General features: G+C 44.1%; 1 protein-coding gene across 2 annotated transcripts; it reads right to left on the bottom strand.

Moving 5' to 3' along the window:
- Positions 1–28676: 28676 nt before the first annotated feature.
- FAM241A (family with sequence similarity 241 member A) lies at positions 28677–68060 on the bottom strand. 2 transcript variants are annotated; one of them, XM_034771615.1, is made up of 2 exons: positions 67815–68060; positions 28677–32701 (listed from the first exon to the last, which is right to left on the bottom strand). In XM_034771615.1, the coding sequence occupies exons 1-2, from the start codon at positions 67914–67916 to the stop codon at positions 32456–32458; spliced, it is 348 nt and encodes a 115-aa protein (XP_034627506.1). In that variant the 5' UTR covers positions 67917–68060; the 3' UTR covers positions 28677–32455. The 2 variants fall into 2 exon arrangements, with proteins under 2 accessions (XP_034627506.1, XP_034627507.1); XM_034771616.1 differs by lacking the exon at positions 67815–68060 and adding an exon at positions 54337–54463.
- Positions 68061–72089: the final 4029 nt, after the last annotated feature.

The raw sequence follows: 72089 nt of genomic DNA, 5'->3' as shown, positions 1-72089 counted from the left end.
GAGGCCACATACAGACCCAGTGCCCCAAGCTCAAGGACAGACTGAGCGGACCAAACCCACACAGGGGTAACCGAGTAGACACACAGCCGGAGGAGGGGCAAGCTTCCCAGGCAGGGGGGCTAGCAGCTTACCACCTGCTCAGGAGGGAGGAGTTTCCCAGACCAGCTCCACTGGGAGGCTGGATGCTCCAGACTCAAGGTTCTCAGTTTACAGGGTGGGCTCAGGGCTGTCCCTGCAGATCGAGTGCCTGGTTCCCCTAGAGGTGGTTGGGAGGAAGGTCAACCTATAATGTAGGGTTACCATTCGTCCGGATTTACCCGGACATGTCCTCCTTTTTGTGCTAAAAATAGCGTCCGGGGGAATTTGTAAAGCACTCACAATGTCCGGGATTTCCCCCCTCCCCCGGAGCGGCTGGGAGGGCTGCAGGGAAGTCCTGGGCTGGACTCCGGAGCAGCTGGAGAGGAGCTCCGCCCTGCATTCTGAGCAAGTGTCTCAGCACAAAGTGCAGCCCTCCCCTTTTGCAACTGGGAGCGGTTACTGCCATGCAGCGTAGCAAAACGGGAGCGAGAGCACTTTGTGCTGATACAAGGGCAGCTCTCCCCTGCAACCCGGTCCGGACCAGGGACCGGGTTTTGTTGTGCAGGGCCAGGGACAGGGTTTTGTTGTGCTGGGGAGCTTAGCCACGTGTCCGGCTCGCACAGAGCCCAACACCCTGTTCTGAGCAGCAGGGTAAGGGGGGCAGGAGAAGGGGCAGGGAGGTTCTGGAGGGGGCAGTCAAGAAACGGGGGGGGCTTTTTGGGGGGAGTGGAGAAAGTTTTGGGCAGTCAGGGTACAGGTAGGGTCCTGGTGGGCAGTTGGGGGGGGTCTTAGGAGGGGGCAGTTAGGGGACAAGGAGCAGGGGGGTAGGAGGCTGGGAGTTCTGGGGGGGAGCTGTCAGGGGGCAGGAGTGGGGAGAGGGATCGGAGCAGTCGGGACAGGGAGCAGAGGGGTTTAGATGGGTTGGGAGTTCTGGGGGGGGCTGTCAGGGGGTGGGGAGTGGTTGGATGGGGCGTGGGAGTCCCAGGGGTCTGTCTGGGGGTGGGGGTGTGGATAAAGGTCGGGGCAGTCAGGGGACAAGAGGCAGGGAGGCTTAGATAGTCCTGGGGGGCAGTTAGGGGCAGGGGTCCCAGGAGGGGGTAGTCAGGGGACAAGGAACGGGGGGAGGGTTGGGAGGTCAGGGGGGGCGGGAAGTGGGAGGGGCAGGGGCGGGGCTAGGGCGGGGCTTCTCCAGTCCTCTTTTTTGCTCGCTGAAATATGGTAACCCTATATAATGGGACAGAGGCGCTGAGGTGACGCTGGCCTGGGCCGAGGTGGTGGCCCCAGATTGGGTGCTACCCAACACCTACTTGACCCTGACAGGTGTGGGTGGGACCCCATTCAAGGTGCCCATGGTGAGGGTACATCTGAAATGGGAGGCCGAGGGCCCAAGGACACCACCTCCCTCCACCATGCATCACATCACTGCCCGCCTGCGCCCCCCTGCCAGCCCAGAGCCGCCTCCTCCCCAAGCCGACACATTGCTACCTAGCCTGCTCCCTCCGGCTATGGCAGTCCCGGACCCGCTGCCGCCCAAGGGCTGCCAGCTGCAGATCGGAGCGGGTGACATCAGCCTGCCTGCAACTGGCCCTATTGACAGCAATGCAGCGGCAGGAGGTGGTGTGGGAAAAGAAGAGGAGACCGTGGCCACCGCTCCACCTGCTGGGGTGGATCATGGCCCTGCCAGAGGCCCTGCCAGGGTTAAAGAGCTGCAAAAGTAACTGTTCTCAGTATGTGCCACCTTCCAAGGTGTCATCCCCATCCATCCCTGCAGCCCTGTGGAGCAGGTAAATAGAGCCCCATTTGGGGGGAAACTGAGGCAGAGAACAGAAATGTGACTTGCCCAAGGTCACCTGGGGAGTCATTGTTAGAGTCCTGCTTTGAACACAGGAGGTCGAGGCTCCCAGTTCTGCGCTGGCGCAGACCATTAGACCAGAGGTCTTCAAGCTCTGAGCTCTGCACCTACCCACACAAGGTATTAATTTGGGATTCAGGGACAGCACACTGCAAGTTTTCAGTGAAGAAACACAGCTGTCTCAAGCCCTTATGGCTACAAGGAAAATCTGCCAAAGGTGATGGGCGTCTAGCAGACACAGTTCTGTCTGCCTGAGTCTGCAGCCAGCCTGGAACAACAGCTCTAGGAAATGCGGCAGTAACTGTTAAGTCTAATTACGACACCGTCAGAGCCAGATTTTCATGTAACATGGGTGACCAGTTGCGTGGTGCACAACCACAGCAAGTGTGCAAGCAACTCAAGTTATGTGCAGCTGAACCCTGGGCAAGCTGCAGCACCCAAGAGATTTTTGTTCTCCCATTGAATGACACCAGATGTACCAGTAACTTTACTAGGTAGAAGTTTAGTGACCACATTAGGGCCATATCCTCTCCATTCCCAGCATTAGGCCAACTGCCCCTCAATCTCCTGATTGCTTGTATTGTTATTGATGGGACATCTGCTGTGGATTGAGAGGTGTATATGGACCTGCCTTTGCAGGCTCAGTCCTGGCCCAGCATTTGAAATAAATTGCCCTGAATTTCAGAAGTACTGAGAATCCTAGAGTTCCCACAGACATCGGGGGAACCGCAGGTGTTCAGCATCTCTGACAATCAGGCCCAGAATGACACTGACGCCTCTGCCCTGGGCCAGAGCTCTCTAAATAAGGGGCTTCAGCAGCGATTGCCGTGGGGCAAAGTAAAGCAACCAGGACAGTCATGATGGAAGCTGGAACTCTGTCCTCACCTCACATCTGTAGGGAAGACAGGCCTTCAAACACCCCCTCCCATCTGCATTGCACTTTCTAGCTCAGGAGCAAGGAATCATTTCACACCTTAGCACTTTGGGGGGAGCTGAAGCCCAGAACAGGGAAGTAACTTGCCTGAAGTCATCCAGTGAGTTGGTGCCAGAGTGGCGAATAGAAGCCAGATCCAGACTCCCAGCTCTGATCCCCAAAACAGCCTTTTCCAGATCCAAGGGGGCAGGGGAGGAGGAAGAGCGGGAGGGACTCTAGCCATGTGCAGGAGACCCAAGGCTAATTTATTTTCATTAAATATGTAGACTAAATAATGAAATTAATAAATTTTCAAGCCGAACGTGTATTAATTCTAATGAACAATGCCACATTATGCAGTATTCATTTTTGAAAGTTTATAGTAAGTGATGCTCTAGGGGGAGGGGGAGCACAAGGTGGAAGTTTCGTCTAGGGCGCAAAATATCCTTGCACTGGCCCTGCAAGAGGGAGCAGGTCCCCAACCTTTCCCCAACCGCTGAGTTCCAGGCCGAGTTGCAGAAAGATGCATCCATGCAGAAGCTAAGGGACCTGGCTGGCCTCAGTGCGGCACAGACCATGGAGAGGTTGCCAGAAGAGGTTCCTCTGGGAGAAGGGATTCTTGTACCGAGAATGGGCCCCCCCAGGGGAAGTGGAGTTGTGGGGGATCCAGAGGCAGCTGGTGGTCCCCCAGAAGTACCATAAGCTACTGTAACTGGCCCATGATGTCCCTCTCTCAGGGCACCAGGGAATCTGGTGCACCAGGCAGAGGCTGCTACAGAACTTTTACTGGCCCAGAGTCTTTACTACTGTCCAACAGTATTGCTGATCCTGTGACCCCTATCAGAGTGTGAGGAAGGCCTGGGACAAGGGGAAAGCAGCTTTGAGACCTTTGCCCATTATAGAGGAGCCTTTTCAGAAGGTAGCTGTAGACATAGTGGGGCCTCTCAGCAAGACAACCCGGATGGGGAAGAAATAAATTCTGGTGGTGGTAGATTTTGCTACCTGCTACCCCGAGGCAGTGGCCTGGTCTTCCATTGAAGCAGACACCGTGGCAGATGCACTGCTGACCATTTTCAGCCAAGTGGGGTTCCCCAAGGAAGTCTTGACAGACCAAGGATCCAACTTCATGTCAGCCCTGCTCTGCTGCTTGTGGGAGAAATGTAGGGCTGGCACATCTGGGCCTCAGCATATCATCCCCAGTCCAATGGGCTGGTGGAGTGGTTCAATGGAACTCTAAAGATGATGATTAAAACCTTTATGAACCAGCACTTGCAGGATTGGGACAAGTACTTCCGTCACCTGCTGTTCCTGTACAGGGAAGTGCCCCAAGACTCTACTGGGTTTTTGCCTTTCAAACTGTTATATGGAAGAAGGGTAAGGGGGCTCCTGGACCTGATGAGAGACAAATGGGAAGGAAAGGCCACTCCCGATGAAGAATCAGTGGTGGAGTATGTCTTGACCTTCCGAGAAAGACTTGCCGAGATCATGGGCTTGAGCAAGGAGAATCTGGCCAGAGTCCAGAGGAAACAGAAGGTCTGGTATGACCGTATGGGGCGGGCCCACGCCTACACCACCAGAGACCAGGTGATGGTTCTCATCCCCATGAGAAAAAACGAACTACAGGACACTGGAGAAGGCCCTTTCAAGGTTGTCAAGCAACTAAATGAGGTAAATTATGTGGTGTAACTATCTAACCAGGCACACCGCCACCAGGTGTACCATGTGAATATGATGAAGCCATATTATGCTAGGAGGAATGTGGTGTTACCTGTGTGTGTGGACATTAGGAAGAGCAGGGACATGACCCATTAGTAGAGCTATTCCCTGAGACAGGAGCTGGCTCCTCCCTGGAAACAATTCCCCTCTCTGATTGGCTAACCTCTGCCCAGCAAGCGGAGATCAGAGGGATGCCACATTTGTACCAACAGCTGTTTTCCAACCAGCCTGAACTCACTAATCTGACTGTCCACCGGGTGGAAACAGGATCACACGTGCCTATAAGATGCTCTCCCTTCCGTGTCACAGGGAAAACTGCTCAGGACCTGGAAAGAGAGGTCAGTGACATGCTGGCTTTGGGGGTGATCTGGCCACCTTGGGCCTCACTTGTGGTGCTGGTACCCAAAAAAGGATGGGTCAATCCAGTTCTGGGTGGACTATCAGAAGTTTAATGCCATTATTGTATCTGATGCCTACCCCATGCCCAGGCCTGATGAGCTCCTAGACAAGTTGAGAGGAGCTCGCTACCTTACCACCATGGATCTTACAAAGGTCTACTGGCAAGTGCCATTGGATGCAGATGCCAGGCTGAAATCTGCCTTTATCACCCCTCTGGGGCTCTATGAGTTCCTGACCCCGCCTTTCGGCCTCAAGGGAGCGCCAGCTACCTTCCAGCATCTGGTGGAGCAGCTACTGAGGGGGATGGAGAATTTTGCTGTGGTGTATATTGATGACATCTGTGTCGTTCGCCAGACCTGGGAAAACCATGTGTCCCAGATTAAATAAGTGCTGGACCAACTCCAGGAGGCTGGGCTGACCATAAAAGCTGAGAAGTGCGAGGTGGGGATGGCTGAAGTATCTTACCTGGGCTATTGGGTGGGGAGCAGCTGCCTAAAACCAGAACCAGCCAAGGTGGAGGCGATCAAAGACTGGCCCGCTCCCCAAACCAAAAAGCAGCCTTTATTGGAATGGCAGGGTATTATCAAAGATTTATGCCCCACTTTAGCTCCACAGCTGTCCCCCCCATCACTGAGTTATGCAAGAAGGGGAAGCCAGACAAGGTGGTCAGGACCAAGCAGTGCCAGAGGGCTCTGTATGTTGAAGGTGGCTCTGGTCAATGGCCCAGTTCTGGTAAACCCAGACTTTGACAAGCCCTTTCTGGTGTTCACCGACGCCCAAGACATGGGGATGGGTGCAGTGTTAATGCAGGTTGATGAAAAGGGGGAGCAAGAAGTTGTTACCCTGGGAGCAAAACTACACAGCCATAGAGAAGGAATGCCTGGCTATAGTGTGAGCCCTTAAGAAACTCAAGCCAAATCTCTTTGGATGACACTCCACTGTGTGCACCGACCACTCCCCCTGACCTGGCTACACCAGATGAAAGGAGCCACTGCCAAGCTCCTGAGGTGGAGCCTGCTCCTGCAGGATTATGATATGGAGGTGGTCCATGTGAAGGGGAGTGCCAACATGATAGCTGATGCATTGTCCCAGTGAGGGGGAACCTAACCAATGACCTGGGGAAGGTCAGAGTGACCCCCCCCTCAGTTCAGTCTCAAAGGGGGGAGAGGTGTGATGGAGTAGGGAGTGGGGAGGATTGACCTGGGGATGTTGTGGGGGAGTTTAACTGATACTGTCTGCATTGGTGATGGGATATCAGGGTGTGACTTCACTTGAGAGAGGATATCTGAGCATGTAACCAGAGCCCAGGAGAGGGCTGGGGCCAGGTGACACCTTCTGCCTGGGAAACTGGACAAAGGCTGTAGGAGGAGCCAGGGGTGTGGCTGGAGGAGGTTTCAGTTTGGAGTTGGCTGGGGAAATGGAGGGAGACCTGGAGCCAGGGTTCAAGCTCTCCATTCCCCCCCACACCCCCTGATGGACCTGACTGAGGGGGTCCTGTTGGCTGTAACTAAAAGCTCTGTTTTGGACTGTGTTCCTGTTATCTAACAAACCTCATACACCCTCCCCTACACTGTGACACATGCCAAGAAGGGACACCATTAAGGTGAGTTTCCTAACTCCCTACAACAAGTTATCATACCCATGTTAAATTGAGGGAAAATAAATCAGTAAAGAAACAGATTTGTGTTTTATACTTCCAGGTATGCACAGCAGAAGCAGGAAACCACACCCCTGCCCATCCCAGATGAAGCCCTGGCTGCAGCAATACATGCCTTTACCTTCCACTCTACTGCCTCAATCAGCCCAATTGAGATGAAGCTTCAACTAGTCCAGCATGCTGGCCAAAATCTTGACAGCATCACCTTGGCAACAGCTTACTAGGCCAGTCATGTGAGCTAGATCAGGGGCTCTGAGCAACCCTTCAAGAATACACCAATCCACACAAGAGATATGACAGAGCTTGGAGGGGAAAAAACACTCACTGCTCAAGATCCGCAGGCGAGGGCTCTCAGCTCCAGAGGGAAGTGCAAGAGCCCATATATTTTACAAAATAAAATGCTGGAACATCCTTGAAGAACTGCCCCCAATAGAAGACAATGAGGTAAACTTCAAAATGTGTCCCATTCCATAAATGCACAATACAGCCCATAGGGCTCATTTTCTATACAGCCATAAACAATTTTTTCCCCTTAATAATGGTGTTAGCCACCTATATAAAGTATTATGGTGATGGTTGTTTTACTCATGGCTAGGATAGATACTCTGCAGCAGTTGTTTCAGACATGTTGCAGTTAAAGTAGTTTAAGAAAAAGCATTGTAACAGGGTTTACTCACCACTATGCACTGCCTCATGGCCAGGCATGGCATCACAGTGTCCTTGGGGGGTAGCAGCCTTTGTCAGTCACTCTGAGGCTGTCGTGGTTTCTTTCAGATAACTCACCCCTCCAGCCAGGGCACAGTCTTTAGTCCATTCCTTCCAGGGTCAGCCATCCAAATTAAAGTTCAAAACTATCTTAACCGAAATTAAAAAAGAGCTTCCACCTTCTCCACAGCTCCTCTTCAGCGAGGTCACATTCAGACTGCAGCCCCCTTGCTGGGCTCAGCTACCCTTGTACACCACTTCCTTGGCGCTGGTAGGAGAATCCAGTCCCAACCTCAATTCTGGGTTACAGCCTAGGGCCCTATACTGCACTGCTAAGTCAAATCCTCTACCCCTATTGCAGTTTTTCCTATACCATTTCCCTCCTCACCTCTTTCCTTCCCTCCTAGGTCTCCCAATCTGTTCCCTAGGTACCCACTCCACACCCTGCAAGCATCTTTTGACTCCCTGCATTCTCTTTCCTCCAGCCCTTCCACAGCTGGGCCCACTCAGTAGTTAAACCTGAAATCACCTAATTTCTCTCAGGTGGGGCCCATTCTGTAATCAGGGCTGGCTTAGTCAGGGGCTCTCTATTATCTCAGAGCTCTGGATGATCTGAGTGTTGATTTCTCTCTAGATCTATATATAAATAATTAAATAAATGTTATTTTCAGGCTTTGGCTCTGACCCTCTTAACCCAGAGGATAGAAGTCAGTTACAGTAATTGGTGTATCTGTTTTCTTCAAATGATATTGGGCCAGCCAATGGTGCCATGCTGCATTCCATGAGCTGAGGATCTGGCCCATTGTTCCCATGGGAGCCATCAATATTCCATTAACGGCCCACACTTTACAGAACTACAATAGGCCCTCAGAGCTATATTTCATATTTCTAGTTTCAAGAATGATACATACATACAAATAAGATGATCACTCAGTAGATTATAAGCTTTGTAATGATACCTTACAAGAGACCTTTTGCATGAAGCATATTCCAATTACATTATATTCACACTCACTAGCATATTTTCATAAAATCATAGAGTGCAATGTCACAGTACCTTTCTATTTCCTCAGAAAGGCCCTCTAAGACCTGCTCCATTTGGATTAGGAGAGACAGATCTTCCAGAGATTTAACATTTGCTCCTGACATCCAGGTATCCCAATTTTTTTACAATGTGATAGGCATGTTGGGAAAATGCCACATCTACTGTGATAGACCCAGACCAGTTGGGAACAGTAGAGTAGCAGAAGGGAGATATACTGGCCACTGGATAAGTAGTTTTCTGTTCCCTGAGTGACCAGAGCAGGGGCTGCTCCAGGCTAATAGATCACCTGACTCCAATTAACCTGCTAAGAGTCAGGTGAGGCAGTTAAGCACCTGACTCTAATTAAGGCCCCTCTGATGCTATAAAAGGGCTCACTCCAGTTAAGTCAGGAGGAGCCAGAGGAGAGAAAGTGTGAGAGGAGAGGAGAGGAGAAAAATAAAATAAAATAAAATAAAATAAAATAAAAAAATAATTGGGAGCAAGAGGTGTGCAAGAAGCTGAGAGTGAGTAGGTCTACTGCTGGAGAACTGAGAAGTACAAGCGTTATCAGACATCAGGAGGAAAATCCGGTGGGGAGGACAAAGAAGGTGTTGGGAGGAGGCCATGGGGAAGTAGCCCAGGGAGTTGTAGGTAGTGTGCAACTGTACCAGCAGACACTCTAAACAGCTGTAGTCCACAGGGCCCTGGGCTGGAACCTGGAGTAGAGGGCAGGCCTGGGTTCCTGCCATACCTCCCAACTCCTGATTAAACACGGGGAATTGACCTGGACTATACCTTCTACCAGAGGGGAAGGTCTCTGGACTGTCTCCTGACCTACAGGGTGAGTCTGTGAAGTGAGGAAATCTGCCAATAAGCACAGGACCCACTAAGGTAGAGGAGGAACTTTGTCACAATGGTTTCCACCTTAGGGCTCTGAACCACCGACAGGCATGCTTGGGTATTGGCCCTATCCTAATTCTGGCCTTTTGTTTAAAAAGTTTGTTTCTTTAGGCATTTCAGCTGTCATCTCTGCTAGGGGTCTGCTGAGTTGTGGCCTCAGCTCCACCATATACTGGTCTGTAGGGATGTCGTACCCAAGGCAGGCCCTTTCAAAATGTTCTAAGAAGGCCTCTATCATTGCCTACCTTGTAGGTGGGGAATTTCTTGGAATGGGGAATGGTACTTGGAGGGTAGTTAGGGCTACCTGGTTGACCCAGTTTAGCCCTTTCCAGCTCCAAGTGCTCCATCTGTAAGAAGAAATTCCTGTCTTCTGCAGTTAGAACTCAGTATGGGTCCATCTTGGCACCTGGATCTCTGGTTGGGGAGGGCTGACCATTCCCTCTGGGGAAACCTCTGGTCCCTCATACCCTTCCTGCATTTCTGTCATGGAGCTGCATTTCTGGGTCTGTCTTCTCTGTGGCATGTCGCTTTGGGAAGACTGGTTGCTCTAGAGTTTTGGTGCCCGACCGTAACCTCTTGCACAGGGCTGCCCTACTCTAACCTAGCTATTTTGTTGCCATGAAGCAAGAAAAACAAAATAAACTGCTTGTTGGACTCCCTAGCTTTGCAGGCGAACCCTTTGCGTGCCTGTTCCCCCTCAGGAAGAGAGAGAAGAGAACCTCCCTGGCTTTGCAGACTGCCAAAAGGAAAAATGTCCTTTTAAAATCCTGAGGTCTGTGCCTCTGGTTCAAAATGATCCCATTGCTCTGCCACCACGTGAAGACTGATTCCCCACTCTTGCAGTTTGAGTGCAGAAGGTGGGGGGGCCCCCTGCAAGGACTCTAAAAATTAATACTGGCCACACCAGGCTTGTATTAAACTCCCAAAGTCATAGCTTCTCTGACCTTGGATGGGTAGGTGCTGCCACCACCCAAGTGAAGAACCTCTTTGAGAGCCCAGGAAGGCACACTTGGGAATTCCTTCCTGTGGGATACTCTCAAGCCCTTTCACTTCCCCTCCAGGGAAGAGCTGAGAAATGGAGAAAAAAAAATGCAATCAGCTGTTGTCACCAGCTAACTAAAAAACATGTGCACAAACCTCTTAAGACACAAAAATACAATCCTGTTCTTAAAAAGGTACATTTTATTAAAAAATTAAAAATTGCTCCCTGTAGGAATGTGCCACTTAAGGAGCACCAGGACTGGCATCTGTAAGTAGTACCCCGTAAGTAGCACATTCCTATGGGGAGCAATTTAATACATCCCTGCCCCTAACCATCCCCCTGGGACCCCCACCCCCTATCTAAGCTCCCCTGACTGCCCCGACCCCTATCCAATCACCCCCTGCTCCCAGTCCTGACTGCCCCCTGGGACACCCTGCCCCTTATTGAACCCCCCACACCCTTACCATGCTGCTCAGAGTACCAGGACTGGCAACCATAAGTAGCACATTCCAATGGGAAGCAATTTAATACACTACACCGGCAATTGGTAGCCTGCTGGGCAGCTGCTGCACAGGGAACTTAGGGGAGTGGGAAGCTGATGAGGGCTCCTGGTCCACCCTGGTTCCTAGCCCCCACCAGCTAGCTGCAACGGGCTGCTCTTCCTGCAAGCAGTGGACAAAGCAGGCGGCTGCCAAACAACGTTATAAGGGAGCATTGCACAACTTTAAATGAGCATGTTCCCCAATTGATCAGCAACGTAACGAAACAACGTTAATGGGGATGACTAAGTGGGGAGTTACTGTAATGCACGTTGGAAAACAATCCCAACTATACATATAAAATGATGGGGTCTAAATTAGCTGTTACCACTCAAAAAAGATCTTGAGTCATTGTGGATAGTTATCTGAAAACATCCACTCAATGTGCAGCAGCAGTCAAAAAAGCAAACAATGTTGGGAATCATTAAAGGGATAGATAAGACAGAAAATATTTTATTGCCTCTATATAAATCCATGGTATGCCCACATCTTGAATACTGCGTGCAGATGTGGTTGCCCCATATCAGAAAGAGATATTAGACTTGGACAAGGTTCAGAAAAGGGCAACAAAAATGATAGGGGTATGGAATGGCTGCCATATGAGGAGAAATTAATAAGACTGGGACTTTTCAGCTTGGAAAAGAGACGACTAAGGGGGGATCAATGGCTATTAGCAAGGATGGGCAGGGATGGTGTCCCTAGCGTCTGTTTGCCAGAAACTGGGAATGGGCAACAGGGGATGGATCACTTGAGGATTACCTGTTCTGTTCATGCTCTCTGGGGTGGCTGGCATTGGCCACTGTTGGAAGACAGGATGCTGGGCTAGATGGACCTTTCATCTGACCCAGTATGGCCGTTCTTATGCCTCATTGTAAAGTAGGCATACATTTTCAAATTATGTATGATTGTGTTTGTGTAGAGTGGGCACATTAAGTTGACTAAATTGGTGGTCTCTGCTACTTGCTTACATAAACAGCTGTGTCAGTTGGTCTGAATGTTTCATCTCTGTCTGTGACAAAGATAATGGTTATATTGCGTAATATGTATTTTGGTACACATACAGTACAGGTTGTACATAGTATATATTGTAATAAAACCACTGATTCTTAGAAAATGGCTATATTTCACAAATTAGCCATCTTGGTGATTATAAAAGGTTATCCAGGCAACAACCCACTTCATCCCTAACTTCTGCAATTGATTGCATATTTACTTACAAAAAATACTAAGTGAATAATTAGTTTGATTCATTTTTAAAAATTAAGATCTTTGAGGTGGGGACTATCTTCGTCTTGTTCAGCACTGAGCACAGCAATGCTTTTAAAGATAATGTTCATAGATGACATGGTGTTTAAATAAAGTCTCTTGCAAACAAACAGGAATCATAATTGAGCAACAAGTTGAGAAGGGCACTTAGCTCAGGTACAAGCTATTTATCATATCAACTAGGATAGAATCATAAAATGTTTAAACAAGGTTATTACCTTGTGTTGAAAGGATCCCAAATCCATAGCACTTGCTGGAGTAATCTCCTCCCTGCGGGGTTTCATCAGGTGGAGATGTGGACCAGATGTTGCTTCAATTACTTTTCTCTAAAACACTAATCCTCAAAACTGGTGTTGGAAGAGGTGGCTTTTCCTGCATCCAGTGATGCGGTTTCCAGCTTGCACAGGTTAGAAGAGTGATTTTCAGTCTTTGGGAGAAAAACAGCATTATCTTTAGACCCTCAGAATCTGTAATATTCTTCACTGGATTGACAGTGTCAGTTGCATATCTGTTGAGAGTTCTGCATTTGGCAGCATATCCCGATTTTCTGAATGTGATGCGTTGCCAACCAAATGCATTAAAAATCTTCAATAAGGGCCCCCAACCCAAAATACAGAACAATAAATCAGAAGACTGGCTTAAAAACCATGAGTGTTTTTTTTAAATAAATAAAACAAACTTGGGTGACATTCTTTTTATTTGCCTTCTGGTTTCTGAATGTTTAGGATGCACTTGCTTCATATTTTTAAGCTTTTTCTCCGCAATTACAGAGACTGGAAACTTATTTTTAAAGTGAAACCCAAGATTCTAGCAACCAGGGTTTTAAGAAAAACACTAAGTAACATGAGACTCACTGAAAGTGGCAAGGGTTGGAAACATTGGCATTTGGGTCCATTCCGCTTCCTGCTCTGCCCACCTATTGTAGGTGTAGGAATAGAACACTACTCGGAGAGAGTGGCGTGAACCTGGCTGTAGGAGAGTTCCATAATCATCCTTTCCTACTGTGCCTGAGGGGAGAGAAAGAAGTGACAAAACAAAAAAGCATGAGAGGGCATGTGAGGATACAAAGGAGGACAGGACAGAAGTGGATGATGTGATGTTTAGTAATTCAAGAATCATGCATGGCCGGAAAGGAGGCACAACTGCAGTAGCAGTCAGACCAGTATCTCTCTGCTCAGTCTGGAAACATCTAGCTCACACACTGTGAATGCTTTGAGGCTTAAAGCTATTAGCATATTTATTTAGATTTTAAAACTAACTAAAAAGCTGTCTCTCCAAGTCACTAACACCACAATTTAAATCTCAACAGCATTGAAATGATCAGCAAAAGCTCAACCAGCTAACCACTTAAAAATTCCTTTAGGCCCTTTATCATCCCTCTCCACATTCTCCAAAGGCCTTATCAAATAGGGTGTAGTATTCTTTTCCCCCCTGCCCCCTCCCCATGCCTAGGTGGTCACCAATTTCAGATCAGACTGAGTTCTAGAGTCGCAGAGCCCTCCCAGCCACCCCTTTTTATAATGAAGGGGATCCAGCTTCAATGGTACTGCTGGCCACAGCTTTGGCATTATGGCAGGGGGAGAGAAGTGGTCCCTCAGGTAGGCTGTCCCAAGCCATTTAGGGCTTTCTAGGTCATAACCAACATGTTAAATTGTGCCTGGAAGCCAATAAGCAGCCACTGCATGTCCCAGAGCACTGGTGTCTCAAACTCCACCAAAAAGCCCCACTGAATAAGCAAACTGCTGCATTCTGCACCAGCTTCAGTCTCTAAATGATTTTATGATGTAGGCCCACACAGACCACTTTGCCATAGTCTAATCTTGTGTTAACAAATTTATGAACAGTGGCAATGTCTGCATCCAAAAGGAAAGATTGCAATCTCCTAACCAGCATAGATGGAAGAGAGGTAACTGGGTTACTCCTGTATCATCATCAGATGGCAACTGTAGATCACCTCCTATCTTGTGAACACTTCTAATTAGTGGCAAACACACTCCCTAAATGAAAGGGTATTACCACCTCCACCATCTCCTCTGGTTGCTTTCACCAACCCATCTTCATCTCAGTCTTGTCAGGGTTTAGCTTCAGCCAGCTTGCTCTCTGTCCATGCCCCAATCTCAACTAGACAGCAGCTGAGATGCTGAATCACATCATCGAAGTTGGTCAAAATGGAGATATACCAGTATGGGTCCCCATCTTATTGGCAACACTGAATGACATGACTATTCACTAACTCTCCTAAGGGTCCCATACACATGCCAAACAGGAGGAGTGACAGAATGGCGTCTTGTGGCACCCGACACTTGAGAACTCTTCAGGAAGAGGAACAGTTGCCCACATCTCAGAGAGAATAGAACAAAGCTGTTGAAGCCCTATTCACTTCTGCTAGGGTCTGCAGAAGAATCCGCATAGTCACTCCCATACTAATCTTATTTGCATAGTCAATCATCCTAGTAACTTTATACTTCTAGGCAGGGCTGTATTAACTCTCCTGTGGGCCCAGGGCTATTAGATTTTGTGGACCCCCTGGGGGTTTAGAGTGGGGGAGTGGGCTCAGGGATTGGGGTGTGGGAGGGGGTGCTACTCCAGCTGCAGGGGGTGGGCTCTGGAGTGGCCAGGGATGGGAGAGAGGGTTGGGGTGCAGGAGGAGGTTTGAGGTGTGGGAGTTTGAGTGCAGGAGGGGGCTCAGGGCTGGGGTAGGCGGTTGGGGTACGGGAGAGGGTGATGGGTGCAGGTTCCGACGGGGAGGTGCTTACCTCAGGTGGCTCCTGGTCAGCGGCACAGGAGAGCTAAGGCAGGATCCCAAGGTGGCTAGCATGTCCATCTCCTAGGCAGAGGGGCCAGGCCGCATTGCATGGTGCACACTGCCCATGCCCACAGGCGCCACCCCCGCAGCTCCCATTGGCCGTGGTACCTGGCCAATGGGAGCTGCAGAGCCGGCACTGGGGGCAGCATGCAGAAATTCCCTAAACACCCCTCCCCTAGAAGCAGCAGGGCACATCAGCGAGCCGGGGCTTGCAGCTTCAGCCCTGGGGAGGGGTGCTGAGGCTCAGGGTGGGGTGCTGAGGCTCAGGGACCAGTGTACGGCCTGTGGCCCAGAGACTTGCCGCTGGCCAGATGAAAAGAAGCAGAGGGCCAAATCGAGCCTGTGGGGCCCCCTTAGCCTGAGGCCCTGGACTGCAGCCCCAAAAGCCCCTGCATTAATCTGGCCCTGCTTATAGGGATATAATGTTGATGGGATACTGAAACAGAGAAAGTGGAGAATATAATATTTGTTTCCAAAAGTAAACATCTCATCATAACCCACATTTTGGAGGTCTCAGGTCCTCACTGCTCCATTGCCCAATAATCACTCAGTAACACAGCCCCATATTAGCATTCAAAATGCACACAATGCCCAGCCTCCCTCCCAATATCATTACCCTGAGCCACTTTGCCATTCTGTATGGCAGTAAAGCAGGGCAGAGTGGTTTACGGGAAGTGATCTAATCAGGCATTACATGGCTGCTACTGAGTGGGAAGTACCCTCTTAGAGCTGAGAGCAATTGTCTGGAAGATCCACAGAGTGCCTGTGAGCCTACAGTCACAGATAAGGTTTTTTGGCAGGACAGTACTTACCCAACTCCAAAAAACAGCACCTAATATTTTCTGCCAGGAATTAACCTTTTCAGTGCTGCAGGACATGCCAAGTACATCCACAAAATGAGCTTTTCAAATCAGGCTGGGTATATGGTCTGCGGATTAACATATGCTCTAGCATTTCATTCATTTGAATTGTGCTCTTAAGAAGCAAGTGTTTCTTCAGAAGGATTAGCTGGTTGCCAAGCTAGCTCTGTCAACACTTCCTAGAGTTCTGTCTTTGCTCAGCAAAGAACTTGCTACCATAATGATGAGCAGTAGAAGGTGGGAGGAATATAATAATGACAACAACTGGTCCCTGATGCTTTTTTCCTAGATATACAAGTCAGCCTTGAAGGTATATTACAGTGATTGCATTTAAAAAAAAAAAAAGCAGGGAAGAGAGGAGATGGAGAAATAAAAATAAACCATAAATGAATTAGAAAAGATGAGACATCAGCATGACTCAAGAGAATTGTGTGGTAGATTTCAGAAGAGATTGTTGAATTTACCTTCATGATGATATTTTCTATGGAATTAGCACTTTACCATAGCATAGACTAAGCCTCTAGAGAGAATTTTAGTAGTAACTCAAAACTGACAGGCATTTGTAAATTGCAACCAGTGCTAAAACAACTGGAGAGCTAATCTCTTGCAGTATGTCAGAACAGAAGCATTCAGTTTACAACAGTGCAACTTTACTTTGTATAGCAACAGTCATATTGTGACAACTCCATGGCCTGTGATGACTCCAATGCTACCATTGTCCTAACATCTTGGCAATGCAGAACTTGACAGTAACATCAGGATTAGAAGTCAAAAAAGGGGGATTAGAACCTCCTGCCATTTAAGCCAAATAATAATGCATTAGCAGTATGGGGCCTGACACATACAACCAAACAGATCCAATTCCATCCAGTAGGGCAGTGATATAAATAGAGCCAATTCAATACAAATGAATGTTTTATGGCATAAAATATCATTACAGAGATGTATGCCAGTTGAGGGAGAGAGGAATTAAAAAGGTACAGGCAAAGATACATTTTCAGCTGAATTTAAAATGAGATGAAGAGCTGATTCTCATTATATTCATTATAAACTCTCTTGCTAAAGTATGACCATTGTAAAATATAGTGGATTTGACCTAAAAATCAGAGAGCAGGGTGGATATACATTTCAAATCGCTGCCTATTCATATAAAGACAGAGCAAGGGAATATCACCATATACACGGTGAAGCTCTTCAAATGTCATTTCAAAATATCTCTACTCTTTTTGATGTACCACTTCAGCAGAAACAGGAATATGCTAAAGTGCACTGAGATTCCACTTAAAGAACTGAACTGCCGCTTTAAATCTGAAACTGATGGAATGCAAGCCCCACTCCTTGGTACATAATTACACTGAGCTAATGATATGTAACTTACTAACATCCTCCTCCCTGCTGTGCTCCTACCACCTCATCAATATTCTGTTGAAAACAATGGAATATTTAGGATATCTCTGGCACATTCAGCAGCTGCTCCACAGGTGCTTTCTAGCTGAATATTCCCTAGAACATTTATGCCCCATCACATTCAGTGGTGACATTAATTAGTATTAGGACTGAGCCTAATAAGGGGCAAAATCAGTACTTGGTCCTGCTAGGGAAGGCAGGGGGCTGGACTCGATAACCTTTCAAGGTCCCTTTCAGTTCTAGGAGATAGGACATCTCCATTAATACTGTTCAGAATTCACTCTTTTTATATAGATTTTTCCAATTCCTAAAACTTACTCCTAAAGTGTGAACCTCCAGAAAAGCATAAGTATGGGGCACTATTATTCGACAGGAAAATGATCATTTAGTTAAAGGCCCTGGATTGGGATGCAGGCAACTGGGGTTCAATTCCCACAGACTCCCTGTGTGATACTGGGCAAGTTACTTAATCACTCGATGGCTTAGCTGCTGCTGGAACAAAAGAATAATAATACTCCTGTTGGAGAATAACAGAGTTCTCACTTTTTGTTTGGGTACAGCAAATCAGATACTTTATTTTCTCTCTATCAATTTAGCTAGAGAGAGAGAGCTAAACTGCTAAACCCCTGCCTTATATATTTCTCTTTAATGCTTGACAGCATTTGTCCCACCACATTTTAGCAGCTCAACTATTCTATTGTCTATTCCTGTAGCTTTCCCATTTTTAAGTGCTTCACTGCTCTATTTCTTTTTCTTTTTCTGCTGGTGGTTCAGTGCTGATAACCATTTTGCCTTGCACTGTTCATCTAGCATGTCTAGACTGCTTGCAACTGGCTGAATGGCAGGGTTCAACACTTGGTCAAAATGCTGCTTCCATACTTCCAGCACCTCTTAGGTATTTGTTGTCAGTTCGCTGGTAGTCTCTCTTACTGCTTGTATTGCTGGTCTGACTGTGTTTCCATATAACTTAACCTTTTGGTACATTGTTTTAATTTTTTTTCTTGACCCTTCCTCTAGCTCTTGAACAACTTCTTTCCAGACCTTTTGCTTGTGCAATCTTTGTGATTTCTTCACTGCTTTCTGCAACACTTTCATTTCTTCACTCTTTCCAGCAGTCCCGGATTGTTTACACTTTTCCTGTAATGTTCTTGTTTAATTACTTGTCTAGCTTTTCCTTGTCTGGTTATGCCTTCTAATAACTTCCTCCACCATATTTTGTACTGCTTCCTTGAACAGTACCAATCCAGTCTGTGGTGAGATTTCTTTATCATTGCAAATTAATGGACTGAAACACCCTCGAAGCATCATTCTTGTATACCTCCCTCAGAGAGCTAGCCTTTAACTATTAACTTTCCCATTAGTAGCTCATGATCACTGCCACACTCGGCACTCCTATAGACTCTAACATCCAACAGTGACCTTCTATGCCTCTTACTACTAATAATATGGTCAGTCTGGTTTTTGGTTGACCAAGGGATGTGCTGGCTGCTGCTTCCCACAGCCCCCCATTGGCCTGGAACGGCGAACCGCGGCCAGAGGGAGCTGCGATCGGCTGAACCTGCGGACGCTGCAGGTAAACAAACCGTCCCAGCCCACCAGCAGATTTCCCTGACAGGCTGCGTGCCAAAGGTTGCCAATCCCTGCTCTATGGTTTGGAAGCAGATATATTAAATGAAACATCAGAAGGCTGGCAGCAGTAGAGAGGAGAGTTCTTTGGATGATAGCAGGTGTAAAGTGGAATGATTTTTAAAAAAAAAAGTTAGAAAGAGTATGATGTGAAGTCAGGATATGGAATTGACTGCAATGGAAAATATTATGATGGTGGGGACACTGTAGAAGACAAATAGATGATAGGATGCTAAAGAAAGTAATGCAAATGCAACCAAGGTCAGTCAGATCTAGAGGCTGACTACTGACTAGTTATCAGGACATCATATGTAGGGACATGATCAGGCTGGACTTAATGGAGGAATAAGCCATCGACAGGAATGAATGGTGGTGCTGTACTTCTCCCTGTGTCTGTAAAGATGCTTTGGAATGAGAAGATGTATTAAAGAAGGTGTGTGCAGGCCCTAATTTACAACTGGGGCTAAGAATTTTGAATGAAAAACTAGGAAATGTGGTGCACAGATGCAAAAGCAGACATATTATTTTCAGTTCTGTGAAATGGAACACATATGAGGCAAGAAGTAAGTTCCTGCATGAACTTTACAAGATATTTCATACAAATGGTATTACATTTTAAGCCTTGATGGACAAATAGGAGACATTCAGAATTGAGAGCTAAGGTGTCAACATTTCCAATAACACAGTGGCCTTGATTTCTTTAAGTCAGTTTGGGAGTCCATGGAAACAAAAATCAGCAAGTGAGCCTTCTTAGGGGAGGCACTGCTAAGCTTTAACCATAGTTTGTGTCCATGATAGAAGTATTACAATTCATTTTCTAGTCACAACAGTAATAGCTATATTATAAATCTGTAAATTGTAGAGCTAGAATTTTGCACACCTCGGCTGATAAAGTTATTGAAGCAGGAATAAGTATACAAAGATAATGATCAGGATGCACGGCAGAGAGCAGACTACCCTTGAAACATTATTAACCGTTAGCCAGCAGGAGTTTTGATTTTTCCAGTGGGATGCTCTAATGCAGTTTACAGTTGTGCTAATGGCAGGAACTCTTGACCTGATGGTTTCAAGGGACTAAATACATACAGCTATGTTCAAAAACCACAATGTGACATCGTCAGGAAACTGAACTATGGCTCCGATTCCAGTCCCTAATGTGCACAATGGAGACCAGACACCAGAGTATTCGCCAGAACATTTCAATTTCCTGCTATGTCAGTTTTATTTTGCTATTTAAGCCTAGTTATTTGTACTATTTGTCAACCCTTATGCTTATGCAATGAACATAGGAAAATTGGGCTGAAATCACCTGGGGAAAGGAAGCAGAGCACACAGAGGGCAAATGTGATTATATCCCCACCGGGAAGCACCAACAGGCCTGCTATGGCAACTGTACATTATCTTGGGTAGTATGTGAACTACAAGAGGTTGTGGATGGTGAGAGCAGTGGGGGAACAGCAGCTTTGTGGGACGTTGCCTTCAAATTCCAGCGTATGTTACAGGATTAAAAATATGAGTTAATTCTTCTCGGATCAGACCTATGTGCTACGTGAACCCTACTGGAGGAGTTATGTAGGTACCTTTATCATTAGTGGAGCCAGTGGCATCATGGGACTGGAGCCAGCAATGCTGTCAATGCCATGCCTCACGAGTGTTCCATACTATCAGTGAGCCCAGTGCATTTTGCAGTCATTTTTAGCGGCTACATGAGTTATAAAGTTTTTGATTTACATTTTTCTTCCTGAAGAAACGGAACATATGGCAACTTGATTTTTGTTTTCTGAGGCTGCAATAAGCCCCGGAGCACTTAAGCATATACACAACAATATCAGAATGGAAAAGACCAAAAAACATAGATGAAGGCTTTTTACAGAAGTCAGAGAGGGCAAAAAATCAAAGACATTTCCACTGCTCATGTCCTTCCTCAAGTTGAGATTACAACCACAACAGTGAAGTGGTTTTTGCACTCTTTAAAATAGTAAGCCATGAATCCTCCACTTAGCTATCTGACCTTCTACATCTGAGTCAGTGAAGTTATTACTAAAACTTCATCCAGAGCTTTACACAGTGTCTTCAAGATGAACTGCAAAGTCAAAATGAAAAAACAGAGTTGTGCTACTTACTGGTTCTTTATGACAACAGAGAATCTTAAAGTTTAATTTTTTACTATTCAAGATTTTTTTGTTTTTTTACATTAGGAATATCAGGTCTTTTGGCTTTCCTCTTCTTGCAGGTTGACTTTGGCAGTCTTTAAAGGACAAAAAACATGACATCACAGGACAATGAAACCTGAGCTGCACCTCAAACAGTCTCCAACTGAGGTGACATGGATGTTGAGTCAAGCTAGGAGAGTAATTGCTAAATAAAGATAAGTGAAAATCAGAATTTCCATTCCATCTGATATTTCAAATGTTTTGGGGGACAATTTGGTATTCAAGTAATTAATTCACACATAGTCCAAGATCATATATTTAAAATAGAAGACACTGTATAAGTACTAAAAATTAATATGACACTCAGAAGTATCTATGAATAGATGCATTAAAACAAATCTAATGACAGAAGAGATGAAATATGACATTTCAAATTACCTTAGAACAGCTCAGCAATTAAAAAAACAATTTTTGGAGGGGATTTCAATACTGAAATCTGTCCAGAATAAATTCTATGTGACCCTCTGGCGCATTCAGGCCTCAGAAGGCTGGACATGCCTACCGTGCAGTGAGCTGAATTAATAACAGACCTCTGCAGGAATTTGCAGAGCTCCAAGTGGGGTGTAAAATTGTTGAGCAAAGGTGAGGTGGGGCTCCCAGAATAGGGAGACACCATCTTCCTTCCATACCCTGTGTGTGTATTCATGTACCTCTTCAGTCCAATGCACCCCATCTTTTCTCTCTAAGGTGAGATGCTTTTCAGAGTCCAGCAATGAAATATTAACTTTGTGCCACAAGACCCATTTAAAAATTGTCAAGGCAGGTGCAGCATCAATCCCATGAGCCTGTTTGCCATCAACTGGGTACAGAGTCTATGCGTCTACACCTGGGATGGATACAGACTTGGGAACCCCATAAATGCAATTATTTGCTCTTATCGTCTGTCCTTTTGTAAGAGGTAGAAGCCTGTAGCTGTGTAGCTTTAGAGGCTCTGCAGACAAATTTCAGATGTATGGAAACGTCAGGATTTTATTGGGGGTGTCGAATTATTTTAGGATTCTCTGTGTTTTGTTTTAAATGAATGATTTAAACTTTAAATGTAACTCCCTTATCTGAGAAACTAAAATGATTTAAAAGCCTTTAAAAGTCCTTTAAAAAGCCTTAAAGGAAAAAGTTTTTACATAACCTCCCCTTGCTTAGAGTTAAAGGTCATTCTATTTTAATCCATGAAAATATGCACTTGGCAAAGGATTTATCCTAAACCACCAGCCAGAAGTTTTATAGTCCCAGTAACATCCAATATAAAACCACAATCATTCCCGTGTAGGCACCAGCAAAGGGACAGGAGTGCAGTTTGTGTCTCCTATTCAAGGTCATGGAGGCTGCAGGCTGGTGTGGCCTTTGGCACAGTCTAGGGCAACCCTGAGAGCAGCTCTAACTCGCTCCCCAGACCCAATCACGCCCCGCCCCGCAGGTCTTTGCAGGGGTACAGAATAGCCAGGACGTAAGCCTGTCCCAGCCATACCCCTTCCTTCCTCTGGTCCACCCATGCCTGGCTTCTACTCTGCCCACCCTAGAATGCCCATGCATCCAGGGCTGCTTTGGAGCCAGGTGCACATTACTCAGAGAGCAAACGTCAGCACTTCTCAAACTTGTCTCCTGTGAACACAAAATACCAGGAATATGATAATGAAAGCACAAGCTGTGTCAAGTGAGGAGAGAGTGGAAATTTCCGACACTGAATGCCAATACTTAATGGAAAAATTTGTAAAGCATTAGTCATTAGGACCCTGGTTTCTTATCAGCTCCTGTGGCAGTCTAAAGTCATACCGCTGTGTTTGTGACTGCACAACTGGTTGCCGCAGAGAGGGTTATAAATGTAACAAACAGAGTCCTGGACCTAACTCTGCAGTCCTTAATCAGGCTAAATGCTTACTCAAGGACAAGGCCAGATTCAGTTAGGGTTTAACTATCAGCAGCTCCAATAAAGGCAATAGTGGAAACAGCATAATTCTATCTAAGGATTGAATTTGACCCTGGGAGTTTTGCTTGAGTAGCAGCTACAGGATCAGGCACTATGAGCCAAATTCATTCTCAACAGAAAACTCTACAGGCCACTGGGGAGTTCCGCCAGGGATGAATGTGGTCCTATGACTTTATACGGGAAATAAGCAGCAGGGGATGAACTCAAACACATACTGTTTTCAAAAATTAGTTTTTAAATCATAGTAATAAAGCACATAAAATACATAGAGTATATAACTATACATACACAGATCTGATTCTAAGTGGAATGCTTTCTGAGTTTCCCCATGAGACATCTGGGGCTTTTACAGAGGAGAACGTAATGAGCACTACCAGAAGCCGGTGGTGAAAGTGATTGACTTCTATTGAAGGAGAACTGAAGTGATTTTCCTCCACAGTCTGTATTCCCAGAGAATAGTGGGAAAGGGGATAAGGAGGCATTAAAGAAGCTTTCAGAGAAAGTATCATCCTGCCTGTGTGTGAGACAAGGGCAACCTTATTTAACACTAAAGATATATTACCAACTTTGACATCTAAATGAAGGTTCTAATAACAGAGAATTAAGTTTCCTGAAAGTAATTTAAGAATAGAGCAGCAGAGTGTAATGATTAGTGAAGGATTACTTTCACCTGAAAGTATTTTGTAGCTTATTTGCTGCTGATTCCTGCCAAAAAAAAAAAAAAAAAAAAGCCATTATGATACATTGCTCAGGCTTATGGGAAACTGCAGATGGCAATCAATACACAAATAAGTTCTTACTGTTTTAAGGTCCTGTTTACACTAACCAGCACATGCTTATAACACAGAATTCATGCAAGACCGGTAAAACCTGCCTAAGGCTTGCATTGTAGACAGGACAGAAAAATGATAAAGTCCAATGCTGAAGCACAGTTTAGGAACACTTAAATTATGATACAATTCTGCCTCCGCTGCCTTATTCAACTGTGCTATAACCATGACAAATCCAGCCCCTATATGGGAATTGAATTCCCCAAAGCAGTAGTAGATGTTACAAGGGTAGTGTGGACCGAATGGTGATGGCTACTGCACAAGATAGGAAAAATAAGGGAGCAATTTAAAGGTTAAGTTAACAAAGGGGTCAGTTAGCAGTAACTTGTGTTTGCTTTTTGAATAGCTGGAATAAGAATCAATCAAGCATGAGGCATTAGGCAACGCTTCACTGAAAATGCAACAGAGCCAAATAGTTTCCTTTTTACCTTTCTGATTCCTGAAATTTCTGAATCATGATTAACAGAGTACAAACAACTTAGAATAATATTTAATTATGTTGGGTGACACTAAACAGCACCACTTAGCATAAGTAATTAGAGGGCTAGAAATCAGAGATAGGTAATAGAATCAAGGCTGTTAAATCTTTTTTCCAGCAACAGTGTAATTGTAGAAGATATTTATTGAAATAAGCTCAAGCTTTAGGGCAGAGAAAGGTTTATTCTTACTGAAAAATTTATCATCATATGCTTTTACTAATCCTATTAAGACCAGGAAAAGGATGCTTTTTGCTAGACTATATTTTCACTCTCTTTAGGGAAAAGCAGGGCCATTTTGTGGAGTTCGGTTGCCTACAGACAAAATAAGATCAGCTGGGGAAGAGGGACAGAGTTCTGAGCTTAAAGGGCTGAAATGCCTGAGGAAAGCAAGTACTTGGCTGTTGTCAGCTCTAGAGAGGTCTTTTACAAGATGCATGAATACACAAAGTGACTGTAAAGGAAATGTTGGAGAACTCGTTTTAGTGTGTGACATAAGCAAGATAGCATTAAGATAGATATGCCAGAATGCTTTACTGAACACTGGTGCAGGTTACCTTAAACACTGCCTATATTTTCCCAGGGGGAAGTAGTGTTCTTTTAGGATCAAGATTATACAGATTTTTAAAGAGATATGAATCCATTGATTTAGCTTCACTCAGATAAAATTTTCAAAAACGTAAGTGATTTAGGAGCTTAAAAGTTCCATTTTCAAAAGTAACTTGGGCACTTGGGAGCTCGAGTCTCACAGAAAGTCAGCGAGACAAAGGGCTTATCTACATAAACATTTAGTTTGTGGCAAACTGAGGCATGAATCTACCTCACATTAGCTTTCCCCAGTCGGTCTGTGTGGACCCTGCTGGCACATATTAACAGTTCATGCATTAAAGAGCTGTCAGTGTGAGCCAGCAGGATGAACAGTTAGAGCATGGGAGGCTAGTGTAGGTTAGATCCACACCTCCGCTTGCCACAGACTAAATGTTAGTGCAGCTGAGCCCCAAGGTTCCTGAGTGCTCGTCTCTTTTGAAAATGGGACTTTGGTTCCTAACATATTTTTGAAACTGTTACCCATAGTATTTTCCTTTGTTGCAAGCACATGAGGGAGGCATGGCTGTGTTGTTTTGAGGCAAGCTGGGTTTTTTTTTTGTGAGAAAAAGAATACAGATTTACTAAAAAGCAGAAATAATTATTCCAAGCAGGTAGTCTTTGTAAATGAACTGAGGAAGAAGGCTGATGTCCACCTCTTGTCCTGGTATCTAGTATGTATCCAGCAGGCTCTTCGCCATAGTACTCTCAGAAGTCCTCTATGAAGCCCAAACTGCTACAGTCATACTGAAATATGACTTCTCTTGCTGGGAAGCCAACAGCAGTTTCCCAGTGATGAACTTGGCTCCTACTGCACAAATGATACCGCCAGCTCCTAAAAATGAGGTTTGGGAGATTAGATCAATCACTGTTAGTGCTTTAAAATAGATACACAGTAATGGGTATATTTAAAGTACCTTGACAGAGGACACAGCAAGATAGGTTAGAAAGGCAGACACACAAATTTCTTGCAAATACTGATTGTTGTGGGCACAAACTGGGAAGCAAAGACCAGCAATAAAACCACCGGGTTGTTCTCACACCCAGGATAGAAAGCAATACACAAGATTAATGGATATAACAGATTCATAGACTCATAGACTTTAAGGTCAGAAGGGACCATTATGATCATCTAGTCTGACCCCCTGCATGCTGCAGGCCATAAAACCGTCCCTACCCCTTCCCTGGACTCTGCTGTTGAAGTCCCCAATCCTGTTTTAGGTGACTTCAATCGGCAGAAACCCTCCTAGATCCTGCATTCAGTCCTGTATTAATTCTCCCACTATCTCCCTTTAATGTCATTGGACCAATTCCTGGACAGCGGAGAGGCAATCCTCCCTCTTCCATGCCCCTCCACTCCAAGCCGCCATCAGCATCTTGCTAAAACAGACCTGACTGATTCCTTGGGCCTTGTAGGGTGAGATTGTCCTTCCTCCCCATTAGCTTTGGTAACTGGTGGTGGATTGGAAAGCAGCTAATTCATCTGCAGCTGGACATAGGTCAGCAACTGCCTCACCAGAAAGGTATTCTCTCCCATTGACCCAAAATATTTTAACCTTCTAAAACAACTTTCCCTTGGACAGATAACTTTATTCTTTCAGTTTCTTCACTTTATTCACTCTGAGAAAATATTTTGCAAGCACTTGATAATAAAACATTTTTAAACACTGCAGCTGACAGCATTAATTTGCTAAGCACCAAAAATGTAATCAGGGTTGTCCAAGACACAAATGAATACAGTTCCTGCCCCATGGAGTTTGCACCCTAGAAGGCAGACACAGATAAGAACACACTAAGAAATGAGGACTTCAGTTCTTTTTGTAAGAAGTCCTCTCTTCCATATGCCTCTCTGGTATAAAGCTAGAGCAGAGAAGACAACTGAAACAGTAAAATTAGTGTCTGTGGGACTTGCATCACGTTGTTCTATGCATACGAAGTAACATGGAGAAGAGACAAAGCTGGGAACATGTGAAGGAAAGGTGGTGATGATGAGGCTGTCATTGCTGATGGAGCAAAGGAGGTAACAAATGAGATCCAAGAGGTCGGCTGAGGCAGAGCTGTGCAAGGAAATAGGAAGTTTAAAACTGGTGTGGTAGGCAAGAGGGCGCTAGTGATATGGCCTGATAGAGAGCGAGGAACATAAGCTCTGGAGAGACTGTCCAAAGGGGAGTCAAGGAGGCCAGATAAGAGAGAAGTTATAATAATCAAGATGGGAAATTAGCAGGGTGCGAACAAGTGTTCATCATTGGGACGGAAAGGAAGGGTTGGATTTTCAGTGTGTTGTGGTGAAACATGAACCTCTTCCACGTTTATTACCGTACAATAGACACCAAGTATATAAGTGCATTAGAAATAACCAGACCTGCAGGGGTCGCCAACGCGGTGCCCGCCTACTGGCTGCCGGACAAGCAATTGCCGAAATGCCGCCGAGAAGTGGCAACGTCAAGAAGCGTCGCTGTTGAAATGCTGATTTTCGGCGGCATTGTCTCTTGATGACGCTAGTTCTCAGCGGCTGCTTGTCCGGCAGCCACGGTCTTCGACGCCCGCCACACGAAAAGGTCGGGGACCACTGGATTAGAGTATTTGTAAGCCCCACCCTTTTGAAACTATTCTGTCCCCATTATAAGAAAGTTAGAGCTTTCTTAAGAATAGAATTTAGGTACACATTGAATAGATAAGCTATAGAATATAAAACAAAATCTAAATTACTCTTAAAGGCACATAGTACATAGGACTAAAAATACTTATACAGAGAAGTTAACCAAGATGCTTGGGAAATTGGTAGCATCTCCACATTACAAGGAATTTTACTGGAAAATGACAACTGTGGGCCTGATCCTGCAACCTATTACTCATATGAGTGATCCCATACACTTCAAGTAAGACTATTCACATAAGTTTGCAGAACTGGGCCCCAAGGCCTCCTACACAATTGTTCTAAAGCAGATTGAGCCCTATGTTGCCTTACCAGTTCTGGCTTTTTGTGTGGTGTAGACCAGTGTTGTCAACCTTTCCAGACTACTGTACCCCTTTCAGAAGTCTGATTTGTCTTGTGCACCCCCCCAAGTTTCACCTCGCTTAAAAACTATTTGCATACAAAATCAGACATAAAAATACAAAGTGTCACAGCCCACTATTACTGAAAAATTGCTGACTTTCTCATTTTAACCATATAATTATAAAATAAATTAATTGGAATGTAAATATTGCACTTACATTTCAGTGTATAGTATATAGAGCAGTATAAAACAAGTAATTGTATGAAATTTTAGTTTGTACTGACTTCAGTAGTGCTTTTTATGTAGCCTGTTTTAAACTAGATAAATATCTAGGGTGAGTTGCTGTACCCCCTGTAAGATCTCTGCATACCCATTGGGTATGCATACCCCTGGTTGAGAATCACTGATAGAGACGTGCATTTTTTGGAATGGCCTGAAACGAAACAACTTCTGGGTTGAGGAATGAGGAATGAGAAATGAGACACACATACCATTTTGGTATGTCTTGGACTGTGTATCATTCACAATGAGTGTTAAACAAAAATGTCTATTTAGAGGTCTACAAATTATGGGCTTATAAAGTATCTCTAATGCTACTGACCAAATCTAGTTCCTCCACAGGTTGCAGTCTTAACCAGAAAATCCTCCGCCACCGAAGCTGTAACGAGATTACACAGATTTTTGGAATGAGAGAGTTTATATTCTTTGACATATAGTTATGTGATGCTGTATGCAGTTACCAACAGCTGCTATGGTCCACTGATGAGCACCTGTGTACTCTTCCATAGCTGATTTACAATAATTTCAAGTTCAGTTGAAATCAGTGGATTATCAAGACATATCAGATATGTTTTATCAATCAGTTAGCTGCTTCCAAAATGTAAGACAGAACAACACAGAGGGTAAAAACAAATTCATGTGAGGACAGAATACATTTTATTAGAAAGAGTAACAAAGTGCTTTCAATAAGACTTATTTCACACAAATATCTCCAGGAAACAACATTTTCCCCCTTATGGACAGTTTCAATGTGTCAATTTTCATTATAAATGAGGTTCCATCAGCTTTGCTGTATGTGCACTTTCCTTACTGTACATAGTAATTCAAACATTTATGCATCTGATGGCTCTTTTGGAGACACAGTAATAGTTCTACAGAAATCTTAGTATCCACCCCAAAGACCAATAAGGATTACAAAGTTCGTTGTTTAATGTGAATTTGGATGATGTAATTCTTTTATACAATCATTGTATACATACATAAGACACATGTAATTAGAACTGGAGAGAGACTAACAGTCGCCTGTATTAACATTAACGATTTTCAGCATGAGATTATACCCTTTGTATCCAAATAAAATTTACATTCACCCTTTATTTCTGGAATAGAGACTCTATTCTGCATTCTTTGCAAATCCAAAACTCCCAGTGACTTCAAACTGTAGTTGGGGTGTGGGGAAGAAGCAATGCAAAGGCTGCTCATACATTTTCTCACAATATTTGACACAATTTTACAATGCATTTTCTTTTGATACACATCTTTGTTCAGTTATGTTGCTCATTTAAAACCATTTTCAATATAATGGAACGTCTTCCCCAGTTCACTCTCTCTCTCAAAAAAGGGGGGGGGGCAAACAAAAATGGGGCAGGGAAATGCTGTAACACATAGATATTAAAGGCAGACAATCCTGTATAAAATACTCTTATGTGGCGGACTATAAGTAATGAAGTAGGGGACATTACTGAAAGGTGGGGGAGGAGGAGGGAGGAGAGGTGTCCAAATGATAGATTTTTTTTAGAAAAAGATAAAAGATTTGTCCATCTCCATCTATTCCATGTTAAATTTCAATAATAATAGAGGGGGCTTGTTTTTTTTTTTAAAGGGTCATAAAAATGCAGATATGAAAGACTTGTAGGGCAGGATATAGTCTCCTTCAAAAGAGGACAGACATAGCTGACACTCCTTTTGAACTAAAATCAAGTGTAAAGAACCACCTTTTATGAATGTGTGTTGCATGACGCGTGGGAAGGAGAGCTGCTGGGATGATTATATGCATATTGTTTGTGATCATTAACATGCACAGACAAAAAATGATATGCTGGTAACTACATTGTCTTCCCTACTTCATTTCTGTACCTGTGACCAACCAGCCCCACTTTTGGCCGGCTATTCCTTAAGCTCCAAAACAATGGAAGGTTTCCTTTCACTTCAGGAAATCAGTGTATTCTGCATCACAACATATAGTCTGTGCGCACAGAATCTCAGCAACAGGGAATATCCTACAAGACATTGACCTTTTCCCTACGAGGCAAAAGAGTTTGGATGAAATGCTCTGAACAATAACTTGTATGGGAGGAAAAAGGCATGATGTAAAAAATAAGCAAATTTTGTAATACAGGCCATATATAGATACACACACAAAACCACAACTACATATAAACAATACACAAACATACTATGTATATTATATTATTTTTAAAAGGATTTTTAAATGTTTATCCTTAGGCACTTGTGGGTTGAGAGTTCCCACCATTAAATTCAAATTATATTCATACTTAGCTTTTGGAAATCCAGATTTCCAGCAATGTTTGAGTAAAGCAGATCTATGAATATTTTATGATGTACAGTATTCCCATGTCATCAACATACTTCTTTTACTCATGTACAAACTGATACATTCTTTAACCTGGGCCCAGTCGACACAAACTTACAGTTGAGCTTAACTTCCCACATGCAAACAGTCTTATTAATGCAGTGGGGCTACTTATAGAGGTAAACATATGCATAAAGTGTTGCAGGATTGGGGCCTTAGTGCTTAAAACCACAAATAGTCATTGATTTTAATGGTTGTAAAAGTTTACAAGGAATGGCTCCATAGGCCCTGCAACTGGATCAGTGTGTGCAGGGCATGGAATCCAACGGGACTCCATGTGGACATAATCTTCCTAAGGACCCAATGAACTAACGGATTGGAGCAATAGGGATTGTTTTCATTGAGGTCAATGGTCTTTGGATGAAGCCCATAGTTTGTAAATAACTAAAAACTACATGGTTAAGGTTTGTCAATCCAAAAATGTTTGCAAAAACAAAAGTAAAGTAGTATTTCAAAAGCTTACATCTTAAATTGTAAACTGTTTTATTTAAACAAATGTAAATGAAAAAATGCAGAGGGATAGAGTCAATTCTGTATTTAAAATAAAGACCGTGTTTTGAGAGGCGCTAAATTGTTAGCCTATTTAGTGAAGATTTTCTCTGGCCTTTCCTCTGCTCAGCACTTCTCAGGATTGGATCCTACATTACCAAAGTGGATTTTACAGATTTATTTTAAAACTCTATACAATATTATAACTTATTCTCTGATATTTCAGCTTACAACATGCTTCTCTAGATGGTATATTTCCAAATCAAACACCAAAAATTCCTGAGTAAGACTGCAGTTGAAATCTATCTATACTTATCTTACTTGCGTAATTGCTCATATCTTACATTAGGCCTGCGTCTGCTGTGCTTGTACAAGCAAAGCTTGCATCTAAGTTAGGATTGGGCAGCAAACCAGAATCATCAAAGTTGATAGATCCACATTTAACACTAGTACTACAACCCTCCTGCATATGAGGTGCAGAGGGGCTGTGGTCAGTATTCAAGCACATTAGCTGGAATAGTAGTTGCAGAGGTGGGGATTTATATTTATTTGCGAAGTCCCCAAATTATTTCCTCTAAGATAACTGTTTTGATATTTAAAAAAGGCATTAATGGCCAGAGCCAAGCACACACAAGTAGATCTAGGCCTGGTCTACACTAGAAACTTTGCCAGCACAGCAAAGTCAGTTACAGGTGTGATTTTTTTCCTGACAATTATATATTGGCAAAAGCTTTAGGGTAGATACAATTATATTGGCAACAGTACTTTTTTGCCAGTATAAGCTAAGCCTCCCGGAGGAGGATTTGCTGGTATAGTTATGTCGGCATAGCTAGACTGACAACCCTTTTCTAACATAGGCCTGGCATTACAGTCACAAACTAATGTGTGCGCGCACACGTGCAAGCCAGTGGAGGAACACATTTTTAGTTAGTTATTTCAGATTTATGGATCCAGCTTTCAAAAAGCTTACAGGAGAACAATGTAAAAATAACAGAACAGAAATCTCATGGTTATGTGTACTCTTCAAAACAAAGAGAGGAATTTCCATTACACAAGAAAGTGTCATTTCAAAATATCAGTCACATCACAGAAGAGAGGCTGACTCCATTCAGATAGAGGTGTTTTTATACCACGTTTAATAAAAAGACAACCTAGGACTGAGCCCTCAAGGATGCAATGGCTCATGTACCCTCACTCACGGCTTGTCCACACCGAGTTAGTATTTGAAACGCTAGTGTGCAGTAGATTCACACCCTGGCTTGCTGTGTACTAACTTACTGTGTGGACAAGCCCTTCAAAAGAGTAAGTTACTTTGGATAGTACCATTAGTAGGAGCATATCCTTTTCATTCCCTTTGGAGATGTGCTAGGACTGTTGACTTCCTTTAAAATGCATATGTAATTTTAGACTGAATGTAGAGACCTCACAAATGTAATGTGTAGCATGATTTGGAAAATCGCAGCTTTTAATATGCCAGTGTTGTTTGTTTAAACATATAAATCCATTGAAAGGTGACATGGTTGTAATAGGTTATCCAACAGGCCATTCACCATACTCTACTGTTGCACGTAAATAATGACAAGGCACAGAACAGCAACTAGTCCAAGAGCTTGCAAGCCAAGGAACCAAAGCATAACCCAGAAGAATATGATTATTACAGGTTCCACAATCCGTTCTCCAAAATACATCCTCGTGAAGCCTATGCTGATAAGGCTTTTGTTTAGTTCACCAAAGAGAGTCCCCATCTTTTTATAGTCATCTATAACAGGCTCCACAGTGTGGCTTCTTTGTTCTTGCTGGACCTGCAGACAGAAAACAAAAGCAGAAAATAGTTTGGACGTGTGTGTGTGTGTATATATATATATATATATGATACTATTATTACTGTCTCTTACAATTTACAAACATTTCAAGAATTAGAAAAAAAATCAAAATATACCAAAAAAAATATGTAAAAAGGAACTCAAATTCAATACCTGATATGAGTCGCATAATTTAACATAGTCAATAGTGAATACAGTGGATTCATTGAAAAGTCATTGCCAGTAAGACTTTAGAACCACTGAACCTGCATGAATAATCTCTACTAGCAGACTACAAACCATTACGTATTTTGCACAAGACAAAGAAACTGAAGGGATTTTTATTATTGAAAGATGGCCAGGGAAGACAATGGGTGAGGCTAGCAACAGGGAAAGCTGAAATTCATCCTAGTGTGAAGACATGGTGCAAGAAGTTGTGGAAACCTCCCAGTATTTCTGGAGGTAGGGGTAGGCAGCAGAAGGGATTTAGGAAAATCACAGGTGGAGCAGTGGTACCAAGGAACCTTTGCACCATTAAAGGGTGTTCCACACTAACTCCAAATGGGACAGATTGGAGGGGGGCAACTGGATTTTCACTTATGCAAATCCAGTGGTACAAACACCACTGTACAAGAGCCACAGAGGGGCAGAAGTCACCATTCTATCACATGGGTTAGAACAGCGGCTGCAGAGCTGGGACAGCTCCATGAAATTAATTGCGCAAAACCTAAATACTTGGGATTTGAGTGAAGAGGGGTGAATTTCATGTTCAATGAGCACACTTTCAAGATGATAAAGTAGCTCAGGGACATGCTTTTTCTGATGCTTCCATTAGTAGCAATCACAAGCTACTCATCAATATTTTAGTCAACAAATCAATATTTCCAACAACAGGCTGGTTGTAAACCCTAATTATAGTTATTAAGTGTTCACCATAAAGCAAAGTTTCTGGAAGAGGGAGTACTGTGTCAAGTCTGGATTTATATTCAAAAGCTAATTTCTAACTGCAGCTTCAATTATATCTAAGGGTAGAAGTCCTTCTATTTCCTGTGGTTACAGCAGATAGTAATTGGCTTCCTGATAGAGACTACCTGGATAACTGATAGTGGAATCTGGTCCCCATTACAGAATCTGATAACCTATCATTTAAAAATGCTGAATTCCCATTAGTATAAAGCACTGTACTCACGATAACAACAACAACAAAGACAATCCAACAGTCTAAGCACCTTTTCCCAAAGTAGGTATTAGGTCACATGTAGAACCAGGGCCGGCTTTAGGCCGATTCAGCCGATTCGGCTGAATTGGGCCCCGCGCCAAGAGGGCCCCGCGCTGCAGCTGTTCACCCCGCCCCCAGCTCACTTCCCCCTCCTCCCCTGCCCTGCACGCCCCGCCCCGCCCCCTCCCCGGCTTCCTGCGAATCAGAGATTCGTGGGAAGTCTGAGACTAAGCAGCAGGGGCGGGCCGGCCGGCAGCACGAGGTAAGCTGGGGTGGTGGGGGCGGGAGAAGGGCTCCGGGGAGGTGCGGCCCGTTCCCGCAGGCCCCAGCACGGCCCCCGTGGCCCGGTCCCCGCGGCTCGGGCCCCCCCGTCCCCCCCCCGCGGCTCGGGTCCCCTGCAGCGCGGCGCGGGTCCCCTGCGGCCCCACTGCGGCGTGGCTCGGGGCCCCCCGGGCCCCCCGGCGGCGCGGCGCGGCTGGGGCNAGCCCAGTCCAGCCCCGGCCAAGCAGCTCACTCTGGCCCCGGTTCTGGCCAAGTGCGCCGGCCTGGCCCCGGCCGAGCACCCCCGGCCTCAGCGACTCTGACCCGGCTCAGCTCCGGCCCGGCCCAGCCCCCGCGGCTCGGCTCCGGCTCGGATCTGGCCGGCCCCTGCAGCTTGGCTCCGGCCTGGCCCCTGAGGCCAGGCCTGGCTCCCCGGCCGAGCACCCCCGGCCTCAGCGGCTCTGACCCGGCTCGGCCCCGGCCCAGCCCCCACGTCTCAGCCCTGGCCCGGCCCGGCCCCCGCGGCTTGGCTCGGCTCAGCTCTGGCCCCCGCGGCTCAGCTCTGGGCCGGACCCAAGCCCCGCAACCTTGGCCGGAGCTCCAGCCGGAATGCAGCCCGATTCCTGGGGGCGGGGCTTGCTGCAAGCCCCGCCCCCAGGAATCGGGCCCCGCTCTTGCTAAAGCCGGCCCTGTGTAGAACCTTCATACGGAATGAAAGTTTGGTTGTAAGAGTGCTATAGCAAAATCAGGAACAGAAATGAAGAGAGACCGAACATTTGTAACAGTCCATTGCAGTTCTACAGGTTCATGTGTGTAAAATTAATTTTTCCTACCTGCCAGTTCACAAAATTATTTGTTTTGAGCTTCCAGACTTTATCTCAGACAGAGACAGGCGGGGAAAACATACCCAGTGGTTAAATATTTTGTGTAGTTACTACGCAGGCTCACACAGTAGGCAGATTGTTGCCTAAGATTGGAACTCCGCTAACTGGACAAACTTATTAAAAGCCACCTGTGACATTGCAGTCTATATAGTTTAATAAAAATATGCTAATAAGTGAATATAATGTAACTGGAATATGCCTCATGCAAAAGGTCTCTTGTAAGGTATCATTACAAAGCTTATAATTTACTGAGTGTGATCATCCTATTTGTATAAATGTACCACTCTTGTATCTGAAACTAGAAATATGAAATACTTTGCATAATTACAATAGGCCCTCAGAGTTGTGTGGGCCATTAATGGTGGTTTGGAATCTTGATGACTCCCATTAACTAGGACCATTGTCTGCAGATGGCTGTGTTTTACCTCTAAGTCTTCCTGTATACCTGTGTGCTGGCAAGTGGGCAATGAAGTCTTGCAGTGACATGTGATCATGTCACCTGAACTGGAATCCATCTTTAATCTGGTGTCTTCCCATTGAGAAGGAGGGGGTGGGAACCCAGAGAGGGCCAAAGGATTCCCACCTTATGCAAAAGACATGCAAAGGGGTGGAACAGAACAAAGAGAGAGGAGCCATCATGAAGAATCCCCTAGCTACCACCTGAGCTGGAACAAGAGCTGTACCAGGGAAAGAATTGTGCCCAGGCCTGGAAGGTGTCCAGTCTGAGGAAAAAAAACTTACTGAAGCATCTCTGAGGATGAGATTATCTGTATTCAGTTTGATTAGACATAGATTTGCATGTTTTATTTTATTTTGCTTGGTACCTTACTTCATTCTGTCTGTTTACTACTTGGAACCACTTAAATCCTACTTTCTGTATTTAATAAAAATCACTTTTTACTTATTAATTCAGAGTATGTATTAATACCTGGGGGAGCAAACACCTGTGCATCTCTCTCTATCAGTGTTATAGAGGGCGAACAATTTATGAGTTTACCCTGTATAAGCTATATACAGGGTAAAACGGCTTTATTTGGGTTTAGACCCCATTGGGAGTTGGGCATCTGAGTGTTGAAGACAGGAACACTTCTGTTAGCTGCTTTCAGGTAAACCTGCAGCTTTGGGGCAAGTAATTCAGACTCTGGGTCTTTGTTGGAGCAGACAGGAGTGTATGGCTCAGCAAGACAGGGTGCTGGGGCCCCGAGCTGGCAGGGAAGGCAGGGGTAGAAATAGTCTTGGTACAACAGGTGGCAGCTCCCAGGGGGGTTCTGTGATCTAACCCGTCACACCACCCTCCTTTTTTCTCCTCGCCAAATTTCTCATACATGATTTTCAAGGGGCACAAAAACCACACCTGCTGACACTTTGGGTCTAATCCTGCTCCCAATGAAATCAGTATTAAATCTCCCAGTAACTTCAGGAGTGCAGGATCAGATTGCGGAATGTTTAAGCCTGAATCTCTTTTGTGTACAACCCTTAAGATTCCATAGGAAGGATGCTTGCCACATTGAGAGTCTGTTCTTGTCCCCTTCTGTCCTCTTGTGTAACAGAGGGAGTTGCCTAAAAGACAGATGTCACACTAATGTGCCAGCTAGTGTATTTATTGAGGGAAGGATATGTAGGGGGGAAAAGTGCAAAAAACTGATCTCGCTCTGTCATTCACACTCAGAGGCTTGCACTTAAGATCTATACTGCAGCTCCAGGGACCACAGTTAGCATGAATGGAACGACACCACATACGTGGCTGGAGATACTTTCCATGTGCAATGCTGATGCAGACAGAATACTTCTGGGAGTGCCTGTAGGAGCAACTCCTACACCTTCCTGGAGAAACAGCATCCTCTATCCCAACACTGGTCTTGGACAGCTGGCCAGCACAGAATGGGATAGCCACATCCCATGGGGTTTGTCCAATACCACAAGCAATGCCTTCCCTGATACTTGCACTCCCTGATACGGGAGGGTAGCAGCCAAGATCCAGGCTACACCACGCTCAGTTGGCCTCTTGGACAAAGGCAAAAATCTTTAGCAAGATCCTTAAGTGAGTCATCACCTGATCAGGCCAACAGTTCTGAACTATCTTCAGTCTCCATGAGGAGGACAGAACAAATTTCGATAGCCCAGAGGCAACAACTGAAAACACTAAATAGTTGACCCCTGAATTTACTGACTTGAATTCTTCCCCATAACATAGCTTAACACTATAGAGTACTGTAAGATTTTTGGTGGAGAGGCACGTATCAAACTTAGTTCAGGACTGCCTGGAGTTTTACCTCTGTCTTACATGTCTTGTACCTTTTTATCATCACATGAATTAGTCCCAGGCCATTGCTGGGAAAGCCTGGAGTCCTTGCCCCTCTCATATTATTTTACTCTGAAAAGTTGAAGGCAGCAAAAGCACATACATTTTATTACATCAGAACAATGAATAAATACAATAGTCTATTATTCTGTAATAGCCTAGATTACAAAATTTAAAAAGTCTCTTCTAGAAAATTTTTAAAAATGAAAGGCATTTACTTCATTCCCCACTTCTTAAGAACTGATACAAACAATTTTGTATTCCTGAATCTCTAAGGTAAAATAGATATTGAAGCACATTAAAACTAGAACAAAAGTCTTCATTGTATGGTATGTTTAATATGGCAGAATAAATTTCACCCAGTTTTCTGATACTTCATAATCTGCCATAGATATTACAGTAACTTTCAAAATGAGATTCTTAATCTAGAGGAAAGCTGCTAAAGCAGTTAGTATGTTAGTAATCTTTTCGTTGGACTGAAAAAAAATCTAATAAAGAGAAATAATGTAGGGCTCTCCTCAATAATTCAACATATTTCTAAACTAGTCTCTCTACTGATCTGAGTTAAAATTAAAATTTGAAAATGTGCTTCAAAGACTTCTGAGAAGAGCAATTTTGCTTCAGCAGGGTATCAAAAAACAAGTAAAACTGAAAACAGATTATCAGCCATAAAATATAGATGGCACATTTTTCTTCAATAATGCTGCATAATCATTCCATTCCATGTTCTTGCCAAATACTTTCTTTAGCAGTGGAGCTACAGTTGGACTACTGTTAATATAAATCTCCAACAACTGGTTACGATACTTCAGACTGCTAAAGAAACATGACTAAATAAAGCTTAAATTTATTCACAAGTAGTCCCATTGAATTTAACTAGAATACTAAGCAGCATAAAGTTACGTAAATGGTCAATGTCTGTAGGACTGCAGAGCTAGTGAGTGTATATTATCTTTGTTCAAAAATGAACTTTTAAACACTTAGCATTATCTGTCACTGTTTTAGACCCTTATTCATGATTGACTTCCATGAGACTATTTACACAGCTAAAGTTAGGCGTGTCTTTAAGTATCTTCCTGAATCAGGCCAGGCCTTTGAGAGTGCTGCCATACTATAACAAAGTTTTCTAAATAGAAAAAAACAGTTACTCATCTTGTAACTGTCGTTCTTCGAGAGGTGCTGTTCATGTCCATTCCAATAAGGTGTGCGTGAGTGGCAGCCGGAAGATTTTCCCCCTAGCAGTATCCATCGGGTCGGTCTGGGCCCTACCAACCCCCCACTCCCTCAGTTCCTTCTTGTGGGCTACTCCGACAAAGGGCTAGGTGGGTGGGTATTGGAATGACATGAACACCACATCTGGAAGAACAACAGTTACGAGAAAGTCGGAGCTGTCCACTAACTGGAGCACTGCTCTACCGAAGGCCGCATCGTCTCTGGCCTGCTGGGTAATCACTTAATGCACGGTGAAAGTATGTGGAGGAACATGTCACTGCTCCGCATATTTCCTGGGTTGGGACTTACGCCAGAAATGTGGCTAAAGAAGTTTGCGCCCTAGTGGAGTGCACTGTGAGCGGAGGGGCAGGCACCTCTGCCAGTTTATAGCATTCACAGATGCAGGACGTGATCAACGAGGAAATTTGTTGGGAGGAGACTGGAAGACCCCTTCATCCTGTCTGCCATGGCCACAAACAGTTGAATGGACTTCCTAAACAGTTTAGTTCTTTAAATATAAAAGGTTAGCACTCTACGGACATCCAATGAGCGAAACCTCTGCTCTCTGCCGCTCGAGTGCGGCTTAGGATAGAACATAGGGAGGAAAATGTCCTGGTTGATGTGAAACTGGGAGACAACCTTCAGGAGAAAAGCTGGATGTGGCTTGCGTTGAACCTTGTCCTTACAGAACACGGTGTAAGGGGGCTCTGATGTTAGGGCCGTAAGCTCATATACCCTCCTGGCTGAGGTTATCGCTACCAGAAATGTCACCTTGTATGACGGCTAGAGCAGGGAACACGTCGCCAGCGGTTCAAAGGGCAGACCCATCAATTTGGAAAAGACCAGATTGAGGTCCCAGGTTGGGGTCAGTTGCCAGACGTGCGGATACAGCCTACCAAGACCTTTCAGGAAACGGCTGACCATAGGAGTTGGCAAACACCGACCGGCCCTCTGAACCTGGATGGAAGGCAGAGATGGCGGCCAAGTGAACCCTTATTGATGATATGGGCAAAGATATGTTTGAGATGGAGAAAGTAGTCCATCGTCTGAGCCTGGCGTGTTGCACCACGTAGGTACAAGAGTGGTGTAGAGGTGAGCATCGGGGACGAGTGATGCTACGCCGACCAGACTAAGAATCTCTTCCATTTGGCAAGGTAGGTAGCCCTGGTGGAGGGTTTCCTATTGCCAAGGAGGACTTGTCTAACTGGGACCGAGCAGGAGAGCTCTGTGGGGTTCAGCCATGGAGTTTCCACGCTGGGAGGAGCAACAACTCGAGGTTCAGGTGCTGGAGACGGCTGTGATCCTGAGTTATTAAGTCCGGGAGGAGCGGCAAGGTAACTGGGGCTTCCATGGACATTTCCAGGAGAGATGTGTACTAGTGTTGGCGGGGCCAGGCTGGAGCTATCAATCTAATTGAAGCCTCTTCCCTCCGTATCTTGAGGAGCACCTTGTGAATGAGAGGGATGGGCGGGAACTCGTACAGGAGACGGCCTCCCTATGGAAGGAGGAAAGTGTCCACGATACAGCCCGGGCTGTGATTCAGGAAGGAGCAAAACCGTTGGCACTTCCTGTCGTGTCATGGGGCGAACAGGCCCATCTGGGGAAAGCCCCACCGTTGGAAGATGGAGTTCGCAATGTCTGGGCATAGGGACCACTCGTGGCCGTGAAAAGACCTGCTGAGACAGTCTGCCAACTCATTCTATACTCCTGGGAGGTACGACGCTTGCAGGAGTATTGAATGAGCTACACAAAGGTCCCACAGCATGAGGGCTTCCCGGCACAGGGGAGAGGAGTGTGCACCCGTTTGTTGATATAGAACATCGCCGTGGTGTTGTCTATCATGACTGATACACATAGAATCATAGAATGTTAAGGTTGGAAGAGACCTCAGGAGGTCTTCTAGTCCAATCCCCTGCTCAAACCAGCAACTAAATCATCTCAGCCAGGGCTTTGTCAAGATGGGCCTTAAAAACCTCTAAGGATGGAGATTCCATTACCTCCCTAGGTAACCCATTCCAGTGCTTCACCACTCTCCTAGTGAAACAGTGTTTCCTAATATTCAACCTAGACCTCCCCCACTGCAACTTGAGACCATTGCTTCTTGTTCTGTCATCTGCCACCACCGAGAACAGCCTAGGCTCCATCCTCTTTGGAACCCACCCGCCTCCCGTTTCAGGTAGTTGAAGCTGCTATCAAATCCCCTCTCACTCTTCTCTTCTGCAGACTACATAACCCAAGTTCCCTCAGCCTCTCCTCGTAAGTCATGTGCCCCAGCCCCCTAACTGTTTTCATTGCCCTCTGCTGGACTCTCTCCAATTTGTCCACATTCCTTCTGTAGTGGAGGGACCAAAACTAGATACAATACTCCAGGTGTGGCCTCACCAGTGCCAAATAGAGGGGAATAATCACTTCCCTCGATCTGCTGGTAATGCTTGACATCTCCTTGTCAAGTGGGTTCGGAAAGTCTGGCATACTAGGCGCACCGCTCTCAGCTCTCTGAAATAGATGTGGAGAGCGAGTTCCGCCTGAGACCAGAGGCCTTGTGTCCTGAGGTCTCTCAGATGTGCTCCCCATCCCAAGGCTGATGCGTCTGTCACTAGCAAGATGGGACAGCTGAGGACCAGTGAAGGGACCCCTGCACACACTACCTGCGGGTCCAGCCACCACTGAAGGGAGTCGAGGACCAGGCAAAGCAGAGTCACGACCCTGTACAAACTGTCCTGAGCAAGCCAATACACTGAGGCTAGCCACGATTGGAGAGGCCAGAGTCTGAGCCTGGCGTGTTGCACCACATAGGTACAAGAGGCCGCGTGTCCTAGAAGTTTCAGGCAATTCCTTGCTATGGTAGTGGGAAACTGCCTGAGACTTTGAATGATGTTGTCCAGGGCCCGAAATTTCACTTCCAGGAGGTATGCCCTGGTGTGGGTCGAGTCCAGCACCGCCCCTATGAACTCTATCCACTGAACAGGGGACAGAGTCAATTTCCCTATGTTCAGGTTAAGGCCCAGTTCATCAAACATTGATTTATGAAGTCGACTTGTGCCTCCACTTGAGTCCTGGAGTGGCCCTCGATCAGCCAGTCATCGAGGTACGGGAACACCTGTACCTGGCATCTGTGTAGGAAGGTCATCACGATTGTTATGCACTTGGTAAATACACAAGGCACCACTGACAGGCCGAACCGGAGGACTGTGAACTGGTAGTGTTTGTTGCTTACCACACACCTGAGACCTTCTGTGGGATGGTGTAATTGCTATATGAAAGTATGCGTCCTTCAAGTCGAGGGCAGCCTACCAGTCCCCTGGATCCAAGGAAGGGATGATGGAGGCCAAAGAGACCATGCGGAACTTCAATTTCCTCATGAACTTGTTGAGCTCTCACAGGTCTAGGATGGGCCTGTGGTATTAGGAAATACCGGGAACAGAAGCCCTTGATCTCCTGATGAACCTCTTCAACTGTTCCTAGTGATAGGAGCAAGTGCACCTCCTGTATGAAGAGTTGCTCGTGAGAAGAGTCCCTGAAGAGGGACGGGGAAGGTGGGTGGAAGGGCAGAGAACTGGAGGGAGTATCTCCTTTCTACCGTGCAGAGCACCCAGCAGTCTGATGTGGAGGATAAAGGAGTTTGAGGCGCAAGTGGTGTTCTCGTCCATCCTCCCTGTGCAAGGAAAAGGCCGGGGTAGAGACCGTCGAATCGTGGAAGTCAACGAATGGCTACGCAGGTGGTGTCGGAGAGAAGGCTTTGGATTCTTCGACCATGGGATGGTATTCCAAGAAGGAGGATTGCTAGGCAAAGACGGGCTCCATCTAACGAAGAGAGGGAAGAGCATTTTCGCCAGCAGGCTGGCTAACCTAGTGAGGAGGTCTTTAAACTAGGTTCACCGGGGGAAGGAGACCAAAGCCCTGAGGTAAGTGGGGAAATGGGATCCTGGGAGGAAGCACAAGCAGGAGAGCGCAAGAGGGGAGGACTCCTGTCTCATGCTGAGAAAGAGGGACGATCGATGAGTTATCTTAAGTGCCTATACACAAATGCAAGAAGCCTGGGAAACAAGCAGGGAGAACTGGAAGTCCCGGCACAGTCAGGGAACTATGATGTGATTGGAATAACAGAGACTTGGTGGGATAACTCACATGACTGGAGTACTGTCATGGAAGGATATAAACTGTTCAGGAAGGACAGGCAGGGCAGAAAAGGTGGGGGAGTTGCTTTGTATGTAAGAGAGGAGTATGACTGCTCAGAGTTCCGGTATGAAACTGCAGAAAAACCTGAGCGTCTCTGGATAAAGTTGAGAAGTGTGAGAAACAAGGGTGATGTCGTGGTTGGAGTCTGCTATAGACCACCAGACCAGGGGGATGAGGTGGACGAAGCTTTCTTCTGGCAACTAGTAGAAGTTGCTAGATCGCAGGCCCTGGTTCTCATGGGAGACTTTAATCACCCTGATATCTGCTGGGAGAGCAATACAGCGGTTCACAGACAATTCAGAAAATTTTTGGAACGTGTAGGGGACAATTTCCTGGTGCAAGTGCTGGAGGAACCAACTAGGGGCAGAGCTTTTCTTGACCTGCTACTCACAAACAGGGAAGAATTAGTAGGGGAAGCAAAAGTGGATGGGAACCTGGGAGGCAGTGACCATGAGATGGTCGAGTTCAGGATCCTGAGACAAGGAAGAAAGGAGAGCAGCAGAATACGGGCCCTGGACTTCAGAAAAGCAGACTTTGACTCCCTCAGGGAACAGATGGGCAGGATCCCCTGGGAGAATAACATGAAGGGCAAAGGGGTCCAGGAGAGCTAGCTGTATTTTAAAGAATCCTTATTGAGGTTGCAGGAACAAACCATCCCGATGTGTAGAAAGAATAGTAAATATGACAGGCGACCAGCTTGGCTAAACAGTGAAATCCTTGCTGATCTTAAATGCAAAAAAGAAGCTTACAAGAAGTGGAAGATTGGACAAATGACCAGGGAGGAGTATAAAAATATTGCTCAGGCATGCAGGAGTGAAATCAGGAAGGCCAAATCACACTTGGAGTTGCAGTTAGCAAGAGATGTTAAGAGTAACAAGAAGGGTTTCTACAAGTATGTTAGCAAGAAGAAGAAAATCAAGGAAAGTGTGGGCCCCTTACTGAATGAGGGAGGCAACCTAGTGACAGGGGATGTGGAAAAAGCTAATGTACTCAATGATTTTTTTGCCTCTGTCTTCACGCACAAGGTCAGCTCCCAGATTGCTGCACTGGGCAGTACAGCATGGGGAGAAGGTGACCAGCCCTCTGTGGAGTGGTTCGGGACTATTTAGAAAAACTGGACGTGCACAAGTCCATGGGGCCGGATGCGCTGCATCCGAGGGTGCTAAAGGAGTTGGCGGGTGAGATTGCAGAGCCATTAGCCATTATTTTTGAAAACTCATGGCGATCGGGGGAGGTCCCAGATGACTGGAAAAAGGCTAATGTAGTGCCCATCTTTAAAAAAGGGAAGAAGGAGGATCCGGGGAACTACAGGCCAGTCAGCCTCACCTCAGTCCCTGGAAAAATCATGGAGCAGGTCCTCAAGGAATCAATTATGAAACATTTAGAGGAGAGGAAAGTGATCAGGGACAGTCAGCATGGATTCACGAAGGGGAAGTCGTGCCTGACTAACCTAATTGCCTTCTATGATGAGATAACTGGCTCTGTGGATGAGAGGAAAACAGTGGATGTGTTATTCCTTGACTTTAGCAAAGCTTTTGATACGGTCTCCCACAGTATTCTTGCCGCCAAGTTAAAGAAGTATGGGCTGGATGAATGGACTGTAAGGTGGATAGAAAGCTGGCTAGATCGTCGGGCTCAACGGGTAGTGATCAATGGCTCCATGTCTAGTTGGCAGCCGGTTTCAAGCGGAGTGCCCCAAGGGTCGGTCCTGGGGCCGGTTTTGTTTAATATCTTTATTAATGATCTGGAGGATGGTGTGGACTGCACTCTCAGCAAGTTTGCAGATGACACTAAACTAGGAGGCGTGGTAGATACACTAGAGGGTAGGGATCGGATACAGAGGGACCTAGACAAATTAGAGGATTGGGCCAAAAAAACCTGATGAGGTTCAACAAGGACAAGTGCAGAGTCCTGCACTTAGGACGGAAGAATCCCATGCACTGCTACAGACTAGGGACCGAATGGCTAGGTAGCAGTTCTGCAGAAAAGGACCTAGGGGTCACAGTGGACGAGAAGCTGGATATGAGTCAACAGTGTGCTCTTGTTGCCAAGAAGGCTAACGGCATTTTGGGCTGTATAAGTAGGGGCATTGCCAGCAGATCGAGGAACGTGATCATTCCCCTTTATTCGACATTGGTGAGGCCTCATCTAGAATACTGTGTCTAGTTTTGGTCCCCACACTACAAGAAGGATGTGGAAAAACTGGAAAGAGTCCAGCAGAGGGCAACAAAAATGATTAGGGGTCTGGAGCACATGACTTATGAGGAGAGGCTGAGGGAACTGGGATTGTTTAGTCTCCAGAAGAGAAGAATGAGGGGGGATTTGATAGCGGCCTTCAACTACCTGAAGGGGGGTTCCAAAGAGGATGGAGCTCGGCTGTTCTCAGTGGTGGCAGATGACAGAACAAGGAGCAATGGTCTCAAGTTGCAGTGGGGGAGGTCCAGGTTGGATATCAGGAAACACTATTTCACTAGGAGGGTGGTGAAACACTGGAATGCGTTACCTAGGGAGGTGGTGGAGTCTCCTTCCTTGGAGGTTTTTAAGGCCCGGCTTGACAAAGCCCTGGCTGGGATGATTTAGCTGGGAATTGGTCCTGCTTTGAGCAGGGGGTTGGACTAGATGACCTCTTGAGGTCCCTTCCAACTCTGATATTCTATGATTCTATGATATGGGCCCACACAGGGTAGAAAAGGAGATTGTAGGGGTAAGGCGGGTTGGATCCAGTCCAAGTTCTGGTGCGCCGTTCTCATCTGCACCTTCAAAAGGCCTGCTTCTGGCCAGATGAAGGTTCAGATAGGCCAGAGCCCTGGCCCGAGGATGGGTGCAGCCTCTTCCTGCTGCTCCTGTTTCTCCTTCTTGAGCCGTCCTGCCGGATCTGCGGTTGGTAGAACCGCGGAGGAGGTTACAGCCTAAAACGTCTCCACTGCATGGCGGAGGTGTGGAGGCCCAGCGATTTGAAGGTGGCTCTTGAGTCTTTTAGGCTATGTAGACTTTTATCCGTCTTTTTGGAAAACGGAGTCACATCCTCAAAGGGGAGATCCTGAATGGTCTGCTGGACCTTGTTTGGTAGACCTGATATTTGGAGCCAGGAGCTCCTTCTCACGGCAATCCCGGTAGACATCACCCGAGTGGCCGCATCAGCCCTGTCCAGAGGGGCCTGCAATGAAGCTCGGGAAATGAGCTTGCCCTCCTCCACCAGGGCCGAGAATTCAGCATGGGAGTCCTGCAGCAGCAGCTCTGCAAATTGTGCCGTTGCCCCGCATGTATTGTAGTATATGACCAACTTGTGTTAGTTAGCAGCGTCCACGACCAAGGAATCTGGTGAAGGATGGGTATACAAGTGCTCGTAAGCCCCTGGATGGCACAAAATAGCATCTTTCATGGTGCTTAGGCGTAGGGGGCAACGAAGCCGGGGTCTGCCATGAGGTTTTTGTGGTGTCGGCAATGGTCTTTATGAGGGATAGGGCAATATGTGCCTGTGCGGAGGGGGCGAGGATATCCACCATTGGATCTGCATCCTCCACTACCTTCTCCGCATGAATGCCCAGGCCCTGGGCAACCCTCCTCAGCAACTGCTGTAGGACCCTGTTGTCCTCCAGGGCCGGGGCTACCAAAGTACCCACCAGCGCTTCATCTGGAGAGGAGGAGGAAGAGACCCCCGCAAGGAGTGGTTGTGCTCTTCCCTCCACACCCAAAGGGGTCCCGCAGTGCTTGGGGATCCTGGGCTAGAGCTGACAAGAACGGTGTCATGGCCCTTGGTGCCGGAGCTGTATACGTTGGTGCCGAGGCCACCAGTGCCGAAGTTGTTGAAGCCAGAACCAATGGTGTTGGCGCTGTCGGTGCCAAGGACATCAGTGCTGATACCGCTGGAGCTGGCGTAGCCGACACCAGTGCTGCAGGGGTTGGGTTGGTGGCGTTAGGGAGTGATGGAGCTACCCCCGATCCTGCTGATGCCGACAGTGCCAGAGGTGGTATGATAGTGGCTGAGGCCACCGCTGCCACCCGGGAATGCGACCGTTGTCTCCACCCTTGGCCTTGGTGAAAGGCCCAAGGAGTCCAAAAGGGCCACTGTGCCAGGGGCTGCCACTGCATGGGCCACGGTGCTGGGTTAGGGTTCTGGTCTCATGATGATTTCTGGTCCTACCAGATCAATAGGAGTCCAACTCCAAGGTCTCAGAAAAGGAGGACCACGGAGGAGCGGTACTGCGAGGTGCTGAGGGTCTGCGCTGACAGCTCAGGGACCGACGAGGCTGCTGGCCCTGTTCTGGCTCCAGGGAGTGGTGCACCAGGTATGGAGACTGACGGGCCATCATTGTGGGCTTTCCTCTTGATGGTGCCAGGGAAGCAACCAGTGCCAGCGACCTCTCCCATCTAGGCGGGGAGAAAGGTGCCATGAGCTGGGGCAGGTCCCTGCTGAGTCAAACGCCTCCGGGGTTAACGGAAGGTGTAGTTGTCACCTCAGAGAGTGAGAAGGGTCCAGACTCGACCGTGCTTCAACGGGGGCAGGAGTCAATGCAACTGTCTCTGGCAGTGAGGCTGAAGTAGAGTGGCCTGGCTCGGATCTCACAATGGCCAGCTTGCTGGGTCTAGCCGGGGGGAAATGACCCCTCTCTGGCCTCCTCTTCTTCTGCAGCACCGGTGATTGAGACTGGTGTCTACCTGCAGCATGTGTGCCTCAAGTGGAGCCATGATGGTGCTGAGAGTCCTTGTCTTTACTCGGCACCAATCCCCGTGCCGACGGTGCTGGGGTACTGCATACCAAGGAGGAGGTACTTGACGCTGCGTCTGCTGACCCGGGGTCGACTGGGGCTGGAGTGCCGCTTCCATTAGTAGGAGGTTCGGGAGTTGCTATCTTTCCGTGTCCCGGGACGAAATCTACAGCAATCCTTTTGATGGCTCTCCCCTAAACACTTCAAATGCGAAGTGTGAGGATCGCTTCTGGGCATACAATTGCCGCAGACCTCACAGGCTTTGAAGCCCCGGGATAGCGCTGGAGGGGAAACCCCCCCAAAGGAAACTTAAGAACTAAGTAAAGTACCTGCTAACTACTTAACACTAGCTACAGAACTAATGAGAATTATATACAGACTGTCAAATGCAAGACAAGAGCAAGCGGAAGTTCCAGCTATCCGTCGCTGGCGGTAAGAAGGAACTGAGGGGGTGGCAAGTCGATAGGGCCTTATATTGAGTGCCATGATAGCACCACTCAAGGGGGCGCCCAGACCAACCTGATAGATACTGTTAGGGGAAAATCTTCCGGCTGCCGTGCGCACGCGCACGCACGCACCTGATTGGAATTGACATGAACAAGCTCTTGAAGAAGAATATTGGATCATGTCCACTATGACTGCAAGGATCAACTTTCCCATTTGAAAACACTGGAAATTATAGTTTCAAAATCGCTGCTAGATAAATTAACTTTTCTTTAAATAAGAAATTAAACAAGCCGTTCAGTTGTTACACAACTCAACCAATAATATCTGTAAAAAAAAATTTGGCCCCCATTTGGCGCATCTAAAGACAGAGCCCGTGTTCACGCCTTACTGTCTCCATGGCATGCTTTCCTCATCCCCTGAGCTCATGAATGCCCCAGTGAGCATTGCTAATTGTTACTTGTCAAAATCCACAAGGAAAGCTGCACAAGTTGCAGTAACTTGTTCCAGCTTCCCCAACTGTTTAAAATGCAACCCTGTGAGGACTGAAGAACAGCATGGGGCAAATACAGTTGGGTGAGCTCCTAACAGCATGGTTTCTGCAGCAGTCATGCAGTTTAGAGGCTACAAGGAAACTGAGAGGGCTGGGCAGCATGCAAATACAAGGAGTCTGTGCCTTCTGTAGATCTTAGGAAAATCAGGTAAGTGGGGAGAGAGATGGAACCCTTTCTTCTCTTCCCCTTTCACTGACAGAAAAATGAAAATGAAACTTCGTGGTTGAAACTTGCCAAGTTTACGCACATACAGTGCTGTTCCTGCATAAGGGAGAATGGGACCCTCCTATTTTTTCTAAACATACAACAGTTTAGATTTTTGGTCACCCATATTTTCCAATGGGAAAGCTGGCTTCTGCAGTATTCTTCATCGAATTGTCAACATGGATTGATGATACTCTTTACTGTATTTACAAATAACCTTTTAAAATGATTTGTAGTAAATCTACATAACTAAATGTAATAATTAACATTTATTTTACTGTATATTACACAGGCATATTCCTTGGTGTACAGGATTTCCTCTCTAAGGAACAAAATATTCTATCATGTCTATCATGTTAATATTGTATCATGTCTATTATAGCAATCTGTTGCCTTATTTTCCTCTGTGCCTCCTTGCCCTGTGTTCCTTAATATCTACCAGTTGATAACTTCATCACTCAATTTCATTCTGTTTCTCAAATTATTAATATTTCAAATTTTGTTTAGCTCTTCAAAAATCTTGGGCTTTGCGAATGCAAATTTCCTTTTGTTCTTTATAATGAGCCTGTCATTTGAACATTTATTGCCAGGTTTGTGTACATATACTGAAAAGTAAGATTGCCTTCACATGTTTATTGTGTCAACCAGAGAGGCTCCTGTTAACCTTTCTTTGTATATTCATCATGTTCCTATTTAGTTTTTTGTCTATGGAAACACTTCTGCCTTCATATTTTTAAATGACACCACTCTTAACTCTCGACTACCAATATTACAAGAGAGAATTAAACAAATTTGCACACTGCTAAAACTCCCCCCACCTCAAGTAAGGCAAGGATGTTCAGTAGCGATAAGCTAAAATCCCATGCCCATTGCCTCACTCACAACTGAGGAATACATTTTTCTGAACTGATAAGAGGTTTAAAGGGTGGACCTACAAGGTTTGTTTATTTCATTCTTTCAAAGAAATTATTCCACTCCCCTCCATCTTCAGATATTAAGTGTCCTCTCCAACGTTACCCCAATATTAATCCTTCGGACAGATGTTCAGATAAAAATTAATTAACCATGGTTACCCCTTTCTCAGCTGGAATTCCTCAGTAATTAAGCCTCTTGTGGATAAATGCATATAATGATCAATTCTGCCAGTTATTTGAGAAGAGTTCAAATATCTTTAAAATTGTGACCAAAATAATAATCTCAGGCTAATACTATATTAGCTTTATGCAAATAACAGATTTTTTTAACCAGTTATTATTACATGTTTCTTAGGGCTGAATTACACACAAACTTGCACCTAAATAACTAAATCAGTTTTAATTCACACCTTTTATCATTTAAGTGAGTCTGTATATGGACACTCTTATTTAAATGTGCTTAATTGAAAAAAACCACTTTGATTCCAAAATGCAAGTGCCAACACACACAGTTTTGCACCAAAACAACAAATTAAAACTAATGTAGTTATTTCTATTAACCAGTGGCAAGTGTGTGTGTATGTATATTTTATATTTCAAAATCCTAAACTAAAGCAATTTAAGAGCTCATCCTCAAAACATTTAAACGTTACTGGCTATGGAGCAAAAGTAAAGGAATTACCAGTATCTGACTGACCATTTCCCAAAAAACAATTCTCGGTTTCTACCTAGGAAGGTCGCTTGTAAATATACATCCATGTTCAGCACAGTGCAGAGATGACATGATATTTTAAAAACAAACATAAAATTCTAGGATCTTCAATACTCTTGCTTCCTTAGGACACTGGATTTTTTTTTTTTTTTTTTTTTTTTTTTTTAAAAGCACAGACTTTTATTTGCCCAAAGAATGCCAATAATTTTATTCAACGTTAAAAAAGGAAAATCTTCCAGGAATAGGAAAGGGCAGCAATATTAATCTATTAACTGGCATTATTATTTTAACCGCTTCCACCATTCTCTGCCATGACAAATAATTCCATTGCTGTTTTCCTTATGACTTTATAGCGATCATTCTCCATTTTAAATATAAGAACTGTTGCCAGATTCCTAAATATTAATCCACTCCACTGAATAACTATTCACTATACAGCACTATCCTTTTGAGCATATAGGCCCCAATCCTGAAAGATTTAAGCATGTGCTTAACTTCAGTGGAACTATTCAGAGTACATAAAGTTAAGAATATGTGTGAATCTTTTGAGGATTAGAGCTTTACTGACTTGAATCCAATCCCCAAAGTAATGTCAGTGGAAAGTCAGAGAAAGCACCAACAAAGAATGGCCAAACCTCCTAAAAAACCCAATTTGTACATTGCAGTTTATTGAACCATCTTTTGTCTTTTATTGTAGAAACAATATTCACAGTGGTAGAATATACTCACAACGGCTGCTGTGGTTATCCAACATCTCACCTTGCTTCAGCATTTAATCACCTAAAAAACCTGTTTATTGCTAGTAACTGAGCTTCATAATTACATTTTCACCACTAATAACACTATCTTTCCTAAAACCTGTATATTTCTGTGTCAAGTTTTAAAACAGGATCTTAACCATAGACATCACTATCAGCTCAGTCTATGATTTATTTTTGCAGTTGCTTATCTATAGGGAACAGAAGAACACTATAAAAACATGCTATTAAAATATTTTAAGAAATTTTCTTATATTGGCACACCCAGTAATCCAGGTAAGATCTGTCAAACACTTTTGAAGAATTAGTATAACCTTTTGCTTTGTGCTCTCTACAGCTACTAATCTAACCTGGTGGCAGTGATCAACTGTATTAAAACAGCCTGTGTAAAATGTTCAAAAGCACCTATGTGGTTTAGAAGCTTAAGTCCCACTTTCAAAAGTGATTTAGGCACTTAAGAGGCTATGGGCTTGTCTAAATGAACAATTAGTTCATGGCAGGCTGAGGTGTAAATCTACCCCACATGAGCTTGCCATGCACTAAGTGTCCATGTAGACCCTGCTACCAAATACTAACAGTTCCCTAGTGTGCTTTGATGTAACCTGCTTTGAAGTAGGAAGGGTTTAGCACAAATCCCACTGATTTACAATAGGTCGCGTGCTGCTAAATCACTATGGCACTTTTGAAAATCTCCCCCCTATCTAATTAGCTATTCTGAAATTGCTTTACATAAAGACAAATACAGGTAGGTGAAGATTGTACAATGATTAAATCAGAACACTTAACCTTGGTGTCACAAATGTGCTTGCTTTTCAAGCTAGAATGTCCATACCTCTTTGTATCTGCTCAGTACAAAATATAATTTGAAGTCTCTCCACATTTTACTTGTGGCAAGTTTGACATGCCATTCACAGACTTGCAAGACTGCCTGTGGTCTATTTTCAAGAAAGCACATGACAATGTTGTGGTTTACATACGGTTAGTAGGCAACACACTGTTTCTAACTAAAATGGTCTCTCTCTCCCCACCATCTCATCCTGAATAGGGACCCAATGATGATAATCATTTTAGCCACTTAAAAAGTCAATATTATACATTAGATCCCATTATAGTACATTAAAACATGATAAACTCCCAAATAAAATTTCTGTATAAAAATCGCACAGTGAAATAGTATGATTCAAGCAACATTAAAACAAGATCGAGGAAACTTAGCTTTGAATTTTTACTTCTAAATAATTTAAAACAGATTACTGTATAAATCTAAGGCTAACAACGTTAGTTGCAAATATCTCTTTTCCAAGGCCCAATTCTGTAAGCTGCTGCATGACCTCTGTTCCTACTGAAGTTATTATGGGTGCAAGGTTAAGTCACAGGGAGTTCCAGTGATATTACTTGCAGAGTAACGCACTACTCATAAGTAAGGATGGCAGAATTGGACATATAGGAAATATATAACTTTTCAAGCTCAGGAAGTTAGTTCTTTCTATTGCACATTGCAGGGTGGAGTATGTTAATATAGAGGGGCTTTCATTTTTCACTTTCTGTTATCTACAAAACAAGTTGGCTAAAGGGCGTCAACAATGAACAGAAGAGAAAGCAGATGAATTAAGATAACTAACGTCATTAGAGCATTGCAGCAATGATTATGGTTGGTATTACAGTTTTAGTATAAGTCCCTGTTTACAGACATTTAAGTTTCTGAAGAAACACGATCTGGTCCAACCTCTACCACATCTGTTCTTAGTTTAAAAATGACTTTTTGTATGTAGAAAAACGGTAAGTTATTGAGCGTGGTGCAGGAATTACTGGGTGAAATTCAATGGCCTGTGTTTTGCAAGTCAGAGTAGGTGATAATAATAGTCCTTTATGGGCTTAAAGTCTATGAAATAAAACTCAATTCAGCCATTTTTAAGTTATCAGAGTATTTCAAAACCAATCAAAACAAAAATACCCCAAGATTTTTCATGCTTTAAGAGATTTTAACTGCATTTTTGTGTGCTCAGATTTCAGACAGATGGGTTATTTTAAAAAAATCTCATCACAGAGTGATTGTTCCACAAGAGCAGAAGAGTTGAACTGACTAGACTCTTCTCTTCTTGTTAGTACAACATCAGCACCGTCTGAAGGAGCAGTAGAAGTGTGAATTCCCTTAGTGGAGGAATGTCTAAAAACATATAGTGGTGTGAGAAAATGTGAGATGCCCATAAACTTTTGCCAATTTAAAACTGTTGTATTTTTAAGGGTAGGGAGGAAATGCAAAACGTAGACCTAGAGGTTGTGGAGGAGGGGAGAGAGGGAGTTTAAAAAAAGAAGGGGGGGGGGCTGCCACTGAGTAATGGGGAAAAAATTATTTCCATCAGAAACAACAGCTCTTGCCAGGTTACAGACAAGAAGCACTATCTCCAGAATAACTGATACAAGTATCAAGACATGGCATAAGCCATAAATAAGGACAAGTCACATGCACAAAGTTACCAAAAGAAAGAAATAATGGAAAGAATAGCATACTTAAGATTATCACCACATTCACCTTAAATGTGGGGGGAAGGAGGGAAAGCTTTGGATTTAAATCTGAATTGATATTTAATAATAAACGTATAATAGACACAAGAAAAAAAAACGTTGGTACCATTAAATGGCGAAATAAAAATGAAAACAACCAAGCAAGACAACAATTGTTTCCTGCAGTTTCTAGCATTCACATAATCCAGCTACTAATTTTATCTCACTAAGGGTTATTTTCACATCAAGAAGCAGTGTGTATGGCTGATGGCACGCATACTTAAATGTCAAAAAATGCCTATGAAACTTGACCTTTTAGCTTTATATTTATTTGCTGAAAAATACTCAACATTAAACACAGGAAGCTCTAAAGATGTGACAAAGCAGGGTCTCTAGAAAATATAAGGTAAAATGAAGTTCTTAAGTCTAAATCTGACCAAAAATACCAGAAAACTGATTACGAAAACAAGATGTCAGAGATATTCATGAAGGAATCAATCATGAGCACCTTCACCTCTCATGGAAGGACCCGAAGTATGTAACCAGGCTACGTATTCAGAGTAACACAACAATCAAGGCTGGGAAACAGAATCCTGAGCACAAACATGTAACGGATGTTTGCTGGATATACAGCTGCTAATACAACACATGGAGGAGTAGAATACCCAACTCTCCATGCACTCAGAGTAATCTGCTAGATAGATCAAGATGGTGGTTTGGCTAGATTGTGATCCCATTTGCCACAGATACCCCTCTGACAATCGCTTGGGCTACTTACATATAGCCTCTGCCTGCATTCCTGCAGGCTACCTCCACCGAGCTCTGCAGCATACCAAGTTGCCATGCTTGGGCACTCTGCTTCCTAATGCTGTATGTTCTCAAACCAGAGCAGTTCTGCTGTTTCTTAAGCTTTCCACTGCTGTGGGGAGGATCAGGATTTCAACATGTTTCCAAACATAACTTTGAATAACAACAAAATAATAGAATATTATTACTTATTATTATTATTTTACTTGGTTAAACACAACAGGATTTGGCTCAGAGTTAACCAGCAAGGATATTTTTGCTTTTCTTATTTCCTTCCCTCTTCTATCATTAAGTTAGAACGGAGCATCACACAGGAAATGTGGTAACCTTTCATCAAATGTTGGGTTTTATGAAAGTGTGGCATCATATTTACCCAAAATACTTTAAAAACCAATCTTGCTGTTCACCAACCACAGGAACATACCCTATAATGAATTCACATGTACAACTCCCAATGACTTTCACTGAAGTTTATTTAACATGCAGATTGATGGCAGCATGCAGCCCGCAGCCTCAAAAACTGATGATTAGTGCCTTTGACCTTGCAGTTCTAAGTGACAATATAGATTTTGATATTCAGACAATAGAATACTGGACAGAAAAACAGTAAACATCTAAACTGCTTTGGGCAAAATGACCGGTTCACTTCCTAGAACAATGTTTATTCTTCTGCATATAAATTAAAAGGCTAATAGATGGAAAGCAAATGAGGAAATTAAACAGTGCTTGCAGATGATAGAACAATGAGAAATATGAGGAAAAAAATGTCCTCTATAGGAAAACTGCCAAGACCACCAGTATTTCTGGAAATAGTATCCATTAAAGATTTCTTTTCTAAATTTAAACAGGGAATTTCAACAAAGCACATGTGGTATTAGCACAGAATGAATACTGGACCCAGATATCATCACAGCAAAAATATATAAACATCTTTCATATTTTGAAAATGAATATGTTTTTAAAAAAATGAGAGACTTACTTGAGCTCACTATGAAAACCATCATATCTTAGTCATACTACCTCCCTGTTGATGCCACATTTAATAACAAATGCCAACAAGATCACCATCAGCAGCAATAAGCTTCAAAATGCCAGAAGTTTTAAATAAATTTTGTATTAATGTGTTTCCTGCCTTGGATACTGAAGTTCTCTATCCATATAACAGGTACAACCCTGACGAGAGTAGTGTAACCTTCCATACATCATCCACAAATGTGCTTCAGCCCTAACCTGGAAAGAACACTTTAAGAGCAAGAATGTCGTTCATTTTCATGTTGATTCAAATTCTTGGCTTCTCTGTGTGTGGATCTGTTTTCAGGACAGAGACCTAATTTGTCCTCAAATATATAATAATTGGCCTCTGCGATCATGGTCTCTTAACTCTATTGACTCTCAGCTTTGGAATTCACTTCCCTTGGTATGAAATAACCAGAATTTGCTCATGTTAGAAAATGCTGCAAATTTCATCAGTTTCCTCTGCCTTTTAGCCAAGGGGAGGTGAATCTAGGCTGGTAATATTTCGGTGTGAGCTATTTTATGTTTTAAAAATCCTTTTTGTTAGCCTTGTTTTGCTATGCTGGATTAGCTGCAAAGTTTGCTGATTATTTTTGTATAGATTTTGCTTTAAAATTTGTTACAAGAACTAGGAGTTTAGTATTTGGGCTTTTAATTTACATATAATTCAAAAGAAATAAGATACAAAGGCCTGAACAACCAGAAATAAAATCTGAGTAGAAATAAGTGACTTGTTTTTATAGAAGGAGAACCAAGAGCAAACAAGAATAAGCTTGTAAGGCTGACCAAAGAGATAAGGAATAAACTAGCAAACAATGAAACAAAAAGCAACAAAAACAGTTGTATTCAGCTGTTAAGGCAACTAAAAGTTCAAATACGATGATGCAAACCACAGGAAAAAAGAAATCTAAGAGTACTGTCTCAAGTTGTTATGGCAACTGAAATCTCAGCACAGCAACCAAATGAACACTATCCACAAGTTTTATTTCCTGCGCATCCAGATCTTTGTGAAATAGTATACTATAATGAACTTAGATCAAAATAATATTTTATGAAAACACAAAGCTAGACCTACCCAGCTTATCCTATGATTTATCATCATGTTGCATCACATAAAACATTAAAATAAGGCAAAAACAAAACACAGGAAATTTTAAGACAGCAAGAAGGAAAACCATTTTAGAAGTTGTGCTCCATGTTTCTCTTTTAGATGCATCTTCCTTCTCTTTCAAACTATACTAAGATGCCTCTATTGCTATTAGAAATTTATCCCATCCATATTATTTTGTATATATTTGACTTCAGTCCCTTTTGTGCCTGTCCTTTCTTTATGAAACCTTTTCTTGTATTTAAACATCTCCAAATATGCTTGAGGCATTTAATGACCTCAGGATTTTCTTTTTCTTTTAGCTATGTCCCCTTCTAAAATCAAGTCAACTTTACACAGCAGCACTCTAAGCTAAAGGAAAGAATTACAATTTAGCACATACGTATCCTGGCACTGATCTATTCTCAAATTCAAATTATAAAGGAACAATGGACAACTTCTCCTTAAGTATATGGAAAAAGCTATAATCTGCAGAAGTTTACTACAAAAGTGAACAGAACATGTTAATACTTAGCACGCTATGTTGGGAGGGAAAAAATCTCACCGCAGTAAAACAACGTGTGGCTACAATCACTGAACCTTGTTGAGGAAGGTACAGAGCACGGCATTACTGTATACATGGCAGCCTGTTCAGTAGGGAGCCAAGACATTCATAGCGATACAGCAAGCTTATTTGAGACCATTACAGTCACAGATGAAGCCTTCACTCCGTTTGCAGCTGTCCCTCTGTATGCTTAGGAATCTACTGAAATGTACATATCATCCCACACTTAGGTGTTAATATATTTGTATAATAAATTACTGCTACCCATTTTTTTCTGTAGTAAATTGAAATATGTCCAAAACAACACTCCAGATTTAAACACCCTTTAAGCACTTGAGACAAAAAAAAAAAAAAATTATTTAAAAAAAATTTTTCGGAGAAGGGAGAAACTATACTGGACTACTGTCTGGAAAACTGTTTAATATATAAAGGCACAGTTCTGCCCTCAGATATACTTGAAGTACAATTGTCTTCTATTACAGTTACACTGATGTAATTTAGAGTGAAACTGGGCTATAACCTACTGTCTGTAATTTCCAATATGTAATGCTGTATAAGTTCTAGTGAATGGGTGAGGTGAATTCCCCCTTTTCCCTGCCACTGCTGAATCCCATCTTAAGAATAAGTAATCAGGACACTAGAATTTTGGTAGGAATTCTGTAAAATTAAGTAGCATTCAATTAGCAGAAAATATGCATGAGAACATATTTTAACCAATTTTCCAGTGCCATAATTCTGTCTACGTGCATAACTGCCAAGAAATCAAGGTCCTCTGTTAACTGAAAGACCCCTTTAAAGGATTCTAGCCTTTGACCCTTTAACCAAAAACAACTTTAAAATGTGTATTGGAAATGTTCCAGTCAAAACTTTTAAAAGATGTCTGTCTAGATATAGTATTAATTGGGCAGAGAGATAAACCCATATACTGCAGACGAGAAAGAGAGAGACTATTAGGTTTTATATTTAACTGGGTCTGGAATAAACCAGAAATAGTACTTGAGGGCACCACAATTTCTATTCTTAAGGGTAGAAGTTTGCTTTTGAAAACACACTGATCCTCTGGTAGTTTATGATTTAAATTATGTGGTCATTGCCTCTGGTAGAGAGAGGAAAACTATCAGTATCCATTGATCCTGCAGTTTTGTAAATGATGAAATGTCTAAGAGCGGGCTGACACAACACCGGCCTCTGTCAAGTTGACATGAGTTGGAGACAGCAAGATAAGAGTGAACTTAAAACATCACAGACCTATAAAATAGCCTGGAAGGCAGAAGTTGCCAGTGCTGCTATCATGCAAAAGCAAAATGTAGAAGCCATATCTGTAGTCACTGAAATTATCTTCTTTGACTTAGCTTCTGTTCTTTCCATACTTGAAAAATGCTTGTTGAAATCTTCTTTACAAATTTCAGAGCTTCAAAACCTAAACAGGCTGACCAAATAATAGCTGCGTTTATAACCTGAAATATCTCTGCCTCTAAAAAAAATTCTCCAAGAAGAAACATGCTTTCGGAAATAAAATACTGTTAAAAAAATGACATGCTAAATTTGGTACAACTGTGGGCCTGGACCACTTAATTACTTTATGTGCATAAATGCCACACATTAATTCTTGCATCTATACCACATACCTTGTTTGGGAGGAAGTCAGATTTTTGGCTTAGCTGTCTAGATGGCTGAGGAAACTCAGGCTTGTGATCATGTGGCTGAGCTAAAGGAGAAACCACCTATACCTCATTACACCTAACCAAGGGTGAAAATCCTGGTCTCAATGAGGTCAATGGGAATTTTGCCATTGATTTCAATGGGACCAGAATTTCCTTCCAGGTATGTTAGTGAGGGAAGACTTTAAACCTGGACTACTCTGAGCAGAGACAAAGAGTTTTTGGTACAATCTGCATAACATACTCCCTCCCCACCCCCTTTTACAATGCAGTATTTTTCTGGTTTGATGATGAAAGACTTGTAGAATCTACAGTTCTTAATGTAGGTTTTAGTTTTAGTTTTGGTAAGCCAACATGATGCCTGCCAATCTGTAACACTTTTAGCAGTAACAGGCATTTATAGTTCTATGCTAGTTAGAAATGTTAAGTTGGTTTGCTATCCTCATCTTTTCTCTTATACAATACACACAGAACATATGACATTTAGCCCTTGTCTTCATGGGAAAGATTTTTCATACATTTCTCTACTATAACAAGCAGAATAGCTATAGTAAAAGAGTGGGTTCACCTTGCCTTGTTTATTCTAGGTTAAGCTACTTCCATTGAGTTATTGTGTCCACACAGCTCTGTGCTTTTTCAGAATAACGAAGCATACTGGGCAGATATCCCCTGATGCAACGTTCCACCACTAGGCGCTAGTAGCTACACACTCTGGTCTTTCTAAAATTGTGGAGTGTCTACCAAAACCTACTTGAATTTTGCACTTGCTCTCAAACCACGATTCCTCTCCTAGAGCAACGTAATGCCTCCCTGCAGCACCTCATAATTCATCTGTTTTTTGTGACCCAGCACCATTTTTGAACTGCTATCAGGCAGCAACAGGAACACTGCTAAGTGCCACAAGTCCTACTTCTTGTTCAGCCAATCGCTAAGAGAAACAAGTTTTTTTACATTTATAGGAGATAACGCTGTCCTCTTCTTATTTACGTCCCCAGAAAGTGAGAACAGGCATTTGCATGGCACTTTTGTAGCTGCCAGATATGCTAAACATTCGTATGTCCCTTCATGCTTTGGCCACCATTCCAGAGGACACGCGTCCATGCTGATGATGCTCATTAAAAAAATAATGCTTTAATTAAACTTGTGACTGAACTCCTCGGGGGGAGAACTGTATGATCCCTGCTCTGTTTTACCCGCATTCTGCCATATATTTCATGTTCTAGCAGTCTCGGATGATGACCCAGCATGTTATTCATTTTAGGAACACTTTTGCGGCAGATTTGACAAAACGCAAAGAAGGTACCAATGTGAGATTTCTAAAGATAGCTACAGCACTCGACCCAAGGTTTAAGAATCTCAAGTACCTTCCAACATCTGAGAGGGATGAGGTGTGGAGGATGCTTTCAGAATTCTTAAAAGAGCAACACTGCGATGCGGAAACTACAGAACACGATCGACCAAAAAAGAAAATCAACCTTTTGCTGGTGGCATCTGACCCAGATAATGAAAATGAACGTATTGGTCTGCACTGCTTTGTATTGTTATCGAGCAGAACCCATCATCAGCTGGACACATGTCCCCTGGAATGGTGGTTGAAGCATGAAGGGACATACGACTCTTTAGTGCATCTGGCACGTAAATATCTTGTGACACCGGCTACAACTGTGCCATGAGGACGCCTGTTCTCACTTTCAGGTGACATTGTAAACAAGAAGCAGGCATTATCAACTCCTGCAAATGTAAACAAACTTTTTTGAGTGTTTGGCTGAACAAGAAGTAGGACTGAGTGGACTTGAAGGATCTAAAATTTTACATTGTTTTATTTTTGAATGCATTTTTTGTACATAATTCTACATTTGTCAGTTCAACTTTCATGACAAAGAGATTGTACGATAGTACACCTCTACCCAGATATAACGCGACCCGATATAACACGAATTTGGATATAACGTGGTAAAGCAGCATTCGGAGGGGTGGGGGAGGCGAGATTGCGCAGATCAAAGCAAGTTCAATATAACGTGGTTTCACCTATAACACGGTAAGATTTTTTGGCTCCCAAGGACAGCGTTATATCGGGGTAGAGGTGTACTTGTATTAGGTGAACTGAAAAATACTATTTCTTTTTTTTTTTTTTACAGTGCAAATACTTGCAATAAAAAATTATAAAGTGAGTACGGTACACTTTGTATTGTGCTGTAATAGAAATCAGTATATTTGAAAATGTAGAGAACATCCAAAAACATTTAAATAAATGTTCTATTAATCGAGATGAATTTTTTTAATCGCACGATTATTCACAATTTTTTAATTGCTTGACATCCCTAGTAATAATCTGATAAAGGCTAACCTATTTTATGGAATGGGATAGAGAACTAAAACCAGTTTCGTTAGGTTCCATGGGTCCATTAATACTATGGACAATGCATTTTTCTGTTTAATAACACAGTATTTAGTACACAAGGAAATTAACGTGTAAGATCATTGGTTCTCAAGTATAGAAAATGACCTATATCCAATATTTCTGAAGGATGTAAATCCTCCATCACCCCCATACACGTAATGCATATGCCAATTATGAAATACAATATGTGGATGGGAAAGAGTGCTTTCTGGAACCCTGCAGTGCTTATTTTACTCCCTGGAGCATGAGAGTAGATTACCCTTATCTTACCATACATAATTACAAAGGATATTAGTAATAAAATTATCCCATCCTTTTTTAAATTCAGTCACAGCAGTAATTATCTATGATCTCCTGCAAAAATGAATTTCGCAGTGACTATACATTACACAGAAAGGCATTTTGTTTTATTCTTTTTAAGTTTACCTGTCATTAATTTCACTAAGTGAGCTCTTACTGGTATCATCTTATTAACAGGCTTAAATAGAATTTTAAAGTCTAAGGGTTTGGGATTTCTTAAACAGACTGATATCCCAATGAAAAGAGTACTATTACTCAATAGGAAGATAAATATTAAAGGAGCTTATGACTGAAACAATTAGAAGAGGTTTTAGTAATAATAATAATTACTAAGGAGAAAGTGTATTTTTTCAGCACAAATCCATTAGGTCTGATCCTACACAGGTTGGGTCTGTTCCAAGTGGATATGGAAAAACATGGTGAGGTCATGAGATTCAGAGCCTGGGCCAACTAATAGCTTTCATGAAGGCCTTGGGCCAAAATTTGCTCTCATATACAACTGGTATTAGTCCAGTGTAACTCTACTGAAGTCAGTGGATTTACACCAGTATCAATGAGCAGAATCTGGCCCCTTATTTCTCCTTTTGCACCATGGAGCCTCCCCTCTTCTTTAAATAGCACAGCAAGATTTGCTTTTAAGACAGGAAAATGGAACATAGGAAAACACATTATGTCAACAGCTTGTTCCTGAACTACACAGGACTTCATAGTCATTTAATGAACTAGGCTGTGAGAATAAACAGGACAACATAATTAGGCTGCTATCGATGCTTCAGCTTGATCTCTTTAGATCAGGGGTGGGCAAAGTACGACCCGCGGGCCGTTTTAATCCAGTCCTTGAACTCTTGCTGGGCAGCGGGGTCTGGGGCTTGCCCCACTCCGGCACTCCAGCTGGGGAGTAGGGTCGGAGGCCACTCCACGTGGCTCCCAGAAGCAGCGGCATGTCCCCCCTCCGGCTCCTACGCGTATGGGCAGCCAGGCTCCGCTCCGCACACCGCCCCACAGCTCCCAGCGGCCAGGGACCACCAATTTCAGAAAGGGGAACTACACAAAAATGAGGTGGTTAGTTAAACAGAAATTAAAGAGTACTGCACCAAAAGTGAAATCTCTGCAAGCTGTGTGAAACTTTTTAAAGACACCATAATAGAGACTCAAATGTATACCCCAAATTAAAAAACACAGTAAGAGAACAAAAAAAAAAAAAAAGAACCGCCGTGGCTAAACAACAAAATAAAAAGCAATGAGAGGCAAAAAGGCATCCTTTAAAAAGTGGAAGTTAAATCCTTCTGAGGAAAATAGAAAGGAGCATAAACACTGGCAAATGAAGTGTAAAAATACAATTAGGAAGGCCAAAAAATAATTTGAGGAAAAGTTAGCCAAAGACTCAAAAAGTAATTGCAATTTTTTTTTTTTTTTTAAGGACATCAGAAGCAGGAAGCCTGCTAAACAACCGGTGGGGCCACTGGACGATCGAGATGCTAAAGGAGCACTCAAGGACGAAAAGGGCATTGCGGAGAAACTTAAATGAATTCTTTGCATAGGTCTTCATGGCTGAGGATGTGAGGGAGATTCCCAAACCTGAGCCATTCTTCTTAGGTGACAAATCTGAGGAACTGTCCCAAATTGAGATATCAGAAGAGGTTTTGGAACAAATTGATAAATTAAACAGTAATAAGTCACCAGGACTAGATAGTATTCACCCAAGAGTTCTGAAGGAACTCAAATGTGAAATTGCAGAACTACTAATGGTAGTCTGTGACCTATCGTTTAAATCAGCTTCTGTACCAGATGACTGGAGGATAGCTAATGTGACACCAAATTTTAAAAAGGGCTCCAGAGGTGATCCCGGCAATTACAGGCCTGTAAACCCAACTTCAGTACCCGGCAAACTGGTTGAAATATAAGAACAATATTGTCAGACATGTAGAGGAACATAATTTGTTGAGGAAGAGTCAATATGGTTTTAATAAAGGGAAATCATGCCTCGCCAATCTACTAGAATTCTTTGAGGGGGTCAACAAGCATGTGGACCAAGGGGATCCACTGGATATAGTGTACTTAGATTTCTGTACTTAGTGTACAGAAAGCCTTTGACAAGGTCCCTCACCAAAGGCTCTAGGCAAAATAAGCTGTCATGGGAGAAGAGGGAAGATCCTCTCATGGATTGGTAACTGTTTAGGAAACAAAGGATAGGAATAAATGGTCAGTTTTCAGAATGGAGAGAGGTAAATAGTGGTGTCCCCCAAGGGTCTGTTCTGGGACCAGTCCTCTTCAACATATTCATAAATTATCTGGAAAAAGGGGTAAACAGTGAGGTGGCAAAATTTGCAAATGATACAAAACAACTCAAGATAGTTAAGACCCAGGCAGACTGTGAAGAGCTACAAAAGGATCTCTAAAAACTGGGTGACTGGGCAACAAAATGGCAGATGAAATTTAATGTTGATAAATGCAAAGTAATGCACATTGGAAAGCATAATCCCAACTACACATATAAAATGATGGGGTCTAAATTAGCTGTTACTACTCAAGAAAGAGATCTTGAAGTCATTGTGGATAGCTCTCTGAAAACATCCACTCACTGTGCAGGGGCAGTCAAAAAAACGAACAGAATGCTGGGAATAATTAAGAAAGGGATAGATAATAGGACAGAAAATATCATGTTGCCTTTATATAAATCCATGGTACGCCCACATCTTGAATACTGTGTGCAGATGTGGTCACCCCATCTCAAAAAAGATATATTGGAATTGGAAAAGGTTCAGAAAACGGCAACAAAAATGATTAGGGGTAAGGGATGGCTTCCGTATGAGGAGAGATTAATAAGACTGGAACTTTCAGCTTGGAAAAGAGTCGGCTAAGATTGAGGTCTATAAAATCATGACTGGATAAGGAAGTGTTGTTTACTACTTCTCATAATTCAAGAACTAGGGGTCACCAAATGAAATTAATAGGCAGCAGGTTTAAAACAAATAAAAGGAAGTATTTCTTCACACAATGCACAGTCAACCTCTGGAACTCCTTGCCAGAGGATGCTGTGAAGGCAAAGACCATAACAGGGTTCAAAAAAGAACTAGATAAATTCATGGAGGATAGATCCATCAATGGCTATTAGCCAGGATGGGCAGGAATGGTGACCGTAACCTCTGTTTGCCAGAAGCTTGGAATGAGAGACAGGATGAATCACTTGATGATTACTTGTTCTGTTCATTCCCTCTGGGGCATCTGGCACTGGCCACTGTCGGAAGACAGGATACTGGGCTAGATGGACCTTTCGTCCAGTAGGGCCGTTCTTATGTAAATACAAATATATTCATAATATTGTAAATGTGTAATGAACACTGTTCTTTGCTTGAATCATCTACAGAGCCTGCAACCCAAACGTTTTGCCACTATGTAAAATGTGATTATTAGGGCACTACCAAATTCAAAGCCGTGAAAAACGCATCATGGACAGTGAAATCTGATCTCTCCTGTGACATCTGGTGCCCAGCCGGGGGCTCCTTCCCTGCGCAGAGTTCCAGCTGCTAGTTCTGGTGGGGATGGGGAGAGACAAGACTTCCTCGTCTCCAGTAGAGACTGCTTCCAGGGCAAGTCAGACCCTCCTCTGGCTGCAGGAAGCTCGGCAACTCCAGCTGTCAGCCGCCTCTCCCCCCCCCCCGCCCCCTTTGGGCAGGAGACCGTTGGGAAAACCAGACATATGGTAATCCATCCCCCCCATCCTCTGTGACCCTCACTTCTGCGCTGCTGCTAATGGTGGCACTGGCTTTAGAGCTGGACACCCGGCCAGCAGCCTTCCTCTCCGACTGCCCAGCTCTGAAGGCAGCACCTCTGCCAGCAGCGCAGAAGTAAGGGTGGCAATCCCATGACCTCCTTACAATAGCCTTGTGACCCTCCCCCGACCACCTTTTGGGTCGGGACCACCAGTTACCAATACTGTGAAATGTCAGATGTAAACATCTGAAAACGTGAAACTGACTGATTTTAAAGCCTCCTGGTCATGAAACTGAACAAAATGGAACTTGAATTTGGTAGGGCACTAGTGATTACCCACTGTGAAAGTAACTTTAAACAAAAATGAAATTAGCCAGTCTGTTTTCATTGGCTAGTTGAGCGAAATACATAATTTTCCTAAGTGATTCTAAATGCATAACCTGCGTAAACAAACTAACTAGTGAAATTCTTATAATTATTCAGTTTTCATAAACCCTATTGTTATTAGAGACAAGGTGGGTGAGTAGTTACCATTTACGATAAACAATCTGTTCCACCTTGTGTTAGCAGTGATGCTCTAAATAGGTTTCCCAGACCTGCAGAGTTCTGTGTAAGATTGAAAGTGTCTCTCTCTTACCAACAGAAGCCGGTCTGATAAAAGATATTACCTCACCCACCTTGTCTCTCTAATATCCTGAGACAACATGGCTACAATACTGCATACTACATTGCTATTAACAGATGAAAGGACATTTTAAAAAGTCCTTTTAATTAATTGGGGCAACTCAACCAAATATTGATGTGAGACTGTTTTCTGAAGTGCAACACTTTGTTTTAAAGGTTTTTGTTGTCAGGACCTACATTTAAAGTCAGCAGCAGATCGAAGTCTAAAGCCTCCATTCCATTAGCACAGACCTCTGCATTCAGGTGGGTATGCAGTAGTAGAGCCTGATGCAGGACTGGAACCATTGTGAAGATATCAATAATTATTCTAAACATTCCTCCTCAGCAAATCGGATTTCTCTTATTAAAGGAGTGGGGGAAACAATGCCACCTCACCACATAAGTGATTCTGACTATTAGAGGGCATAATAAATATTACTGTACTATGTAACTGCATTTTATGTAGGGATGTTGTTGACCACGATTAACTGCAGGTTAAAAATCTGCAGTCCTATAAAATACAATTTGAATTGTTTGTTATATGTTTGTTATAATAAGTGGCTGCATAATCATCTTTTACCTCAAGAATGAATTTCAAGTAGATCACCTAATTTTTTTTAATAGTAGTTTAATCAATATACACTTACTGCCTCTCATACACTTTGTATTACTGTAATGTCTTTGAGTCTTTAATGTATTTGGTTGCTCCTCAATTTTCTCTTGCAGTTTAGACCAATCCCGAACTGAAATTGCTAACTGAGGAAGTGTGTGCAAGGCTGCAGGAACCGCAGAAAATTTATTTTGATGGCTTACACAATACAAAAACTACTATTTTTTAATGATCCATACTCTAAAGCTGGATACTATTAAATCTTGTTTGCAGTTTTCCTGCTTAAGATGGAGTGACTGAAGATCTTACTGAGATAGGGAGATAAAAAGTGATGAATCTGATATAATTTATAAATCTGCGGGGGAGATACCAAAATCTTGACACCCCTTAAATAGCTAACCCCAGCTCATCAGAAAGGTCCCACATCCTCTCCCTTTTCCAGACCTGGTGACCAAAGCACCAGGCTGCCAGGTGACTTGCACACTGAGGTCCAGCACACACACCAGTACCTCAACCACCATTGCTCTAAGCATTACGCTTCCCCGGCTGCCTGGCTCCTTTGCACTGAAACCTGGACAGCGGATATCTTCTTGGGGTTGGACATCGCAACCTGCCTGCTCCTGCCACGGACAGTACTGTGACTCCGGCCTGAGCTGGTTCTCGTGGCAGGCCATTCCTCCGGCATGCAGTCCGGAGACCGTAGCACCCAACACACCCACCAGTTTGCGGGCCCTGCACCATGAAGCCGCCCCTATCAAAAGGTCTCGAGGCACAGCTGCTCCCCGCTTCGCCCCAGAGCCCACTGCTCCGCCTCTAGGTGCTACCTGCTGTATCCACCCTCTTCACTGTGGGGCGGAGGCCATATACCCAGTGGCCAGGCACCTGAGCTGCATTGCCCCATGCTCCTGGGCGGGACTGCGCCCCCTACCTGCTACAGCCGTGCACAGGGTGACCCTGCTGGGTCTGCCTATGCCTGATGCTGCACTTGTTGCTGGGGGGAGAGTGGAGAAACACCAACCTGCACCAGGGTTAGCCCAGGGTACAGCCCCCCCCATGGCGTTGCCCCCCTGCCCCGGGTACAACCCTCCCATGGCACTGCCCGCTCCCCCGGCCCCAGATACAGCCCCCCCCCCGCGGCGCTGCTCCCCCCCGATACAGCCCCCCACGGTACTGCTACCCCCAGGTACAGCCCCCTCCTCGTGCTGCTCCCCCATGACGCAGCTCCCCCCGGGTACAGCCCCCCCCGCCATGGCGCTGCCGCCCCCCCGCCCCGGGCACAGCCCCCCTCCCCCCATGGCGCTGCCGCCCCCACGCCCCGGGCACAGCCATGGGGCTGGGGAAAGAGACCAGCGGCTGCTGTCTCTGTTAGCAGCTGGTGCCTGTTGCTTTTGGGCGCGGCTGCCCTGTCCCCGAGGCGGGGAAGGTGAAACTGACCCGCTCCTCTGGCTGCCGGTGTCTGTGCCGGGCTCCCGCAGCTTCCGCGTCCCCATCGCACCCGCAGTCTCCGGGCAGCAGCAGCCCCGCCATGGAGCCCATTCCTCTCCGACACCAGCGCCCCCTGCTCCCGGGGGCAGCCTGGCCCACAGCGCCGCCGCCTCTGCCCGGGCGGGGGGCGAGCCCCAGCGCGCTGCTCCGCCGCACAATGCCCGCCGCGGCCGCCGCCTGGCAGGGCGGGTCTGTGCGGTCACGGGGTCTGGGGGAGGTGGCGAGCGCCAGCACGGGGTGGGGAAGGGCGTGGGGATGGGACCCGTGGGGCTGGCTGGCTGCGTGAGGCAGAGCCGAGGCAGCACGTGTCTGCGGGCGGGAGGACCCAGCCTGGGCGTGCGTCTGGCCGAAGAGAGGGAGGTGGCTGGGGCTGTGTACGTGAGGCTGAGCGGCGGCGTGAGTGTGAGTGGAGGGAGGCTGAATTTTTATATTCCAGCACTGCCCGTAGGAACACAGAATTAAAGACAAAGCCCCAGAGCCCTTCCCTGCAGGATCGAGCTAACTCCTACTGAGTTCAGGGGAAGCTGTTCACATCCTGCTGTAGGGGAGAATGTGGCCCTGACAGTCAGTATTTAATATACTGTAATCTGAAGCCCCCACCGGACCCTGGGACTATTTTATTTTTCTTGTCACAGTTTTAATACTCTTCCCTAGATTTCCCAAACTTAGTCCACACACTGCTAGTGGTGGCGGCCACCAGATCATATGCTGGAGAGCTGAATGGTTTTATGGTGCAACTTGCTACTCCTTATTTCTAGCTTCTAAATTCCAATAAAAGCCAAAACCATATTAAAAATGTTCCTGTCACCTTCTATAAAATAAGCAATGGCTGTAGGCAGGGCCGGATTTACAGTTTACGCCTCCTAGGCACAGCATCTTCAGCACCTCCCTGGCCACAATTGACCTTCCTGTATTCAGTAAAAAATGAAACTTCTAACCCACTTTTAACTTTTAGGTGCCCGTAGGATGCGGGTGCTCCAGGCATGTGCCTAATTGGAAATCTGGCCTTGGCTGTAGGGAGCTGCAACAGTGATCTTGCATGATCGTGAATGAGAAGAGAGATGGTCTGTTGTTTTGACAAGGGGGTGTCGGTGTCTAGGGACCAGCAAAGTATAACATTTTAATGAAACCCTTCCTCACTGTTACAACGTTAAGCAGTTATGTATGATCCAGGCTTTTATTTCAAGGTGTTGATGGCCACTTCCATTGTAACAAGCACCATTAATATTTTAAACTTTTTATTAGAGCTAGAAAAAGAAGAAAAATCAGTTAAAGAGTTTGAAATGTAAAGTATTAAATAAAGCTTTCATTTTTAACAATGCCCCTTATTCCCTTTCCTTTTAGATGCATATAGTCTTTTATACAGAGAAAACTCTGACAGTCTTTTAAATGGTATTACCTATTGGATGCTTTTTTAATGTTAATTTAGATGGTTTGAAACTGTTGTTGTTGGAGTTCGGTCCTGTTTTCTCTCTCTTTTTCTCTCACACTTCTCCCCCCAAGAGAAAATGCAGCTTCTGCTTTTAGCTGTCTTTCTGGTCAGAGGCTCACAGCATTGTTTGAAAAGGTGGAGTTGTTTTGATGGCTAAGCCAGACTCTTAAGGTACATCTACACGTGGAGTTGGGGATGTAATTTCCTGTCTGAGGAGTCATATCTGTACTAGCTCTGATGGAACTAGCACTGTAAAAATATAGCATAGCAGCAGAGGGTGCACCCAGGGATGTTTTCAGCATTTTGGATGGGATTATACTTGGGGTGGCTAGCCCCTCCCAAAGCTAGCACAAGTATGTCTCCTCAAGATGGGAATTACACCTCCAGCTCAAAATGGGGACATACTCTTAGACAGAAGGTAAAAGGAGAGTGACAAGAAAAAGGAGAAACAAATGAAAGTGATGATGTCATCTGGTTCCTTCTTTCTGTCCCTGTCTGTTCAGGACATCTTTCAGGATCAGTATGATGAAGGCCCAACAGTGTAATTGACGATCCCAGCAGACAGCGTGGCTGCCAGCCATTATGGTGAATCTAGCTTCCTCCAGTCCACCAGTCCTCTTCCTCCAATTTCTACAGTCTTTCAGCTCATTTTCATGCCAACCCATGACTTTCCCAGGAATCTTGCAGACCACTTATCAGAGTTTTTTTAATCATGTAATAAATCCAGTTTGTGCCACTCTATTTGGTTCCGACTTTTGCTGACTTTTATGAACAATTTTATATAACAGGCTGAGTTGGACGTCTGTTAGCTGGGACCCATTTAGGGTTACAGGCCTCTGCACAATAGATCTGTACAGTTTTGAACAGGAGAATAGGTGATTCATGAAACAATTTCTGAGTTAAAATGTAGTCTGTGCTCTATTGCAAGGAACTCAACTGAGCAGCAAGTAGAGTTATTAGTCATATGCCACGACTGTTCATTGTTGATTTATTTTCCCACACAATTTTACTTTGTACTACATGAGTGCCATAAACATAACTTTTTTTGTAATTGATACAAAGTGAATTATATTATTTGTTTTAATACAATCAATACAAAGAAAGTTTAACTTCAAACACAATAGATTATAAAACTCAGGGAGAAATACGAGGTCATAGTTCCAAATGGAACCATAGTTGGCCACAGTTCACACAGTATGGATCGTGTATGTGACAGTAATAGAAATTTATTAGTGCATGACTTTTGTTGCACATAAATTTATAGATAACATAGAACAGGTACATATTGTGTGTAGCATATTGTGTTGTATTTGTAAATAGCAGGTATTACTGCATATGGTTTTAACACCTTAGACCTAAATTGAGGTCTTGTTTACATGGAAGAGTTGTATTTGTCAAATCATAATCATTTTAAAAATAAATTTTGTTCATAGATTTGTAGTTTCCAAGGCCAGAAGGGACCATTTATGATAATCTAGTCTCACCTCCTGTATAACACAGGCCATACAATTTCCCCAAAGTAATTGCTAGAGCAAATCTTTTAGAAAAGTATCCAGTCCATACTGGGTCAGGCCAAAGATACATCTAAGCCCAGTATCATGTCTTCTGATAGTAGCCAATGCCAGGTGCCCCAGGGGAATGAACAGAACGGGTAATCATCAAGAGCTCCACCCCCTGTTGCCCACTCCCAGCTTCAGGCAAACAGAGGCTAGGGACACCATCCCTGCCCATCCTGGCTAATAGCCATTGATGGACCTATCCCCCATAAACTTATCTAGTTCTTTTTTGAAGCCTGTTATAGTCTTGGCCTTCACAACATCCTCTGGCAAGGAGTTCCACAGATTGACTGTGCATTGTGTGAAAAAATATATCCTTTTGTTTGTTTTTAACCTGCTGCCTATTAATTTCATTTGGTGACCCCTTTTTCTTGTGTTATGAGAAGGAGTTAATAACACTTCCTTATTTATTTTCTCCACACCAGTCATGCTTTTATAGGCCTCTATCATGTCCCCCTTAGTTGTCTCTTTTCCAAGCTGAAAAGTCCCAGTCTTATTAATCTCGCCTCATACGGCAGCCGTTCCGTACCCCTAATAATTTTTGTTTCCCTTTTTTGAACTTTTTCCAGTTCCAATATATCTTTTTTGAGATAGAATGACCACATCTGCACGCAGTATTCAAGATGAGGGCGTACCATGGATATATATATATAAAGGCAAAATGATATTTTCTGTCTTCTTATCTATCCCTTTCTTAATGATTCCCAACATTCTGTTTGCTTTTTTGACTGCTGCTGCACATTCAGTAGATATTTTCAGAGAACTATTCACAATGACTTCAAGATCTTTCTTGAGTGGTACCACTAATTTAGACCCCATCATTTTATATGTATAGTTGAGATTATGTTTTCCAATGTGGGGGGAGGGATAGCTCAGTGGTTTGAGCTTTGGCCTACTAAACCCAGGGTTGTGAGCTCAATCCTTGAGGGAGCAATTTGGGGATTGGCCCTGCTTTGAGCAGGGGGTTGGACTAGATGACCTTCTGAGGTCCCTTCCAATCCTAATAATCTATGATTACTTTGCATTTATCAACATTGTATTTCATCTGCCATTTTGTTGCCCAGTCACCCAGTTTTGTGAGATCCTTTTTGTAGCTCTTCACAGTCTGCTTGGGACTTAACTATCTTGAATAGTTTTGAATCATCTGCAAATTTTGCCACCTCACTGTTTACCCCTTTTTCTAGATCATTTATGAATATGCTGAATAGGACTGGTCTCAATACAGACTCTTCGGGG

Source organism: Trachemys scripta, chromosome 5 (assembly GCF_013100865.1).
Source record: "Trachemys scripta elegans isolate TJP31775 chromosome 5, CAS_Tse_1.0, whole genome shotgun sequence".
Lineage (NCBI taxonomy): Eukaryota > Metazoa > Chordata > Testudines > Emydidae > Trachemys > Trachemys scripta.
Note: the sequence above shows the minus strand (reverse complement) of the source record. Positions and strands in the feature narration are given on the sequence as shown.

What these genes read in the sequence shown, in the direction of transcription:
- FAM241A (XM_034771615.1), bottom strand. Translation starts at nt 67,916, where the DNA reads ATGGGCTCCATGGCGGGGCTGCTGCTGCCCGGAGACTGCGGGTGCGAT. An exon ending in ACCGGCAGCCAGAGGAGCGG is followed by an intron (nt 32,702 to 67,814) that starts GTCAGTTTCACC and finishes TTCTGTCTGCAG; the next exon opens with GTCCAGCAAGAACAAAGAAG.